Source organism: Dermacentor silvarum, chromosome 3, assembly GCF_013339745.2.
Source record: "Dermacentor silvarum isolate Dsil-2018 chromosome 3, BIME_Dsil_1.4, whole genome shotgun sequence".
NCBI classification, from domain to species: Eukaryota; Metazoa; Arthropoda; class Arachnida; order Ixodida; family Ixodidae; genus Dermacentor; species Dermacentor silvarum.
In genome coordinates, this window is record NC_051156.1 from 109,898,615 (window position 1) to 109,970,415 (window position 71,801).

Consider the following 71,801-nt stretch of genomic DNA (forward strand, 5'->3'; position numbering starts at 1 on the left):
GATGTACTCTTCGTTAACTTTCTTTATTGATAAGCATTCATGAAACGATAGTACATAGAGCAGCTCTGCAGGCTTGCGTAGTTATATTAAATGTGCAAACTTGAATCCGCTGGTTTTTTGCCTGTATTGAGCAAAGAAGTTGTTCGATCTCTGACGAAACCTTTCATTCAGGTGGCGCCTGATGTGTCTTCGCACTCTTTGTGAAGCTCGTATGTCATCCGGAATCTTAATGCGCAGCACCTCCTGTTTTGCGCACGAGGACGAGCGCAAAGTTGTTTTTATTCTGCATGACTGGATAATACATAAGAGTATCGGTATACATACGTGAGCTTTCTTGGAAGCAGAAACCCATCGTTGTTACCAGAGTTGCGGAGTGGCTACTCCGAAGTTGCATTGATTCCGGAATCATTCTAAAAATTAAATTATGGTGTTTTACGTGCCAAAACCAGTTCTGATTATGAGGCACGCCGTAGTGGGGGACTCCGGAAATTTGGACCACCTGGGGTTCTTTAACGTGCACCTAAATCTAAGTACACGGGTGTTTTCGCATTCGGAATCATTCTACATTTGCAGACCCGTGGAGTGGAATTGAAAAAGGAATGGTGACACAACTTGGGCGGGTGGAATGGCAATGGAATCGGAGCCACATTTTCCGGAATGCAGCTAGAATGAGTGCTCAATATTTATTTTGAAGTCAAGGTCTTTTTTCTTGAGGTGAGCACCACGAAAAAAAGACTTATCATGAAGGCAAGGAAAGTGGACACTGCAGGCCTTTACTTCGTAATAAGTCCTTTTTTTTTCTCGCTGCTCGCCCCCTATAGTGGAATTACCATCTCGCCCAGCAAACCATCCTTCCGGAGGTCTTCTCTGCTGGTTTCACATTGTGTTGGCCAATGTGGAATTTGGCCATGTATTTATATAACACCTCACCAAAGGATTAATTTCGTTACTTTCAAATATTGTACCAAGTCGCGAAAGTTATCAAGATGTAGGTTTCAACGAACGTGTGTGTCTGGGCTGGTTGGTACATCATTAGGACGGGAACAAACAGCACTAGGACGGGACGAAGTGAGTAGACAGACAAGGCGCTGAACTAACAACCACTGGTTTACTGCTGGTAAAGCAATATATACAATACACAGGTTCAGCGCAGAAGGCCAGAAAAACACAATAGTTGGTTCTGTAGTCCCCGTACTTCGCTTATTAGCGTTGACTGGCCCGCGGAAAACTTTTGTAGTTCCACGAGAATAGGATCAGGGCCGGGGTCTGACTCTACGTCACCCGATAATAAAACTCACAACTGAACAACATGAGCGCACTGAACAACGGTCGCACAGCAGCAACATGGGCTTGGTAGCTGCAGCAAGTGGTAATTACCCACGGCAGATGGAGTTGTGACAACGCGTCAGCGTCCTGACGCCTCTGGCCTGATCTTTGCGTTATGTAGAAGCTGAATTGTTGAATTTCGCTCACCCAGCGGGCAATTCTGCCATTTGGCGTTGCAAGTTCCAAGAGGTATGTCAATGCCTGATTACCAGTGAAGAGCTTAAAGTGTTTGCCTTCCAGGTAACTTCTGAAGTACCTTATGCCCATAACGACTGCTAGTGCTTCTTTTTCCGTTGCTGTGTAGTTTTCTTGCGATTTCGTGAATTTACAAGAATAGTATCCGATGACCTTTAGTTCCTTGCCAGGTTGCTCATTTTCGTCTCGCTGATAAACGATGGCACCAGCAGCCTAATGAGAAGCATCTGTGTAAAGTTCAAACGACATGTCAAAGTCTGGGAGTTTCAGCACAGGGTCCGATAAAATTTCTCGCACAATTTCCAGATAGCTATTCTCACATTCTTCGGACCATACGAACGGCATGCCTTTCTGTGTCAGTTCAGTGAGACATTTTGTTTTTCTCGCATAGTCTTTTATAAGCGCGCGGAAGTGACCTGCGAGCCCAAGGAACATTCTTAAACAAGGAATGTGGTATGGTTTTACAGCTTCTTGATGCGCTGAACGCTCTCCTCTTTAGTGCCTTTTGCTCTTCCATCAAATACTCGTCCAAGGAATACCCCTTTCCTCCACAAGAACTCAATCTTTGTGTTTTTCTTGAGTCGAGCTAACTGAGCGCTTCAAGGACCTTTCCTAGGAGCTCTTAATGATCTTATCTTGTTTCCGGGTGTACAATTATGTCGTCCTCGTACACATTACAGAATTTTCCGATGAAGTGCTGGAGCACATCGTTCATCATTTTTCGGAACCATGAACCGGAGTTTTTCCATCCAAACGGAAGCCTATTGTACTCATATATGCCGAAAGGAGTAACGAATGCTGTAAATTTTTGAGTAGTCTCTTTTAGTCGTACCTGCCAATATCCCTTGCACAGGTCAATGCGGGAAAACCATTGACGTCCTCCCGTATCGTCGATGATTTCATCAATTCTCGGCACTGGATATGTGACAAGATCTGTTTGTTTGTTTACTAGACTATATATACTAGTTCCCGTGCTGGTGGGATGCTCACTAACGAAGACGCAAAATCATCAAGATTCATGCTGACAGTCACACTACCTTGAGTGACGAGATCATCTACAGTACCGCCGGCTATATTGGAAATCGTCTCCAGAAGACTTGGGGTGGTAGTGTCCTCCGGCAGCCCGACGTATCTCTCGGCATCTTGTTGAAAGCCCACGATGACGGGTCGCCCCTCACGGCGCGTGATGTCGAACTTGATCTTCATTTGGAGGTTCCAGGTCTCGACTGCGCGAATGCAAAGTTTCTATGAAGACATAGTGGCTCTTTCAATTTATTGCGACATTGTTGTTGTTGTCGTTGCTTATCACGTATGTGGCTGCTACCCATGGTGGGGGATTGGCCAAGAAATGGTGGATTATTCCAAATTATTATGGAGGATAAATTGACGAATATATATGGAATTAGCATTGAATACCGTAGAATTATATGTTAAAGTAAATCAGGAAAGTCATATCGAATGAGTAATTCTTTAAAAGTACAAAAATGATAGAATTTAGCAGGGTATTTGTTTTAATTTTGTAAGAAAACGTTTGGACAGCGAAGCAAGCATCCCTGTGGCTGAATCCCAAAGTGGACGCCCCGAACGAAAGAATATTAGGTTGTGTTAAGTCCAGGCCAAGTCTTCGAAACGGTATTTCCAACAATCGTTTTCTTTCTTAAGTGAGCTTCTATTCTTCTTCTTTCCTGCTCCCTGGCCACTGGCGATGTGGATTGCTACATTGAGGCATTGCACCGATCCTCGCACCGACTGGCAGAGCCTCGACGCCCAGCGCTACATACCGGGGTTTTACAATTAAGCTTTATGGTTTTCTTAAAGTTAGGCACTGGAAGGCATCAGAAGACCACTTGTGAAAATAAGTTATGTGGCCTGCATGGGGGACAACAAGTGGCGTCATAATTGATGCTGCGAGCAGCCAAATTAACTATAATTGAATATCAACCTTTTTATTCACGGCCTTATAAGTGTGTATGTTTGTATTCAAAAGTTAGAGGCGGACGTGTTTCTACACAGTTTCACTTGGAAGAATTCTTCTAGTATGTATTTGCTCCGAGATATCCGGCTTTAAATTTCAATTCTTGTCGCATGATTACGTATGCAAGATAGTGAGGATCGGCGCAAAGCTCCTCCCTGATGTGACGCGGCTGTTGCGTGCGGCGTTTAGTCTGACAACAAGGCGGAAGCATGGGGAAAGATGATACCTGTTCCCCTTCCCCTCTCGGCTGGCGAAATCAAGACATGACAGCGCGGTGTGCCATACGCAGTACGCATGATCCTGTTAAGCGCGGTAGCAGGAGATCATTTTCCCGCACATTTTTCTATTACTTGAGATCGCTCCAGGATATCATCTTGAGAACGCGTGAGCTTCACTGTCGACTATTAGAGTGCTTCTGGAATAGCGGCGCTTCTGTACGAACGGATAACCATGAATATCCACGTGGAGTCCCTTCGTGCTAATCTGCCAGCTTCTGGCGGGAAAAGATATTCTACCGAAGAAAAAATAGGCGTGGTACTTGCAATGGCTGAGATGAATGGCAACGCCTCACTGGCAATGCGGATGTACGCGGCTCGCCACCCACACCGTCCCCTTCCCACTAGGCCTACTTTCATAAACGTGTTTCAGCGCTTTCGCACAACAGGGTCAGTCCATAGTCCGAGAAAGACCAGGAAGAGAATCGTCGATGAAGACATTGAAATCGACGTTGTCGCATGCGTAACATCGATGCCAGAACTTAGCGCCCCACATTCTTGTTTTTTCTGGGATTTTACTTGCCAAAACTAATTATTATGAAATAAGCCATAGTGGAGGGCTTCAGAATAATTGGGCCACGTGGGGTTCTTTAACGTGCAATACAATGCAAGCACACGGGCGTTTTGGCACTTCACCTCCATCGAAATGCGGCCGCCGCGGCCGGGATTCGATCCCGTAATCTCGTGCTCAGCAGGGCAACGCCTTAGCTGACTGAGCCACTGCGGTGGGGCAGCATCCGACATATTGCCAATCGCTGCAGTCGCAGCGTTGGAACAGTCGCAAATGGGCTTAGAAAATTTAAGTTTCATCCCTATCATGTTTACCTTCCCCTGGACCTATGTGAGGCGGACTTAGAAAGGCGGGTTGACATCTGAAATTGGGGCCTGATCAAAATTGATGACGAAAAGTACTTCTTACGTAGAACAATTTGGAAAGATGAAGCTCGGTCTTGCCGCAATGGCACTGTGAATATTCACAACAACGCATTATTTGTCACAAGAAAATGCATACTGGTTGCGGCAGCACAAGCATCAAGTTCGCTGGAGTGTGAATGTGTGTGTGGACTCTGGGACAGGATCATTGGACAGTACCTTTTTGAGGACAACTTCAACAGAAATATATACACGGAAGAGATATTAGGTGTTGTCGCCGACGACTTTATTTGCAATCTTTCCCTGAATGACCTGCGCCAAGTGTGGTTCCAGCACGATGGAGCACGACCACATTTCTCCATCACGGCAAAGAGCTGGCTTGACACACGTTTTCCGCGACAGTGGATCGGGGGTGCAGGAGCAATGTTTTGGCCGCAGACATCCTCTGACCTTTCTCCGCTCGACATTTTTCTTTGGGGTTATATTAAAGATCGAGTTTATGCAACACAGCCCAATGATGTCAATACTATGAAGCACAAGATAATAGCTGCGATGTACGGCGCAGAGCTATCGAGCCGACGCGAGAGCGGTTTATTCTTTGCATTGCTGTGAAAGGGAGGCAATTGCACCATTTTGGGGGGCATTGACATTCTGTTGGCTGAAGTGTTTTCATGAGATTTGTGCATAACCACACCAAAACTCAAAGCGCGAGTATTAAATATTCGTTAGCAAAGCTAAAACTGTTTCTGCTGTTGATGGTGCAGTTGTTGCTCTTGATTTCAATAAAACTTACAATACTTGGAAATCAGCAGTCACTTTATTTGTGTATCCCAGGCAAGAACCATGCCCTCTCGTGTAGTCATCATTGCGCACGCGCACTGCCCTCCGGCATCTGCGCTCGCGCCTTTATCTCGGCCTGGTAGCTGCCGCGATCGTTACAGGTTGCGCAGTCGCGTCTTACGGCAGCGGTTCTCTGTTCATCAACTTCTTTATTTCACCAGTCGAGAGAGAAATGGGGACAGTTATGTTTGCCAATGCCTCCGCGCCGTTATCAGACTAAACTTAAAAATTAAATTAAATTATTGGGTTTTACGTGCCAAAACCACGATCTGATTATGACGCACGCCGTAGGGGTGGACTCCGGAAATTTGGACCACCTGGGGTTCTTTAACGTGCACCTAAATCTAAGTACTCGGATGTTTTCGCATTTCGCCCCCATCGAAATGCGGCCGGCATGGCCGGGATGGGATCCCGCGAGGTCGTGCTCAGCAGCCCAACACCATAGCCACTCAGCAACCACGGCGGGTGTTATCAGACTAAGCGCCACACGCAACAGCCGCATCACATTTGGGAGGAGCTTTAAGCCGATCCTAACTCTCTTGCATGCATAATCTTGCAAACGACAATTAAAATTTGGAATCGGTTACCTCGTAGAACTGACACGCAAGAAGAATTCTTCCAACTGATACTGTGTAGAAAGACAACTGCCTCCAACTTTTAAATACAAACATATCCACTTACTCCAGTCAACAAAAAAGGTCATTATTCAATTTTAGTTATTTGGGCAGCCGACAGCGATAATTATCATCTCACTTTCTGACCCCCTGGCCACATAACTTATTTGTACAGGTGCTCTTTGCGTGCCTGCCAGTGCCTAATGTTAAGAAAACCATAAAGCTTAATTTTGAACACCCTGTATAGACCGGCCGCACAGTCACCGCTTACCGGCAACTGCACCTTATGCACCTTAATGTTTACCGGAAAACGCTTGTACGAACGCTATGCGCGAAGGCAACCTTTCTGGTTCTTTTCTTAAAGACGATAGTCTTTCTTGAACTACCTAACGCGAAAAACTTTGCCCGTCTATCTGAGACTCGATTCAAGTGCCCGGCTAAAACAAACCATGCTACTACCACCGGTGGCCCGGGTCATATACGTCAACATTATACAGCCCAAAGGAAACCTCAGATCTATTTGACGCAAAATATATGTACATAACCGTGATATGTAGCGTTAATTTAATTAGGAATGCACATTGGACTGATTTTTGCGTTAGTAAATGCAAAATTAACTAGTTGGAAATGTTGTCGAAGAGATACTACGCACCTTACACTACTCATCTTTGGAGTCATAAAGAACCATAGCATTGCTTTGTGTGTTTCACACAATAGTTCGTAGCACGCGCCCATCCACCGTGCCGCTCACTAGTCCCTCTCGTACATCTCAGCGTCTGCATAATCATCTTAATTTCCAGCGTACCTTTGGCCCAACGAATGCCTTCAATTCATGCGCCTTACCACATGCCATTCAGCATGCGAATAACCTACCAAACGACATAGTTGACATTCCTGACCCTGATTCCTTCAAAGCACGCTTATGCATATTATTTCCATAATTCATCACGAGTAACCTTACTGCATACCTAAGTATTACCTTTAGCGAAGTTGTATAGTTTTTGTTAATTTTTTTTGTTTCGCATTGCGTTAACATTGTTGGAGACGTTCTTTCAACTTCACTAGCAACCATTTGTATAATTTCTTGGTACACCTTTTTTGCTACTTCACACAGTCGTTTTGTTTCATTTATCGCGTTATTTCTATTGTTAGATATTTGTTCTACCACGTTTACCCGCTTACAATGTATAATTTCTTTGTACTCCTTTCTTTTTGCTAATTCCCTGTATCTCCCCCCTCACGCAATACTCCTTCGGGAGCCTGTGAGGTAACTGAATAAATAAGTAAATAAATAAATGAAAACAAGCCAACTGAATCCGCGGCTCTGTAACCGGCTTTAAGCCAGCAGTAATAAAAGGGCCCAACAGATGGCGCGAGAGCAGGGCGAACGCGGGAAATTTGAATTGAATTGAGCAAAAACCGTATTGCATCCATTATGAGAGGAGTAAGAGGGGAAGGGAAGAGCATGAGGGGTGGGAGGAGTGAGAAGAGAGGGTGTTACGTATCAGGGATGGCAGACGATTATCGTATTTCGATGTCACTTGCAGATATACGTCCAATTTTTGTCTCACCTCCCCCCCCCCCCCCCGGCCAGGGCCACCGCGGCCGCGGATGCGCGGACATGATCGCCATTTGGTGGTGCTCAGGGTGGCTAGCCCCGCTTTCTTCCTTGCGGTCTCTTCGCTCTCGCCGTTCCCCCGCTGCGCTACGCGTTCGCTCTTTCGTCTTTCGCTGTGCTCATCCGTTCAGTTACGCCGCCGAGGCACGCCGACGCTGAACACAGGAACGGGCGCCTAAGAGCGGCGCTCTAAAATTGACATCCACCCCTATGTAGCTCGAAGCTACGAAGGAAACCCACATGAGTTTCTCAACAACAAGCTTTGTAGTTGAAGCAAAGTTCGTCCTGGTAGCCTCGTGGTTAGCTAAGCTGGTAGAGCGACCGCCCCGGAAAGATGTTCGCCGCGGGTTCAAATCGCCGACAAGCACTAATATATGACAAATGAACAGAACGGATTTTATCGCTACCAAGTTGGGCAAATGAATTCATTCGCAGCTGTGCCATTTCTTCCTTTCTCTTTTGCAGCAGAAGCTTCCTCAGTCGTGAAACAAGGACTAAGAAACAAAACAAAAGAAAATACTGCAAAGGCTGCAATGTAAGTCTATTCCTCGGAAACACATAGGCGTCATAGTAGTGTGTTATCGCTTGCGTCCTACTAAATCTTCTAAGCAGATGATATGTATGCTGGTCAATGTCTCTTTACGGCATTCTTCTCGGCGATTGGTGAGTAAAAAGTAGTGTTAACGCTTATCAAGCTTGAATATTCCGGTGGATGTTATGAAACGACGATTTCATCCTTAACAAATATTTTAGCAACCTTTCCCGTTTGCCATCGCACATGAACTAGGCATGATTCGCACAAAAAAATGTCTGAAAATATCTACCAATACTTACTGTACTTAGATTAGTAGCATATATTTAAAAGCGTGCTACCTCGAAAAATCGTCCGACAAAAGTTCCATGATGCATATTCTTATTCATCTACGCAGATTAATTTTCGTGGCGCAGGTAGCTACCGCGCTACGTTGCGCAAACGTGGAACAAGGCAAATTCTTGCAGCGTTATTGTCTGCATTTTTAGTTTCGCCTACATCTTCGTGCAGCTTGCCTAATAGTTGTCATACCGAGAAGCTCCGTTAAGTACGATTTTGCAACAAGCTGAAGATTTAGCTTAAATTATGCAACTTTTTAGCAGGTATTTTGAGGCATACCTCATTATAAAAATGCACAGTGCACACAAAAGCACAAAACACTCGCTAAAATAAAGAAAAGTAAATGGGGGTTTTACGTGCCAAAACCACGATATGATTATGAGGCACGCCGTAGTGGGGGCTTCGGATTCATTTTGACCAACTGGGGTTATTTAACGTTTACCCAATGCACGGTATACAACCGTTTTTGCATATCGTCACTATCGAAATTCGCTCACTGCGGCAGGGATTTCAGCGGGACCGATAGCACCGCAACGCCTGAGACTTTACGCCACCACGGCGGGTGCTCAGTTAAATCGCGCTCTTGTGTGTTTTGCCGCGATTTGAACGTTGCGAAACATACCAATAATAACTGTGCCATTAATTTGCGTAGCCTGCCTTTAAGGCTACCAAAAGCGTTTTCCACAAAGGGCGCCCACATGTGGGCCGCAGTGCAATCGAATAGGAATGCTACAAACGCGTTTCGACAAAGCCTATGTCTTCGACGGGGCCCCTTGTTCGAATGGCGGCTTGAAGAATACATGGCGCAGTTGCTGTGCTAAAACTATAACGTTGAATAATACGTTGGTGAATTCAATTTGGTTACATAAAAAACAAAAGATGTGAAACTTGTGTTCAACTCTTTTGTGCACCTCGAACGCAGAGGAATCCGAACTGATATGCAAACAGGAGTATTTATTGCTTACAGCACAGACAGTTGGGAGCCAGCGACGTTTTTAGAGATAGGCATTGTTCGAAATCCCAGCTGTAGCCTGAAAAAAAAATATTCTTTTTTTTTTTGCTGGGAGAGTTGATTCAATAGAGCACCTAGCTGGGTCGATTTCAAAAAGAGGAAGCAAAGCATTCTATGCAAATTACACGTATACGAAACTTTTTTCGCTCCCGTCCACACCTATATACAGCTTTCTCAGGCGAGACAAGTTTGCTCGGCACACTGAAATATAGGAGCATGAAAATTAAACGCTGGCTGAAGACTCGGCATTTGGCAAGGTTTACCTGTTTTGGCGGAATAATTGTGAAGCTAAGCCTCTAACAAAATATTAGACCGAGTTTGTGATGAAGATGCCTTCAAATGCCAGCCCAATTTATTGCTTGAATGACGATTTTCGGCGATATCTCATTCTTATGCCACAAGCACCTCATCATCATCAACCAATTTTAGGTACCACCCCGGTTCACAAAAGCTCCATCACAAATAATTCTAAGGTCTAGAAGTAATTCAATGAAGTACAATGCTTAGATCTTCACACGTGCAGTTATTAATCCATTTCTCGGGGACTGCATTTCACACGCTAACAACTTCTAGTTATCGCTCAGCGTAAGACGTGCCTGCATGATTGATGGTGAACATGGTATGTATATTCTCGCCGAACCTTGTGTAATGAGAATTTATGTGCGACATTATTCGTGTATTACTTTCTGGAAGGCACTCGGGCATTAGCGAGTACGCTGGAACCTGCGACGAGTCATGCATAAAAGCCGGCGCGCTTTTCTAGCAGAACAGATTTTCGACGATCGCCGACTGTGCTTTCCGCTATCGTTGTGCTTTGACTGTGACTTGCGGTTAGGGGCACAAGTTCGTCCAAGAAAGAGTTCGTTGCGTGATACACAGTTTGTGCGACTGTGTTCTTCACCCTCACTACTACGTGACAATGTATAGTGTATCTATATAGCGTCCCAGCTAGCGTCAGCCAAGCTGTTCAATGAAAAGAAAGACTTAAAAAGAGATACGTTGCAAGATACAATCCTAAAACCTACGATGTGCCGCCGTGACAACCTAACACGATAGGTTTTATAATTGCATCCGGAAGCGTGCTTTTTAAATATTTTTTTCGTTGTTGTTGTTGAACAGCTTGGCTAACGTTAGATGGGACACACTAGGTGGGGCACACGTATAGTAGGTTTTAAAAGTCACTGGTGTGCAGTTATGTAACTAAAGTGCGGTTTTAACCATCTGATTTTGTGTACAACAGCCCATGCTGATTTGTACCGCCACAAACAAACTCCTATAATGCTTATGCTTTCTACGTATTTTCTTAGGCACAGAGTAGTGGTAGGTTGCGTCACTGTGATAGCATTTTCTCTAGGCCTGCTCTTACCGTTAAAAACAACGTACGTAATCTGGTACTACTAACGCTAATAGTCTTAGCTATCTCGCACAATTCACAAAGCCAATGCATCTATCCATAAAAATACCATCCATAAAAATATTAGCATTTGGCTACCATCGATAAAAGTTAGTATGGCTACCATGGATACCATCAATAAAGGTATTATCATTTCGCGCAAATTCATGTACGAACTTGCAAACTCATTCATCACGGCACAGTTATAATTGTGCTTAAAGGCAACAAAACACTAGATATTGACTAATGTCTGCACTGTTCGTAATTTGTAACCAAATGGCTTTAATTCAGATGGTTTACCGCTGCTTCACGTTACTGCGCCAACTACTCTGTCTCCACTCAACCCGAACCTAATAAACTTGAGAAGCAGCATCGTGTTTCATTTTGTTTTATTTTTAGCAACCAGGACCTTTTCATCTACCCCGACAATCTCATTATACGCCGCACTCGACAAATCCATGAGTTGAAGCATTGGGGCATTATGCTGTCTTTGTACACGGAGCTTTGAATCGATCATGGAGTTACATGCACGAGTAAAAGACATTGGTATCCCAAACATGTGGGGTATTGTATCCTACATATTTTGGAACCCTTTTGTGCTCAAATACTGCCTGTCGCCCTATATACTCGGAAAGAAATGAATAAAGTAGCGCTTGCTAGCGCTCTGCACACTCAGCAGCTGGCGCAGTTTTCTCGCCCATGCCCACCAACATTGAACGTCAAGATAGCTTCTCCGAAAGAGCGCCACACATTGTTTCCATCACTGCCATCTTTGATGAAGAGTGCGCAGAACAGAAAACAGCCGCCTGCCTGTGGAGCAAACAGTTACGTAATAAATGGCAGGTTACCCAGCTCCACTTGTTCACCCTCTTTACCGTCTTGGGTAAGTGCAGTTACCTTCGCACTTGAGCGGTAACAGAACTAACTCATTACATCTGCGTGATAGGCTTTCCAACGGCATACGGTACATGTTTTCTAATGAACTGAGCTTGCATGCGAAAATAGGTGGGCTTCTTAAAATGAATTGTTTCGCCATAGTGAAAACAATGGATATTTAGTTTGGAGATGTGACAAAACCACAATGTCAACCATTCCAACAGCATTTATTTTTATTTTCTCGGCGAATTTTTTCATGCGTCTCATAAACATCACGCAAAAGTGAGATCCTTGTTATCAATACAGCGTCCCTCATCGTGCTATTCAACGCTAAGGTTCTGCCTGAATAATGCTTAAATACAATATCAAGAGAGCGATAAATAACAGATATTCATAATATAGCCACTAGATTCACCTTTACAGAATCCTACAGACACAGCACAATACATCTACGTTATTGAAATAGAGCACTACACTTACCACACTAAACGATACCTGTTGGTCCTGAAATAGCAGAATTCGAGTAGATAACCATTCTGCACTATTCGTGCATTCACTTGTCATTACAAGGGCACACCTGGGTAAACATACTTCCTTTATTAGATGAATTATTAACCACGCCATTGCTTTAATTGCCAGCTTTCTTTCCAGCGTTGCCTAATACAAGTGCCAGCACAAGCATGGAACGCTACTGCCAGCGCTTGGTTCCCAGATCTATAGTGAGGGCGACTTTCTGGTATTTGTATCTGTGCGTGTTACCATTGCTTTTCACAATAACGTTTTATTGTCAATGTGGTTCAAATAGTGTAACGTCGTTGGCGGAACATTTCTAGTCCAAAGCTGTGCACGGCAAACTTTCTCATATGGAAGGAAGTACACGAGTTTAAATTGGTGTACCTAGGCACCATCACTGCTTGGAAGAGGCAAGCGTCATAAGAGGGGTACGTAACGCCCGATGTTATATTTCGCTCATGAACAAACGCGGCTTTTTGGTTGCAGAAATAATTTATTGTAGGAAAGAGCACGGGAGTTTGCCAAACACAGAATAAGGCTATTTAATGGAATTGGAAAATGGGATAAATTTTCGAGGTCTCTGGCAAATTAATTCAGGGCTAGTCAGCATACATCGCTACACCAAAAACGCGAAAGTGTCTGCTCAGCGTCGATTGCAGCCTTCCCGCCCCCAGAAACACAAATTTAAGCTTGGTGAACGCCATTTGTGTAAACTTGAAGAAATCGTGTACTGCAGACACACAACTCGCAACTCGTTCTCATACTTCGAGAACACAATGCTATGGGGTAGACAGCTGCTATAATTGCTGCAAGAAGTTTTACTCTACAAAAACTACGCGTCTACGATCTAAGCAGAGGGCAGATTTATTCTATAAAATTTTTACCGGATTAGTTTTCAGGCGTACAAAGTAGATGCACTAGTATTTACTTTCCACAAAGGCATGACTCAGCTAGATAATCATAATCGCTGCTTTTTATGTCTGTGTTTTGATATAGTCTAACGTCAAAATGGCAAGCATCCCTTTCAAACGATGTCTCTCTTGCAAATAAAAATCGGAACAAGGCACTAAGCATTTCGTGAGTTGCGCTCCATACGGCAGTAGTGAAATAACTGTCGGACAACCCGATAACCGTACAAATACACTAAACACTTCCGCACACCTGCCACTCAGGGTTGCTAGCTTACACGTTTCTACAGTAAAAGAGTTTTTTTTATGGCGTGGATATTCTTATGCAAAAGCAAAAAAAAAAAGTGAAAGGAATATCCGCACGACCTCGATCCGTTCGGTGCACATCTGGATGTCAGGCGCACAATGCCCGTCTATATTTAAAACACACGGGTGGCACTTGGCCTTGCTTGTCTACCTATGCGCAGTCGCCAGCGAAATAAATTGATCCCCGAGTCCCCGTGCATCATCGTGACATCTATGGCCGCTCGGTGGGCTCGCTTGCTGCAGTGACTGACACTGTCCGTTTACAGTACTTTTCCGTGTGTGTGTTCGCTCTGGGGGCTGCTTCGCACTATCGCTTTCTAAATGCTTTACCATTTGCCACTGCGGGGTAGTTATGGCTAAGCCATAACTCACAGTACACGCTGTGTTACGTTCGCACAGGCCTGTCAATATTACAGTATATGCTGGCGTCGTTATAACGCGATCAAGGAAACGCGTGCGATAAAGGTGCGTTAAGAAGAAGGCAACTACACAGGTGCATCCCTGATGCTTCTCTGTAAACGGCTAGCATGGCAGTGAAACTTTAGGAATAAAATTTCGAAGAAAATACATCCCCCAACAAACCTTTTTGTCCGCTTGTATCTGTTTTCTTAGAGCGCAGAACTTTCTTTATATTTCACCTTTCTTTTCAATCATCCTTGGCTTTAAAATTGCAGAAGGTCCACTAGGCTGGATATTACTTATTTAAGGAAGCTAAATGAAGAGAAGCGACTGGCAGGAATATACACCCTCGTAATCGTTTATTACATCGTGCGAGCATCGACCGTATGACAGGTAGAATCCTAATAACGGGGAGGAGGGACAAGGTCGACGACAGTATGCGCAAGAGCGCTAATCACTTCCCTATGCGAGCTTCATCTGCTAAGCTCTTCGCATCAGGAGGACAGACGCCCTGCCAGGATTATCTGCGCAATTCTGTTTGCAAAGAAGCTTATGTGAGAATAGTTGTTGTGAAGATGTTTCATCTGTGATGCACTTTACAGTTGTCTTCGTATTATTGGATGCTATGCCTGCGCCAGGGTAGGCAGAGAAAGAAAACAATTTTATGGGTACGTGCGAGGCATTTCCATCCACAAATTGTTCAGTTTCGCCCTAAGGGCGATGCATTGACAGCAACAGCAAGGGTCCGCGCAGCGTTGAAGCTCCTCTAGGCTGTTCTAAAAATATGCATGGGTGACATGTCGGCGTGACACAGGATTAGAGACAAGTGCTGCTAGCGCAGCAGAAAAATGTATACACAAGCAGCTATTAGGAATCTCACAATGCTGGTGGTGGGTGCCTTCATACTAAGCCCTACTTTCAGGGTGTGGACACTTCAAACGAAGGTGACGTATTACGTCACGCCACGTCCGCGCCGCTTTAGAGATGCGCGAAAGTCATCGAGATTTTGTTGGATCGTCTACATTTGCCCAGGAAACTTGAGTTACCATAGGAAATGTTCGTTTTAGTCATATATTCGCAAGAAAGTTTTAAACATAATATTAAGCATTTAGAAGAAGGCGAATTCAGGAGATCGTGTCTAAATACATGTTAACCGAGAAATCATTTTCCTCGCCAACTGCCGCACCAATTTTGAAGAGGTTCATTGCATGTAAAAGTAAAAGTTAAAACTCAACTACAATAAATTTTTGTTTAGGCCTTGAATGTTTTCAAAAGTTCTTGGAAATTGTAAATATCTAAAATTACTAAGAATGCAAGCTTATAACCCTGTATCTCAATTAAACCTAATGACGCACATTTGGGAACTGCGCACATTCAGAGATATTTAAAGCGGATCGAATTGGTGCACTTTACACAGTTGTGAAATATGCCACTAAGTCTGTCAGCAGGACTTTTCCAAACCTTGTTAAAGCACATGAGGTCTCTTAGAAAAGTATCCGACCTTTGGCCGAGGAAAATAAACTGGCATAACTGGAGCGTTGGAAACCTAATAACCCTCAAAGTACTCTCCTTGGGACTCCACACATTTCTCCAAGGGGTGCTGCCATTGTTTGAAGCATTCCGAGAAGGCCTCTTTCGGAATGGAGTTTAGCGTAGCTGTCGTTGCAGCCTTAATGTGCTCTCTTGTCTCAAATCGTGGTCCTTTAAATGGACTCTTGATTTTGGGACATAACCAGAAGTTGCAGGGGGCCATATCAGGAGAGTAAGCAGCCTGTTGAAATGCAGGAGTCTGGTTTTCCGCCCTAAATGTCTGAATCAAGTGCGAGGAATGTGCAGGAGCATTATCTTGATGGATGCGCCAATTTCCTGTTGACCACAACACCGGCCTCTTGCGCCGCACAGCATCACGTAGGCGACGGAGGACATCCCTGTAGTACGCTTTGGTGATTGTTTAACCCTGTGGTGCGTACTCGAGGTGTACCACACCGCCGGAGTCAAATAAAGCAGTCAGCATCAATTTGACGTTGCTGCGCACTTGGCGGGCCTTCTTTGGTCTTGGTGACGTGGAATTCTTCCACTGTGACGGCTGGGATTTATTTTCCAGGGTCGTACAGTACACCCAAGACTCGTCACAAATGATTATGGTGTTCACGAAGTCGGGGTCACTGTATATGGAATCCAGCATGTCCTGTGAGACTTCAACACGCAGTTGATTTTGCTCTACCGTGAGCAGCTTCAGCACGAATTCCGCCTCAACTTTCTCCATAGCCAAATCTTCGGTCATAATGGAATCTGCAGAAAAAGTGCTGACGACCACCTCTTCCGCAATTTCTCGGATAGTCACACGACGGTCCTGCGTAACCACTGCGTTCACTTCGGCAATGACCTGGTCATTTCGGCAAGTTGATGGCCGACCGGAGCGTGGCTCGCTCTCCACCGATGTGCGGCCGTCTTTAAACCGGATGTACCACTCCTTAATCTGTGTTCTGCTCATAGCATCGTCACCGAAAGCCGTCTGAATCTTCCGAATAGTTTCCACTTGGCTGTCGCCCAGTTTCTGGCAAAATTTGATGCAGTAGCACTGCTCCAGTCGCTCCGTCATTTTCCTTGCAATAAAAAAACCGACGAGAGCACTGTGTACTACCTCACTAAAACGCTGCGTCTCATCGACTGACGCTATCGGCAGGCGGGAAAAAATTCGCGCATGCGCACAAAGGTTCAAGGTTGGCTGATGCAAGCGCGCTTGTTTCATATTCATCAGGTGTTCGCAAAAAATAAGAGGTGAAGTTGAGCTGAAGAAAAAAACTGCTGGCTCTCCTGTAATTGGATGTAGATATAAGCATGAAATGGCGACTGGCAAAGCAGATTAGTTGGAGATGATACTAGTCAAAATCTTAAAATGGGTGTAGTGTATGTTTTCAACGGCACACCCCACCACACCGCACCACGCCATACTGGGCACTGGTCCATATCGACGCAATAGTTTCCTTTCACATTGCAAGTCTACTCTCGGCCAAACAGCCATCCGCGGCGCGTTGGACGCTGCCAGCTTGGTCAGGCAGTGTGGCACCGTCTCTCGAGCAGGCGCAAAGCCCACGCCGCCATGTAACTCACGGACTCACGGACCACTGGCTTTGAAAGGGAGCGCAACCAACCCTGTGTCAGCGCCAAAAGATGACAATCAAGTTTATATGGGGTCCCGTATCTGCCTTTGAAACGTCGCTATCGGAAATTACAAATAGAACTTCACCATACTATAGAAGTTACAGCTTTAGGGACATTGTGAACAAAACATTAGGAAGAACACGGAAGCAATATTTTTGTTAGCTTGTTTGGGAATTAACTAGCGTATGTAAGGCACTCCTGTACAATGGGTTGGGGGCCAGAGACCACATTTTCTTAACTTTTGACTGGTTGCACGTATAATCTCGTTTTCTTCTCGCAAGATGCCCCGATGTTCTCGTTTGAGTGCCCGCAAAACAGCTGTGGCTTTTGGCTCAAGGTCAGTTGAAGGTCGAAAGTCGCGTCATCGATTTTGCAGGCAAACGCACTACGTGTCTGACGCGTCTTTGGAGACCTTCTCACTCTCCTCGCGCGAGCTGCACATGCACCATGGATACCATGACACCACGGGTAGCGAAGGCGCCAACGCACTTCGAGTGTCCATATAATTGCTACCGCAGCAACAAAAAATCTGAAATTATGATTTCCAAGTAGCTGTCGGTGCTTGTCCTGGATATTGGCGACGTTGCGTGACTGGGCCTCGGGGATAAGAAAGGCAGGGCGTTTGTGCTACTGAAGCAAACAGCGAAGCCGACAGCGTTCAAACTGGAAATCGCTTTCCGTGTTTCCGCACACTGGCACCGATACCGCCGTTTCATGCCGTTATCAGGTGCTGATATGCCATGCGGTCGACGATCGCGCGACAGTATTAATAATTGAAAGGGCGTAGTTATCATTATATATGTCAATATAGGAAATTCCGTTATTTCAGCAACCTATGGATTCTTATTCTTTCGTGCAAGATTAAAAGGCAACGCTCAAAAATGTTCTCGCACATACCTCGTGATGATAACTGCACGTATCAAGCCTACATTCAAGACTAATTCCCATACACTTACTTGTACGCACTTGAGCAATTACCGGAGATATCAATGGATGCAGTCTAGCAGTAACTGTACTTTTGCGAGGCTTCAGAGCCTATGTGAACGACTGATTGACGCAGTGTGAATGTTTATCGGAAGGAGCTGAACTGTCACTTAGTCAGCCAGAACGAACGTGTTCCTAAGGGCGTCCACACAACGTTAATTACGCAAAACGCAAGACACTCCACTGTTCGCACAAAAATGTTAGAAAAACTAGGTCGCTTCTATTTTAAAAGATTAAACAGTAGCTGTCCTAGAGAATTAACTAAGTGCATCATCCACGTCACCTAGAAGTGAATGTGGTGAGGCGGGCTATAGTTAGTAGCTGGAGCTGGCATTCATGTTTGTAGCGCCGACTGAATACACACTCACACACAAAGCGACAAGTAGACTGGACTAGCGCTGGATAGTAAGGAACTTCGGAGGCCGCTGAGAGGGAATCCTGAGCAAACGTTTGTGGCAACGTTCAAAAGAATTGCTGTGGCTTTGCGTGCTCAAAATCACGATACATGCTGAGGCACGCCGTATTGGGGGACTCTGGATTTTATGTTTACCATCTCGTGTTTTTTACCGTGCCTCTAAACCTAGGTACACGAGTGTTTTTGTGCATTTCGCCACCACTACATTGTGGCCGCCGCTGCTAGGATCGGACAAATGACGTCGATCTGAGCAGCGCAACACCAGAGCCACTAAGCTTTAACCGGTGTTGACGCCGCTTGCATGAGTCACAAATTAGCCAACAATAGTTAAAGCATTTGCTGAATTTCATGCAGAGGAGCTAGTTCGTAAATTGATGTATGGCTCTTGCTTTCAGACGTCTGTTTTTACCCCATGTGCTTTTCCATGCGTGTTGGTGGACCACAACGTGCGCCCAATGATTGTTTGGCAGAGGGAAGTGGATGGAACGCTATGTAAAGTAAGTGAAAAATAATAATATGCTGTTTGTATGTGCATTGAGACTATAAGTCATATGTTTTATTACTTTATGCTAAGAAAGACCTCGACGTACGAGCTAATATATTTACATACTTCCGCGATACACAGACAGACAGACAAAGAACTTTATTGAAGGTCCTGAGAAGTTTCGTTGCCCCCTCTCAGGGAGGCGACGAAGCCACGGGCCGCACCCCCGCAGGGACGGGGAGAGCGAGCTCCAGCGCCGCATCGCGTGGGCTCTCTGGAAAGCCCAAAATTGCCGTGACTGGTCAGAGCTCCACTCCTCTGCAGTGCATCTATGTGGGCACCTCTGTAACGAGGGGCATCCGCAGACCATGTGGTCTAAAGTACTACGTTGTCCGCAGCTAGGGCAGTCTGAGCTAAAGCAGTCTGGATTGATGCCGTGAAATAAATTCAGGTTGGGATATGATCCCCTCTGAAGCTTGCGTAGTGTGACAGCTTGAGGTGTGCTTAGTGTGCCGTGTGGGGGAGGGTATAGTCTCCTACCAAGGTAGCAGTGTTCGGTAGCCTCGTTAAATGTGTGTAAAGTGTCATGGAACTCGACGAGCCTAAAATCGACGGAGCCCCGAGTCGCAATGGCGTCAGTACGGAGGGTTAGTTCGCACGCTTGGACATGTGCGATGTGATTGAGGTTGGGGACGGAGTCGAGTTGGGGCTCGAGATGTGCCGGGAAACACGTGATTGTATGTGGCTGGATCACTTTGCCTCTGAGAATTCGATGTGCTTCCTCGGCGATGGTACCAGACGCAAATGCCTGCACCACCGCCCTCGAATCAGTGAATATTTCAGCTCTCTCATCGTCGAGAAGTGCCAGAGCGATCGCAGCCTGCTCTGCCCTGGCCGAGGTGGTGTTTCTGATGGAGGCTGCACGAGTGACCTGTCCGTCGTGATTAACTACCGTTGCGGTGACACAAGAAATTCCTTCGAGATTTCTTAACTGGCTGCCGGCATGGTAGTAGGACCAAGTAATCCTCTCATTCGTAGACAGAGTGAGTTTATTGTTATCTACAGAGGTTGCCGTCCTGACAGGCATGGCATCCTACTCAAAATAAGATAGTGTGGAATGAAATCAGAGTGACAAAAACAAAGCAGTCCCATACACACACATAAGCGCGCTCCAAGTGCACTGATAAACTTACAAAATCTAATTGATGCCTGCATCCCGAGGCAACCATATAAGAGCGTCAGGGAAACGCATTTCAGAGCCAAGACAAGACCACTGCCCGAAAACGTACATGTACGGCAGGTCAAGTCGCGTGCAGCGTTGCAAGTTCAAAACATTTCTCAAGACAGCCCCTGACGTTGTACAGTCTCTGCAAATAAAAATGAAGTATTATAATTCCTCGTGAATGCCACAGCTATAGCACAATGGTGTCCAGGGCGAATTGGGTTAAAATAAATAGTGTCTCGTGCAAGGCGACATAAAAGCGAATACTGTGAACGCAAGTTAAATTGTTCCTGTCAACACCCCGTGATAAATTTTGTATTTGGGGTAGAAGCTATTAACCGGTACGCATTGCCACTCTGTGTCACGCCATATGCAGGGTACAATGCGAGCGCCACGCGATGACGTCACAGGCGTCATCGCGTCAGTTGATGAACATAGTACCAGGATCAGCTCGGTTTAGTCAGTGTGTGCAGTTTCCGCAGCACGGCCTGCTCTGACGTTGCCGGCTTTGCCGCATTGATCAGGCAATCTCCGCATCAAGACGCTGTGGCTTTGTAAAATATAGTTATTTGTTTTTTTTTATTTTTTAGCCCAACAAAACTTCCAGAAAGAACTTTATATATATATATATATATATATATATATATATATATATATATATACTGGTTACTCATATGCCATTCCTGTCTTAAGCGAGAAGAAAATGCAGGCGGTCTTCAGTGTGAGCTGCCAGTTCAAATGGGGGCTAGTTGTCGGGTTGGAAATTCATTCCTTCTGGTTGCCTACTGCCAAATTGCGTACAGCCTCCCCCAGCCCCGGCCCCAGGCCTAATTTTCCTCAAATATCTGCCACTTAGGGGCGACTGTGCCATTTTTGAGTACCAGAAAAACAAGTGGTTCGAGTGGGGAAGTGGAAACGCTCAAAAAATATATGCTCTATTACCAAAGGGAAGATAGTCAATGTACAGTTTAGTTCAGTTCAGTTTTATTTCTTTAAAGGCCGCCGTTCAGAGGGTGTTACATAAGGTTTGGAATTACATTTCGACTATAAAAATAGACAGCGAAGATTATTTAACATTGAAGATCATCAGTTACGCATTCTTGAAAAGCAGATGATGAAGCGCTGGCGACGATGTCATAGGGTAGGTCGTTCTTCGGTTCCTGCTCTAAAAATAACCAAGCAGAATATGTAGTAGTGTGGGTTGGAGGGCGGGTAACTTGAAGTGGATGACTGTAACCTTCCTTTCTTGAAGTACACCTTTCTTTCTAGCAGAGACGTAATCCTTTAAAAGTGCATGCCATAAAATTTCACACATCATAAATTATCATCTCCGAGTTATATGATTGCATTTTATGGAATATCGATTTAATAACGTTTTTATACAATTTTTTTCAGGTTGCAGGAACTTTCTCGTTGGAACCGCAGGTGCGTACAAGGAGATACATGCCACATTCGCATGTATCGCAAATGCCATGATGGCAATTCTATTTACAAACAGATAAAAACACCGGTTAGTAAATTGATTTCGAATAGTAGATGTCAAATTGTTAAGCATACTTACGAGCAATAAATAATGAAGGTTGCCTAGCCTTGGCTTTTGTCAGCGGATCTTAGAGACCAACGCGAACTTTTCGAACCTTTTTAATGGCTAGCCAAATTAGTGACCCTTTATTTTTCTTCTCTATGTGCAGGCACTATTCCCTTCTCGCGGATAGCTATTTTCGCCATAAGGTCGATGGAGTAATATTTCTTGCTGTCATCTTTTCTCCACCTTTCCTCACTGCTATAGATTTCAAGTTGTTGGGAGGGCATCTGCCAGCAGCCGAATTCCCTGGTGCCCTTGAAACGTGGAAGAAGGGGTGTGGCTTCTCGTAACGCTGCTAGGAATGCACGAAAGAAAGGATTTGGTGGCTTTCGAAAAAAGAAGCATAAAAAAGGAAAGAAGCACCTAAGACTCTAAGAGAACTTCTTACTCTGACGACCACTTTCAAGGCCGTCTGCTGCGGAAGAGCGGTGGTGGTGGAAGCATGAGTGCAACTGTGTTTCTTCTGTCTGATGTCAGTAAATGATGGCGCTACTGAAGTTTTTGGCCAATAATGATCGCTACCAAAGGTTTAGAAGAGATATTTAATCCGCGAAGTCAGCGAGTCTTTAATGTGTTAGCATTCTTTGAGTACTTCTGGCACTATTCGGGGACTATCTATGTATCCATCTGTATTTGTTTGTATGTTTGTGTCTATCTATGCTTTTATCTAACCGTTTTCCCGCCTGCGTGGGTCACAGGGTAGTCAGGGGACGAATGTGTAGCACATCGCGCTGCTGTGCTGAGGCAACAGGTTTCGAAACGAACCATCGGACCAACTTTGGTCACTGAGTACGTGGCAATGTGAACACATGTGCCGCTCTTCAACAAACCTCCTTCACTTCGACATGGGTCATTGTAGACGCGGGACTGAGTAGGTACAGCTGTTCGAGCAAACTCCTGGACGCCGACTTGGAATACTGGGTATGTGCCACTTGGTCTGTACTGGTCTCCAAAGAGCGGTCTTCTGTAACAAACAAACGCCAGGGAATGAAAGAAGCTAACGTCGTCAGACATATATTACTTCGCCATAAGTCACATTATATACGTGGCGGCATACCCCAATTGGTATTCAGTCGAAAAAAGCTAAGATCAACGCACTCATACGAAAGGCGTACAAGCAAGCCATCGGCCTTCCAGATAGTACCGTAAAAACCGGACTATAGGTCGAACCGCAATATAGGTCGACGCCCGAAATAACGAATTCTAAAAATGAAAAAAAAATCTTTTTCAATGGCAAAAGTACCGAAAGACACCTTTACCTTTAAACAAATGCGACTCAGCCGGTTGCAGAATGGTGACAGTATTTATTTAAATGCTGCTCCGTGCCGTGACGATAAGGTGCTGACAAACACGCGGGTCGATGGTCGCACGACACGAAGCCCTAGCGGGTTGCCGTGGGCTTCCGCGTACTCAATCGCCTTGTTCTTGAAGGCGACGGTGAATTGCCGTCGGCTTCCGCTCATTTTGAAACAAAATGTGAAAAAGCAGCTTGAATGCGATGGCTAAGGCGGCTGTTTACATCATCTGCCCATTGTTGCAAGACTTCCATAGTTTTTCCGCAATGTCCGGTATATAAGACGAGGGTTGACTTTTCGCAATGGTTTTTTGAAAAAAAGTTCGACCTATATTCCGGTTTTTACGGTACTTGTACTGAGCGACTACTTCAACTGGGTATACACGACTCGTTAGAGGAGGTGATAGAGGCTCAACAGGTTGCTCAGATGGAGAGACTAGCCGGTTCGCGCACGGACAGGAGTATCTTCAGCAAATTAGGAATAATCTATCACAATCAACAAGGTTGTAAAGTGTCGCTTCCCAAGGTAATCAGGGAAACGATCCAGGCCCCATTCTGCCGAAAAACATGCACCCCGAACTTGATCAGGGCAGGAGAGCAAGCAGAGCTAAAGCTCTACTCAAGGCATACGGTAGTGATCAGGAGGCGTTGTTCCTGGACGCAGCGGAGTACCCGAGTCTCGAATCCTATGTCGCAGTAGTAAGAAACTCCGACCACGAGTGCATAATCGCGTGCTCGATACGCTCTAATAATAGTGAAATCGCAGAAGTAGCTATCATTCAGGCCTTAGTTTCCCCAAATGTAGATGCGTCATCAGCGACTCGCAGTCGGCCATCAGAAACTATGCACGAGGAAGAATATCGCCTGCGGCTGCTAACATACTCCACGGGAAAGCCCAGCTCATATCATCAGAGCAATTCGAAGTGAGATACATCATTTGGTTCCCAGCCCACACCTTCTGTGAATCCCCCGCTCCCAACCTCAACGAAGAAGCCCACCGCGCCGCGCGAGGTCTCATTTACCGCACTCGCGAAGAAGCTTCCCCTGAAGGAACGGGAGGGGAGACCTGGAAGGAGAGGGACAGAATATTCAGAATCTGCGACATCACCCACTTCTACCAAAAATCGAGGTGCATATTCCCACCTCCTAGCCCCAAATTAGACAGATCTCAGGGGGTTGACTGGAGGCGACTTCAAACTGGAACCTTCCACAACCCGGTGCACCTACATCTAATCTACCCCGCACTATACCCAGATGACTTGCGCAAATTATGTAGGAGAGAACACGCCACCCTAGAACACATTCTATGGGATTGCGACTATGTACAATATAAAAATGCAGTCTCCCAAGAACAGCTTGGGGCGCGATGGAAAGCCCCGCTGATCAGCTCAGATCTGCATGATCAACTATGGACCATCCAGCGAGCTCGAGAGGCGGCTAGGACACAGGGTCGCTCAACTGCCCCTGGCGCGGCCTAGGCCAAGGCCGCTTGTCTAAATAAAGTTGTTTCACTCACTCACTCACTGTAACTAGCGATGACGTTAGCAGAGTCTTGTAAGACATGACCAGGGGAAAAGCTGCTGGAGAAGATGGAATAACAGTCGATTTAATCAAAGATGGAGGAGATATCATGCTTGAAAAGCTTGTGGCCCTTTATATGCAGTGCCTCACGACTTCAAGCGTACCGGAGAACGGGAAGAATGCCAACAATATACTAATCTAGTAGAAGGGAGACGTTAGAGAATTGAAAAATTATAGGTCCATTAGCTTGCTTTAAGTATTGTGTAAAATATTCACCAAGATAATTTCCAATAGAATCAGGCCAACACTTCACTTCAGCCAACAAAGAGAAATGGCTGGCTTCAGGAAGAGATATTCTACGATGGATCATATCCCTGATGTCAATCAGGTAATTTAGAAATCTGCGGAGAACAATCAGGCTCTTTACATGACTATCAGATTATGAAAAGACATTTGACTCAGTTGAGATACCAGCAGTCATAGAGGCATTGTGTAATCAAGGGGTACAGGAGGCACGCGTGAATTTCTTGGGAAATATCTACAAAGATTCCACAGCTACATTGATTCTCTGCAAGGAAAAGTATGTCACCTATCAAGAAGGGGTCAGACGAGGAGACACAATCTCTCCAATGCCATTCACTGTATGCTTAGAAGTATTCAAGCTCTTAGACTGGGAAGAATGAGGATCAACGGCGAGTCTCTTAGCAACCTTTGGTTTGAAGATGACATTGTCTTATTAAGCAACAATGGAGACGAATTACAACAAGTGATTGAGGACCTTAATCAAGAAAGTGTAAGAGTGGGGTTGAAGATTATTATGTAGACGACAAAGGTAATGTTCAAGAGCCTGGCAAGGGAACAATAATTCAGGATCGCCAGTCTGCGTCTAGATTCTGTAAAGGAGTACGTTTATCTAGGTCAATTACTCACAGGGGACCCTGATCATGAGAAGCAAATTTTTAGAATAAAATTGGGTTGGAGTGCATACCCCAGTCATTACCAAATCCTGACTGGGATATTACCACTGCCGTTTCAAATGAAAACTGTACAATCTTTGCATTCTACTGGTGCTAACATATGGCGCAGAAACTTGCAGGCAAACAAAGAATCTCGAGAACAAGTTAATTACCGCATGAAAAATGTTAGGGCTAACGGTAACAGACAGGAAGAGAGCGGTGTGGATAAGATAGCAGAATGGGATAGCCGATATTCTAATTGACATTAAGAGTGGAAAATGGAGCTGGGCAGGCCATGTTATGCGTAGGATAGATAACCGGTGGAACATTAGAGTTACAGAAGGGAAGCGCAGTCGAGGACGGCAGAAAACTAGGTGGGGTTATGAAGTTAGGAAATTTGCAGGCGCAAGTTGGAATCAGCTAGCACAAGGCAGGGGTAATTGGAGATCGCAGGGAGAGGCCTTCGTCCGGCAGTGGGGATAAAATAGGCTGATGATGATGATAGACAGCATGCAATGAAAGGCTTATCTTATATGCACGTGAATTGGCAGCGATGGGCAAAACTCTACCTCCATACTGCTGACACAATAAAGAGGAGATACTATTCAAACAGCAACAGTTCCTCATGTTCACGAGGAACTTGACGTAGCTGCTTGTTTTCTGCGAAGTTTACCGAAGGCATCGCTAAAATCAATCCAACATGGTGGGGTCTATGCTCCTACACAAAAGCTACCCTGTCCCCGCTTTGGTAGAGCCGGTCGATGCTTGGCAAGAAGCAAGGTGGAAATGCGCTGCTGACGGCAGCCTCTTGCTGCACTGTAGCTGAACAGAGTTCAAAGGGTCAGAGATAGGGCATTTTACAATTGCTACAGAGGCTACTTTATACATGCCTGTGAAAAAGGTGCATGCTTCAGCACATTGATTTAAAAGTACTTGCACGTCTATTTTTTCCAGAAAATAAACAAAAAAACGCAGCACATTGTTGCAACTTCCAAGAATTACACATAAGTGTTCATACAGCCACTTGCTTTCTAGAATTTCCTTAGCTTTAGTTGCTCAAATTAGGCCACAATATTTAAATGCCTGCACATGACGCTTTCGAGCACTCGTTTAGAGAAGTATTATAAAATTCCACACTTCACCCATACATCCGTAATGTCGCAGCTCAAATCCATAATGTTCTCATCCGTTTCCCATTTTTCCACGAAATATAAACAAGTTGACACCTTTAGTTCAACGAGGAAACCACGAGGACCTCGTGCAGAGCATGAAATTAGAAAGGAAAGAATGACTCAGCACATGTTTTTAGAGTTGATAACTATGACAGAAACGTTAAAGTTACACCACAGCCTACAATTGAGATACCTTCCATTCTAACAAAATCTCAACTCAGTGTGACGTAGTGTTCTCTCCAAATACTCAGATAGCCGATAACAGCTGTCTAATTCTTTTCAGCACCTGAATAATGAACTAAAATATAGCTATAATTTACCTGCAAACGATAAACTTTGCATGGCCATGATACGTAAGAGTTTTTCAGTTTTCACTGAGTGTAATCGTGGTGGCAAGTACAGCTGCTCCAACACATCAGGCTAAATATTGCCCCTTTAGTAAAACGCGCTTATAAGGCAACGGAGCTCTTGCACTCTCTTTTACTATAAAAGCTATTACCAGCCCACACACATTTATTTGTGCATACTAATTGCTTATTTTGCATACTAATTGCATACTAATTGTATACTAATTGCCTCGTATCTCTGCTAAAAATTAACAAACTGACTGGCCCATTTCACCAATGACACTGCGGATGCCTTGTATAATGTATGAATAAAGGAAGGAAACGATGGTGCAGTAATTACAAAAATCATTAATACATCGAAGCTGTATTCCTCTACCAGCCAAGGCAATCTTAATGTCGTTGACGTAAGCGAAAAACGTTACGGTGCGCAAACGGCTCGTGCTCGCGCTCGTCGTCGAATTCCACAGCTGGTTGCGTTGCCGCTCATCAATCCAGCGTAGAATTTTACTACTCTTCTGTCATCGTAATGGGAACGCTGCTTTTACGGGGTTATGAGCCATTGCTTAAGGCACTATGCGCCCATTAGCGGTGCAGTGCTGTATGCTTGGCACCTTCCCAAGGTTCACGTTAGTGGAGCTGCATTTCGCCCAGTGGGTCATTTGACACTTACGCACAAAATTTATTCCACCGCTCAAACCGAGCTTACGACTTAACTCGTGCTAACTGTAATAACTAATAAAAACTAAAACAGTAAGAAAGGCATCCATAACGGCCAAATTGCTGAGGGAGATAAAGAAAAAATGATGGTGTGACAGCATACAGCTCAGCACTTGTTTTCAAAAGAAAAACCACAAAATAAGCATCAAAAGCACATGATGAATGATAAGGCGCGTGTGAACAATGGAAACACCCTCAACGCGTTCCGGTAAAGATTTGGTTTGCAGCTGCTTGGAAAGGGGTTGACGTCATTCAAAACCCTCGTGTGAAGTGCAAACCATATAATGTAGGCTAATGACTTCTGCGAATAATGCGAAGCACGTTCCTTCTCCCGCGTGTGTTTACCGGTAAAGATTACGGTTGCGTAAGCTACTCCGAGTGGAAAAGTACCCAACAGCATAGAAATCACGTAATGACGTCTCCACGGTCTAGCAACTCCTTCAGTTCATTCTAGGCTACCATGGGTAGACCACGGAAAGTACAGACGCCAGAAGAACAGCGTGAATATAATGTCGTTGTGAAGTAATAAAAGGTGTGGTTAAGTACATTTCACTTGTCTCTGGTTTCACTCTTCTTAGAGTCACGTGTGGTAATTCAAGTGACCTCACAAAGGGTAATCGTTGTGGGTGTCGTTTACAGCTTCGCTGTCCAACCACCTTCACAGCGTGGATTGGGGCCACAGTTTTTTAATTCATAGACCTTCGCTAACATCACCTCTAGCATGGCCCATATTTCTGCCAAATATGCATTCGGTGTCCCGTACAATTCTATCGGGACAATGAGAAATAGCAGTTAACAGCCTTACATTTAAGGACATTAGGATGTATCGTTAAGGATAGGTTCCTAGCAAAATTACACTTCAATGCGCATTGATGGCCATAATACAGTAGGTATTTCATTTTGAAACACTAAACGGAGTCTTGAGCATGGCAATAATGGAATTCACTGTACTGTTTGTATTGGAATGGTGATCCACACAGTGTTGAGCGATTAAAATATTATTGCTCATAAAAGCGCCGCAACCTCGTTTGTAAATAAATACATAAATGTTGCATCCGTGCTGTTATGAATGGAAATAATGTTGTGTTGTTTATATTGTTGCTGATCTGGTATTGCTCTGATTAAAACTGCACCCACTCGCCTCCCTAATGCCCTACGCTATCGAGGGTTAAATAAATAAATAAATAAATAAATGGCCTCGCGCTCGAGTCCCTGAAGACAGTAGTTGAGCTTGCCTGCGTTTGCTTGATCATTCCTCCATTCCATTCAGATTGTTCGGATTAGAGCGCGCTTCAACATTTCGGCGTGTCGCTACTTGTTGCTGGGTTTGTCTATCCATACTTGGATAACCGGTGGACCATTAGGGTTACAGAATGGATACCAAGAGAAGGGAAGTGCAGTCGAGGACGGCAGAAAACCAGGTGGGATGATGAAGTTAGGAAATTCGCAGGCGCAAGTTGGAATACGCTAGCGCAAGACAGGGGTAATGGAGATCGCTGGGAGAGGCCTTCGTCCTGCAGTGGACATAAATATAGGCTGATGATGATGATGATGATGACTTAACCCGTAATCAGGCACGAGACAATGCGAAGTAATACGAGGACATGAAAGAGCGTCTTCCTTTCTCGCACTTTCCGCGCTTTCCTCTCCTGTTCTTACTACACATTATTGAACTACGGATAATCTTCAGCGTGCTGCAGTTGATCATGTAGCCGCATTCCGCAGCGTTCTTTGGAATGATTCCAGGTTGCCTCCTATAAATCCGAAGCGTCCATACAACCAGGAGCGATCGTCTCGCGCATTGGAATTGCGAATGCATGTTGCTTCTGGGCCGACGATGATCGGCAGTCCTCCCCTCTTTATCGTATTGATACTTTAGTGCACCTACATTTTTGCACCCTATAGGTGCACTCGGACTTTTGTAGTAAAACACGCCAAAAAAGATAAACTAGGTCATTGGGGGTCCACTGGCTGGGTCATATATTGGCATCGAATGCTGGAGGATATACTTTCCTCTTGCGTTGACAACAGACGGCTAGTAGATTGAAATAAATTGCGCGGAAAATAAATTGAAATGCACGCGGGCATCGGGGCATACATTCTGCGCTTCAAGTACTTCTTTTACTTCACCCAGTATGAAAAGATTCGAGTGGTGGCTTTGTTCAGAGAACAGAACTCCTCAACGTCATTTGCACAATAATTATTGTTTCCTTCACAATGAAGCAATCAATATAACTATTGGTTAAAATGATAGCAATCACATGATCATGCCTACAGAATACAAGTACAGTGAAATGCTGCTAATTTAGTGTAATTTAGAACTTCCTAGGCACCTGTGTTCAGGAACTTTTCAGTCATGATAAATATCGGCCTGCCTACGCCCTCCTATAGCTTCTGCGGACACAATGCACAAGAAAATAGTGGTTTTCTGTGTGCGCTTTAAACATGTGGTTGACATTTTTTTCTATGTAAGATATATAAACAGTATGTTAATGCATTGCAAATCTTATTGGAAAAAAGAGCTGACTGGCATCTCACACAAAAAATATAATTTTTACGTGTCCACGTGGCTCTTCGAACTGCCTGACTGCAACGAGTAAGTCGTATTACAATTTCCTTTAAAGTATATATTATAAATAATGAAGCTACTCAGATACGTTGCGATTGAAACTAGGAATCGAAGCTTATAGAATGCATAGGGACGCCCGAGAAAGCCTCCGCAAGAGGTTATCGAATGTACATCTTACCAGCACGACAGTTGGGAACAATGCTGGCGCCATGACTATATGCGATCTATTTTCTCCAGGAAGTCTTTTGTGCTCCTCATGAGACGTAGGCGATAGGGCGCTTGCGTAAATTCAAGGCCCCGTTTTCCTGCCACGCAGACGTGCTGCCACTGAATGCGCAATTACATTTCTGCTCGACGGATGTAGCTGATGATTGCGGGATGCAGGCATTGTTGCTTCTGGAATGCGTCGCTTTGGCTCTCCGTAAGTCTTCAGTTGTCACTTTTTTTTGCTATCAGTAGACGCCCACAGCCTTAGCCATCATTTTGCATGTTATTCAGACGAACATACGTTTTCTTCGCACAAAGCATATCCGATCATCTCGGTGTATTGCGTACACGTTAGGAAAAAGGTCATACAGTGCCGTTTAATTCATTTCGGAATAGTGCCAGAACATACATAGACCGTTTGAGAGGCACTTTCACCCGTGACACAAACTTGTAACTGGGTTCGCAGTAGAAGTATTTTATCTCTTTTTTTTCGCGTAAGGGATACAACACACTGGCAGGCTCGCAAAGCCCACATCCGGTCACGCCGTTATTACATAATCGAAACTTACATGTATGAAGGTCTAATTGCGAAGCAGTGTTGTTTATAGGATGCCCTTTACATGCCTCCGCGGTTACATTGGGCCAACAGGCCAATGTAACTATAATAGTTCGCGTACTTAATTAAGGGCTCACTTAGAAGGCATTTAGCAGAACGTCAGAAAAATATGGTTTCGAACTATAAATTGAAAACTGCACATTGTTAGGATACTACAGAGAGCCACACCCCCGCGACGTCAGCCCAACGCTTCGTGTATACCACTCATGCGTTAGGTGTTCATGTATCTCTACATTACAGTGAATTACGCTACCTGTTGAATTTGTGATAGCCTACAGACCGCAGTGGCTTGTGATGAATTGGTGTTTGTCTGTTTTCTGCGCAGTTTGTTTCCTATACATTGCAGTTTATATGCAATAAGGACTTCTTATTCAGAACTGTATTTATTGTGCACGCTATTGCGCTACTCGATTCTCTTCAACACATGCCACTACAGAGCTTTGTAACTTCTGAAGATTTAGATTGTCGGGTCGCCAGTGCGATTATGACGCGCACGTTTCTGCTCCGCCTGGGATGGCGTATGCAGCGCGTGTTTGTAGCTGAAGCCCACTGCAGGTATCTAGCCTAAATTTGCGGTTTCGTCTTTCTGGCTCACCTCAACAGGCGAATTACCGGAAGAGTATCTGGCCTTCATGGAATAAGCTAGATGTGAAGAAAGCGCAGCTCCGCAGCTGTTGGCATACCATCATCATCATTCCGTCGTGATCGCGTTTTAGTCATGTCTTCTTGGTTTGTTGTCGCCCTCTAATATACTCCATAGTTGTCATTCAGTCATCCCTACACCGTCAGCTTCGTGCCGCTGTTGCCATCATTGTCCAGCTGTCATGCCGTCCACCAAAATAATGGCGGCGATAATTTTTGCCAGCTCGATCAAACACCGTCAGCGGCGTAATAAGTGTACTTAGGAACTGTTGCTGATTTATCTTTTCATTTTTGTGGACCGCATAAGCTGTACCCTTACTTGACAACCCTCTTCGATGGCTCCTGGAGCAGATTTCTCAAATGCCTCTTGCTGCTGTAGTCCGCCTTAGTTCTGCAATTGCCTTCTCAGTTATACCTCGTGCTTACGATGTTACGTAACCGCGCACCGATGTGAGATCATTTATTATCATTCATCGACTCAAAACAACAGTTGTCTACAGCTCCACTTTTCTGCGTTTTTAGCCATATTTGAGATTTTTTTTCATTTTAATAAATGTAATGATCATTTGTTTATATATCTCGGCTTACCATTTTTTGCTCCACCCGCCGTGATAGCGTAGTGACTTCGTTGTTTCGCTGCTACATCCATGTGCGCGGGATCCAATCCCAGCCGCGGAAGCCGCATTTCGATGCAAGTGAAATGCAAAAATGCTGCAGTTGTACAGTGTACTGTGTGCACTATAAAGAAACCCCATGGTGTCAATGTTTGGCCTGAGTCCCCCACCACGGCGTGACTCATAATGACACCTTGGTTTTGGCACGTGAAAGCCGAAAATTTCATTTTATTTAACTTCGTGCATGTAGTGCAGTCGAAGGACTGCACCACACGCTATACGCGGATGATATTACGATCTGGACGACAACGGGCAGCGACGGAGCGATCGAGCAACGTTTACAGCAGGCCATCCAGTGCGTGGAAAACTAGCTGGTGGGCACGGGACTCACCTGCTCGGCCGAAAAATCCGAACTGCTGCTATATAGACCGGTCAGAAAGGGGCGCCCACCTAAAGGCTACACCCCCCCCCCCCCGGAAAAGGAAGAGATCCAATTAACGGCATCAAACGGCCTACCCATCCCGATGGTAGACAAGATTCGGGTACTTGGAATGATGATTCAACACAAGGGCGGCAATGGCGAAGCACTTCGCAAGATAACAGCAAAGGCCACCAGCACGATGCAGCTCATCCGACGCATCACCAACAAACACGCGGGCATGCGCGAAGGCAACGTCATACGACTTATACAAGCCTTCGTTATTTCTCAAATAACGTACACGGCAGCGTTTCACAACTGGACGGTTGCAGAAAGAAACAAGCTCAACGCCCTCATACGCAAGGCGTACAAATGTGCGTTGGGACTTGCGCCCGGAGTGAGCACCACCAAGCTCCTTGAACTAGGCTTGCACAACACGCTCGAGGAACTCGTGGAGGCGCAACAAGTGTCCCAACTCGAGCGCCTATCCAAGACCCGCTCGGGCAGGCACGTGCTCGAAAAGCTCGGCATTACATACCACACGCAGCACGGCATCAAAGTGGAAATGCCAAGAACCATGCGCGAGCAACTATACGTGCCCCCATTGCCTCGCAACATGCACCCCCAACACCACACGGGGAGACGTAAAGCCAGGGCACAACACATGAACAAAAGTTACTCCAACGACAAGGAGGCAGTCTTCACCGACGCAGCCCGTTATCGAGACAGGAAGAGTTTCGTGGCGGCAGTTACTAGCCACCGAGGTAACCACCTCACGAGCGTCACCGTGAACACGACATATGCCGAAGCGGCAGAGGAAGCGGCCATAGCACTGGCCCTTACACAAACCAAGGCTACATACGTGATCTGCGATTCGCAAACGGCAATTCGCAATTTTTCAAATGGGCGCATATCGCAAGAGGCGTATGACATACTCAAGCGACATCCCATACACCAGGGATAGGCCGACGTCGATAACCGCAGGCACTTGCTTTGGATCCCGGCACACACTGGACTGAGCACCCCCAACGAAGCGGCTCACCGCGTTGCTCGAGGCCTCACTCACCGAGCATCATCGGAGGAAGAGCCCCCGCGGGGTACTGCAAACGTCTGGGCGTGGGAGGATCGTTTGACCAGGTTCCACGACATCACGACACACTACCAGTTACAGAGACGCGTATACCCATTCCCTCACGCTAGGTTAGACAGGGCGCAAGCAGTACACTACAGGCAATTACAAACTGATTCTTACATAAACCCAACACTCATGCACGCCATGTATCCAGACATGTACACAACAAACAGATGCACATCCTGTGGCGAGGTTGCCACACTTAATCACATGTTATGGGAATGTCAGGACATAACAAACAATTCGGGCAGTGTCGACACCTCCGTCTCTTCCACCGCCAGCCTCCGCTCGCGTTGGAAGACCGCACTGCTCAGCTCGAACCTGACAGTACAGCTCTGGGCCGTCCAGCGAGCCGAGGAAGCCGCTTCGAGACAAGGTGTCTCGGAACCGCGTCCGCGGCGGGTGCCCAGACCCACTAAAAATACGCCGGACTCAAATCTTATCGATTTGATAATAAAGTTTACGTTCTTCTTCTTCTTCTTAACTTCTTGCACGCTCTTGTACACACATATATATAAAAGCCCACAGTTCTTCATAATCATTCGTTCAGTAATGAAAAGCACACATTTCCCGCCGCAAGATAACCTGCTGAAAATTGTACTATAGCCGAAAAAATATACAGTGCAAAACAGAAAAAAATTTAATTATGCAGATGCAACACAAATGTTGGAATCTACGCAAAGGGAAGTTTTAGTGAAGGTATTAATATATGATATACAATCAACAGCGATGTTTATAACTATTAACAGCAATTTTCACGATCGACTTATCACAATTTATTGACATCTTATCTACAATTATTCTCTCTACAACATGAAATGTCATTCAATGTTTACGTTAAACCACCGCGACGGTCACAACTTAAGTCTCATGTAGTTTTTATGCTTACGCACCACGCCACTCGCACACTCTGCCTAAATGCGAACTAATCAGGCGGAAGAGCTGTGTCACATGCCTACGTAGTGATCTCACGAGGGCGAAGTTGATTAATGGCGCTTGTCCGAGGAAGAATGAGAAACGCTTGTCCACGGAAGAAACAAAGAGAAACACGACACGTTTATAGCTCTGTATAGGCACCGAATGCACTGAATATAGCTCTATATAGGCACTGAATGCCATATTTAGGCATTCAGTGCGTCTTATGTCACAACGGAAGATACGCATTCTCGGGGAGAGGCCAAGCATGGGTGGACATCGAGTAGCACATATCTAATCGCTAAATGAGGAAAAAATTGTACATTAAGAAATCTGTTGAATATATAATGCTGTGCTCCATTAAGACGTTGATGTGTCCACCTTTGTGGACCTTTGAACCGACATTATATGTTCAGGTAGTACGTATAAAAGTATTTTCTACGTGAAGTGCACGTACCGTGGTACTATTTAACGGTCAGTACATAGGGGTTATATCGAATACAGAATAGGTATATAGCACGGCAAGGGATCAAGAATTCGTGCTCGCCAGTCAGCCTCGAGAGTCTGTACAAGAGTACGTTTATCTATGTCGATAATCACAGGGGACCCAGATCATGAGAATTACCTTAGAAAAGACAAAAAATGGGTGGGAGTACATACGGCAGGCACTAACAAACCCTGACTGGGAGCTTACCACTATCGTTGAAAAGAAAAAGCATACAATCATTGCATTCTGCCGCTGCTAACATAGGCAGAAATTTAGAGGCTAACAAAGAAGGTCGAGCACAATCCAATGAAGCTGCGCATTTACTTTATCGCCTTTGGTCATGGGAACTCGGCGACGGCTCGAAGTTTGCTTGGATCTGGGAGCGCACCATCTTTAGAAACAACGTGGTCAAGCATGACTAGCTGCCGGGCAGTTAAGCGACACTTCAAGTTGAGCTGGAGTCCAGCATCGGCGAGGCAAGTGTGGACGTGTTTGAATCGGAGCAGGTGAGAAAGAAAGTTCGGGGAAAAGATTACAATGACATCGAGATAACAAAGGCATGTCTGCGATTTCAGTCCCCGCAGGATGTTATCCACGATTCTTTCAAATGTGGCAGGTACATTATACAGGCCACAGGGCATCACAGTAAATTCTTAAAAGCCCTCAGGCATAACGGATGCCGTTTTAGGGCGATCTGCCTGAGCCATCGGGACTTGCCAATAGCAGCATCCTAAGTCTATGGACGTGAAGAATTGAGTGTCTTGGAGGCACTCCAGTGCGTCGTAAATACGGGTGAGAGGATAAAAATCTTTCTGGGTTACCTTGTGATGAACGACTTCGGAGATACGTCCTAAACATTGTTGTTGGAGGTCAAAAGAAGTACAAGATCGGTTAAGGAGGTCGATGATCCGCACGCGTGGACTTGGAGGGAGGTTGGGATCAATCAACCAAGGAAACATTCTGTCACATGCGGAATAAGACGATAGGAAGAGCCATGGTGTCAACCTGCATATGAGTCGAGTCATCCGGCACATCGTAAAGAGAGCTCGCGACAACTTGGACAGCAAAACCATGAACTCACCATGGTGCAAGCTTGGTTGACACTAAAATGGATTCGAAGCGTAAAGTGCGCTAGAACCCTGACGAACGGGAAGAAGGGCAAAAGGAAGCAAGATGGAATGACGACGTGCCGCAAGTTTAGATGGAGCGAGAACTCTGGAATCATAGAATGCAGCACAGGAAACTTGCATAAGAGCAGAAGAGAAAAGAGCGGTATTGGTATTGGCAGTGACGAGCACTAGAGCAGAAGGTGGACGCAAATCTTTAAGAAAAAATGATAATGGGGGAGTGTAGACGTTAACGGGGTGATGGATACCGACGGGTGTTGAAGCTTCGGGAAATAGGAAACAAGGAATCGAAATGCGGAACCGGTGGAGCATAAGATAGTGGGGAGTCAGCAGTGTTGCCTTGTGATCTCAGAGTCGAGATGGTACCAACCCCGCCAGCGGCAGAACCGTGCCACGTGGCCAGCACACACGCGAAGCAGATGGGCCGGTTCTCTTGGTTATGCCACGAATTAAGAACAGGGGACCCAGGTTGGGTATTGTTGTGCCCGGCGGCCTTCTCAACAAAGAATGCTCCACCGGCAAACCTGTAGCTATGGAATGTTGTTCAACCTGTTGAGCCTTCCAGACGAAGTATGCATACCGAGGAGCGTGCAGCTATGGAATGCAATTCACGCTGCATCGTCTTTTCAACGCCCAAAGAGCTTGCGACGAAACGTGCGTCAAGTCAAGATGATGGGCAAGTGATTCTGTGTCGCGTAATCGCCTGAGCTGAAAAACGAGTCAGATTCTGTTAAGGACCCTAAACTGTGAAGCCGCCATCGGCATTGTACGGCCTGCTAATTGCTGCGAAAAGCCTACGCTGACGACTTCGACATCATGGGAACCGCATTCATCCAAGCTTCCCATGAAATTGTATTGCAGAGAGGCCGGGCCGAAGCTTGGACCCCAGAGGCGGAGAGCGGCGGTGCGGTGCGTCACCAGTGGCGAGTTGTTGCAGACGGCGCGACAGTCCAATTGGCCAAGAAGAAAGACATTCAATTCCCTCCACTAGAGAAAGGGAGAAAGTAATGGTATAAAACGCGGGCGTTGAATGTTGTGAGGACGCTAGGACATAAAAACAATCAATATGTAAATCTGTATGGAAAACCCTTAATTTTTTCTCATCTCTTACATCACTCTGGACCTCGCTTTCTCCCGGCACCTGGCATGGCAACACCCATGAAACATCCGTGGCCTCTCGGACTTCACAACAGTACATAATGACGTGCCGGGCGTAGGTGCTGCCGAGGCGCAGAAGAGCCGCTTCTGGGCGTGTAGTTCGCAGCTGCAGGCGGAACTCTTGGCTTGGCGACGACGGTAGCGCACGTGAGCGGAACAGGCACAGAGGTGGCTGATTAGCGATAGATAGTGCGTCGCTCACTTGTTCGTGTATGCCACGTCAGAATTCAGGGGAAGAGAACACTCAGTCGCTTGGGTGGCCGGCAGGAGTGTCACTTGGCGCAGGTCTTGCTCCCGAAAAAATTCATTGATTTGTTCGAGAAACGAGTAGTGGGCGGGACCAGCACATGAACTGTCGGTTAGGGCCAAATGCATGCCGCACGGAGCGATATCTCGGCGGGTAGTAAGGCGTTGTTTGCGGAGCTCATCGTAGCTCTGGTACAGGGTAATGACCTAGTCATCCGTTTGAGGGTTTTTCACCAAGAGCAATTGTAAGGCATCATCCTCTATGCCTTTCATTACATTTGTCATCTTCCCAGTTTCGGGCATAGCAGGAATAATGCTCCGGCAAGTGTGAACTACATATTCAATGTAACTGGTGACATTTTAAAAAGCCCTTTTGCTGAGCGGCACCATGCATCCATTTTTTTCGCGCAAAGCTTACGCACAGCAGGGGGCTCGAAGTCTTTTTTGAAACTAGTCTTAAATGCTGCCCAGGTGGAAAGGTGGGACTCATGAGTCCGGAACCCCAAGACTGGCGTATCCAGAAACATAAATGACATTAGTGAGTATAGCTGTGCCATCCTATTTGCTGTGCGCGCTCAGTCGGTCTCATGACGAGAGCCCATCCTCCTTGTCATGGTTGTCGGTGCCACTGAAGACGAGAGGATCTCGTTGGCGTAGAGCACCCAAACGGACGACAGGCGGTGCCAGGGGAGGATCGGGTTGCGCGGCGTCCTCAGGCATGGCAGAAATAGGAGGGAGCGTCCGGCTGCGGAGTTCCACGTCTGTAAAGGGCCGAGCTTTTCCACCAAATTTCAGTGGCGTTCTGGGTTACTGAAGCCCTCAGTACAGCACCGCGACAAGAGGTCCCACTACTCAGGCAATTTTGGCTTCGTTTGGTTTGGTGCCTATGGGTGTATGGCTCAACCCACTTTAAGAGATCGGACATGAATCGGGTGGCAGCGGGAGAAACTGGAAGACAATTTAAGAGAAGTTTTGTATAATAATCATTACTAGAAATTTTGAGGCTGCAATAATTTAAAATTTGAATATTTTTGTCTTCATGCACGCACTAAGCTTCGACTAACTCGTCGTCGTCCTCTTCCTCGAAGCAGTGCATCCTGCTGGGACTTCTCCAGCTGAATATATCTGAACTAGAAATTGAATTTTTGAACTAAATAGAGTGCATGTTTACTGTATATATTCGTGTAATGGCCGCAGTCGTTTTTCCCCCGAGATTTGGGGTGACAGTCGTGGAGGCGGCCATTATACGGAAAAAGACCCAAGTTTTTTTTTTTTTTTACAGCGAAGGTGTTAAGGGCTCACTCTTCGATGGTCGCGTCCGGCAATAGAAAAAAACTCATTGTCCGTATGCTGTATGTGCCAGTGAAAGCGCGGGAGGGCGAGGGACGCGCGCTTTCACGGGGAGCGAATGCACGGCGGAGAGCAAACGCGACTTCCCAGTGGAAGGTGAGCGGTGGGTGAGCAGGGCATCGAGGCACCCTAGACTGCGTGTGTGCGTGCCCGCTTTCCCACTGCGGTGCATGCGCGTAGCCCTGCAGGCCTCTGCCGCCTGTGCCGCCGACTCTCTTTGGGCTCTCGCCCGCCTCTCCCTAAAAGTGTCGACAACGGCGTTTAGCTGCTCTGTCACGAAGCCAGAGTTTTGACAGCTATTCTGTGCGGTCACACAAGCATTGTGCACAACTGTTGTCGACGGCGATGGCGTTTTGCTCGCGTTAGCACCGAACGCTCACGGCGTTGGTGTTGTGTTTATGAAGAGCAGCCCTGCCGGCCTCTGCCGCCTGTGCCGCCGACTCTCTTAGGGCTCTCGCGCGCCTCTCCCTTAAAAGTGTCGACAACGGCGTTTGCTGCTCCGTCACGTAGCCAGCGTTTTCACAGCAATTCTGTGCGGTCACACATTGTGCACCACTGTTGTCGACGGCGGTGGCGTTTTGCCCGCGTTAGCACTGAACGCGTACGGCGTTGGTGACGTGTTTATGATGAACGTGCCAACCTTTCCCGTACACCCTATGGCGGTGTACCGTAGCGACCATACGGCCATGGTCCCTGTGGTTACTAAATAAATGAAAACCACCGGATCAAATATATTTCTCATTCGTTAAGAGTAATAGTTCAAATAACCAATTACACGATCACATCTTAATAGTCATAATTGGAGATACGTAGTTCCCACCATTCTACAGCTTCGCTGGTCTTCCATCGCCACCCCAGTGGAAGGGCTAACAGTTTTTTATTGCGACAGCAATTATATGGACACTCCAAAACGGATTTCTGCCGTCGGCGTCGCCGTCGTTGTCGCTGTGAGGTTCCGTATGACGTCAATGGGGATGAAATCGTCGCCGCGCGCAGTATGCTGTATGTGCGAGTGAAATGGCGGCGCGAGGGGCGCGCGCTTTCACGGGGAGCGAACTCACGGCGGAGAGCAAACGCGCGTTCTGCGCGTGCTCCATGAAGGGCTGCAGTCTCTTTCCTCCTTTACTACTACTACTGGTGTTTAATATACATAAGGAAGAGACGCTTAATTCTGCAGCCCATCAGGGAGCACGGCGCAGCGTCGTAGGGGAGAGGGGAGTAGGAGGTAAAGAAAAAGAGAAGAGAGATAGTTCAGGGGGCTCGTCCGCACATGGGTAGGGAGCAGAGGCGGCAGGGACCGGCAAGGGCAGGTACGCTCAGCGGTATGCTGCTATCCCACTCGCCTCCAAGAACTCCACGAGGCTGTGTAGTGCGGGGAGATGGTAGCGGTATGGGAACAGCAGGTTGGTGAGTGAGTAAGCAGGAAGTCCCTGCAGTATATAGGCTCGGATGACCTTCGAACGTTCCTGTGCTAGGGCTGGACAGGCGCTGAGGAGGTGTTCGAGTGTCTCGGGGTCGCCGCATCGTCGGCACGCGGGGGAGGCGCTGCGGCCTTTGGCATGAAGCCTAGCTGCTGTCCATATGCAGCCAGTCCGGAGTCGCAGCAGGGTGGCTCTGTCTCGCCTGGTGAGGTCAGACTCGGGGAGCAGCTTGGGTCCCTTGCCATTGGCCACCCTCGGGTCGGGGTGGATCGCCAGTAGAAGCTGCTTCAGTCGTGGCCTCGAGTAGTCTGAAGCCGCCACTGATCGAGTGAATGTGACTCCTGGGTGGTAGGCAGCTTTAGTGAGAGTGTCCGCCTCCTCGTTACCAGCTATGCCCACATGGGAGGGGAGCCAGTGAAAGGAGACGGACACTCCGGAGGAGGCGAGCGCCGAGAACTTCGCGGCCAAGAGGGACCCTGTCAGTCCAACTCGATGACAGTTGGAAAGGGACTGCAGCGCCGGTTTGCTGTCGCATAGCACAGCAACCGACTGTGCAGGTCGGTCCTCAGCCAGGAGCTCAGCAGCCAGGTGAAGCCCCGCCAGTTCCGCCGCTGTCGAATTCGCTGGGAATGGAAGACGGCATTGCCTGCTGATGGCTCTGGCAGGGATGACGCACGCCGCTGCTGCTGACCCATCCGGCATCACAGATCCGTCGGTGAACACCTGCAGCCGACCCTCCAGTTTCTCCTGGAGTTTGCAGCATGCTGCCTGCTGCAGAGCGGTCACAGGTGTCCGACACTTTGTAGCCCCATCGAGGGAGAGGTGGACCTCCGGTGGCCGGTGGTGTGGTGGTGGTGAAGGAACCGCCACTGGTGGGTGAGTCACCATCTGCTCGTACAGAAGGCAGAGCCCTCCAATCCGTGACGATGGTAGGCTGCGAAGCCGTTCTAGGAGGCCCCTGCCATCAGATGTCCGGTGTAGCCGGTCCAGGTGTCCCAGCGCTTGCTGGAGCATTCGGAGAGAGAGAGGCCACTCGTTGGCCTCGACGAGTGTTGCTGCTACTGGGGAATACTTGGGGAGCCCCACAATGGCCCTCACATCACCCATGTGCAGTCCCTCCAGTTGGCGTTTTCTGGCTGGAGACAGGTTCACCAATGGGAGGGCGTAGAGGAGAGCAGATGTTGCTGCGGCCTGGTTGAGCCGCAGAGCCCACTTCGTGGTACATTCACGACCATGCTGCTGAAGCTTGCTGATAGCTTTAACTGATAACTGATAGCTGATAACTCGGCGCGCTTTGGTCATGGTCGCCTTGGCAGCTGCCTCCTTTACAATCACCTAATATGTACAGCAAACGCGACTTCTTCCGACGCGCGAAAGGCCATGGGGGGGAAGGGAGGCAACGTTTAGCTGCGGTACAAAATGCATATTTCTATAAAAACGTTGAGAGGCGAGAAGGTGGTAAAGACTTCCGACGCTGCTCGACGAGTGACCCATTCTGATCTTGTCGAAAACCTCCGAGCCGCCCCCAGAGGCACAGGCAACAGTCACCAACGCCGCGCGCGTTCGGTGCGAACGCGGGCAAAACGCCGACGGCGTCGACAACAGTTATGCGCGTTGCTGGTGCTGCTGCATGTCCAAGTTTATACAGCTGATAAAACTACTATCCTTATTGCGTATAGCTCTCTACTAATTTGCTGTCGCGATTGAGGCTTCGCTTTTCGGGTGAAACTGCGACTTTTTTTCATAAATATTTTCGGTATTAGCCGTTACTGAACAACCGTACTTGCTTGTACTGGCTCTTGCTATTCTTGGCTATTACCGTACCGCGTGACCTGTCGGCTGGAATAAATGGTGACGCCTCACAGACCAGCGACGGCAGCGTCTCGGAGGCAGCCGCTAAATCTCGGAGGCTGTGCTTTTGATATGCGGAGGCACCGAAAGCGCGGCACGGCTGCCTTGATTTTCCGCCTATTAAAGAAAAATCTTCGGAGTTCTCGCACCACACGGCAAATAACACTTCCAACCATCTCAAAAATCAGGGGTGCAGCTTATGCGCGGGTAAATTTTAAATATATCTTTTGGGAATTTTTTTTACTATGTTCTGGGTGCTGGTTTTGCGCGGGTGTGGCCATTATACGAGTATATTGTTAGTTCATTTGCAGCAACAGACATCAAAAGCTTTGCTTTCTCACGTACCAAATACCTACGCAGTTTGATTTTCTCGCAGTTGCTTGGTCCTCCAATATTTCAATAACTGCCACACAACCATAGCTAATCGCAAAAAAGTCTCGCGAGCACGGAATTTGAAGCTGAGGGTCCATTGTATCCAATGTATAGAGGTTATATGTTAATTCTTCAAAGTCTTTTTCTCGCTACATTCTAAAGGGCATATTATCACTATCATTGTGGATATCGGTGTTTTCGTAAAGGTGGTCACGTATGCTTTGTATTCTTTTGATGTGCACTAGGCAAAATATCTAACATTTTGTTTCGATTCTTTTTTCAGTTTTCTTGACCAGTAAAGATGCGTTTCCAGCTGGGAGTCTGGCTTCTCCGGTAAGTGAAGAAAGATTGCTTTGTAGAGCTTGTCACACAAGAAATAATGGTGGCATATTTAGCGTAATTTTGTTCCGATATCAAACTAATCGTACGGAACGGTAATTATGGCACATGTTTTGTTATTATTACTACGCCGCAAGGGCGTCATTTTGTTTAGCTTTCCTACCCCGTAAGCAATTATTTCAGCTCCACTATGATGCTGGAGCTTTAAAAGCCTGACAACCTAATGCTCACCTAATCGTAACATCGACGCACACGCGTATTGGTGAAGCCATTATCTAGTTCCAAAGAACAGCCCGAACTTCGGAGAGTCAATAACCGTGGTGTTTGGGCTGCGGGTTGGTTGCACGCCCCTGTAATCCAGCTCACTGGAGGCCACAGCGCTGAAGTCGGGTCTCGGATGTCGGGTCTTGGAGGAATTCAGCATCCATTCATGATCCAGAGGTGCCTGAACGATGCGGATGGTGGCGTGTCCGTGTAATCTAGCCTGAGCCCCGCAGGCGCGTCTGCGGAAGCAGGCGTTTGGTGTGTCGCGACACCACGTACCCGAGCACACGAGGGTTGGACCCTCCCGCGTGTAGCCTTGCGCGGCTTAGCCGTGTCCGGGGAAAAGGGGGATCCTGGGGGTTGAGCCGATGCCGGGTGTTTGGACCTTTATGGCCCCTTGGCGTCGGCAACACACCTCTTTGGCCTCCGCTTCACGTAGATCGGCACCCCCGGACTGACCCACCCGGGGGAAATCGGCAGTCACATTTTTGTGTCCTCAATTCCACGCTCTTTTTCTTTATACTTCTCTTTCATTACTGTCCTGTCTTCTTTTATCTTCTATTTACTTCCCATTTTTCTTGGTGGCAAGGGTTAACCTTGTGTGGCTAACGGGTCTTGGTTATGTCGTATTTAGTTATAGCAGCAGTGTACAGCTGGTGTCGGCAGGACTTACCTTGCAGGAGCTCCTGTCACGTCCCCTTGTTGGGCTCGCTGGTGGGTGGCTGGCATTGCGGCCTAAATTAAGAAAGGATTTATGGCATCAGCTGCGTTCCCCAAACTACCTGATCGCCCTCTTTTCAAAAGAGGACGCACCGAGGAAACAATGAACTTATTTGTCCGACGTAAAGAAACCTTTCCCCGCTACCATGCAATACATAGCGAAAACCCCGAAAAGACTGTCCGAACCGTTTCCCCATTTGTCGTTGCTAAGTGTCTCACTGACTCACTGGGCCCCGGCTACAAAGTTACAAAAATGACTAGCGGTGACCTCTTGCTTGAGGTTCGCGACAAGCTTCAGTACGGAAATACCTCAAAGCTCGTGATATTTGGTGACAACCCAGTCACAGTGACAGCACATCGATCGATGACAACATCCAGAGGAGTCATTTCAGACGAAGATCTCTTAAGCTTGAGTGAAGAAGAACTTCTAGATGGCTGGAAGGACCAGAATGTAATCAAAGTGCCGCAAATAATCATCAAGCGTTAAAACAAAGAAATGCCAACGAAGCACTTGATACTCACATTTGCAACGATTCTCTTGAAACCGGCTACACAAAGACACGAGTAAAGTCATACATCCCCAACCCACGTAGATGCTTTGAGTGCCAAAGATTCGGCCACGGCTCGCAAAACTGCCGAGGCCGACTGACCTGTGCGAAATGTGGACAGAATGAACACAACTCTGACAATTGTACTGGTACACTCCACAGCCCTAACTGCGACAGTGAACATGCATCATACTCACGAGCATGTCCCACGTGGAAAAAGGAAAAGGAAATAATAACTATCAAGATAAAAGAGAACATTTATTTCCGGGAAGCACGGAGGCGTATTTCATTCCTTTATACCTCAGGGTATGCTGATGCGGTGCGCAAGGGGGCAGCGTCGCAGCAGACTATGGCACCGGCCCGGCCCACAAACAGTGTGGCTGCCGCAGTGCCACCAGCCCCCTTGGCGAAAGCAGCCAGTGCTGCTTCGCCTTCCCTGAAGCAGGGCACGTCGACCTCCGGGTTGGTAGGCTCCAAGGCTCCGTCTCATGAGGCGAGGCCTTCACGACGTACACACCGCTCACAAGAGCGGACGTCCAGCTCCTCGCCAGAGGCAATGGACGCTAGCCCTAGCCAGCCAGCGCAGCAAGTGCCGAAGGACTGCCGCGAGTCTCAGGACCGTGGCAAGAAAGACAAACCCCGCATTACGGGGCCCGGAAAGGGCCCTGTAAGCTAATCTACTTTGAACTTCTTGTCTTAGCCACACAGCACATATTCCTCTTAACATGGATACGGCAATTATACACTGGCACATCAGAGGTCTTTTCCGGAACCTCGATGACGTTAAAGAACTTTTACATAAGTTCAATCCAAAGGTGCTGTGTGTGCAAAAGACACACCTTAACTCTACACAAACAAACTTTCTCCGACAACACGCCATTTTCCGGAGAGACCCAGATGACGCAGTGGCGTCGTCTGGTGGTGTAGCTATAATTGTCGACAGAGGGGTGGCCTGTCGGCAATTACCCCTCCGAACCCCCCTTGAGGCAGTTGCTATCCAAACAGTGCTGTTTGATAAAGTGGTGACCATTACGTTTGTATACATTCCCCCAAGTTACCAGCTCTCCAGGGCAACATTTCAGAGCTTTATAGATGAGCTTCCGCATCCTTAGGTAGTCGTCGGAGATCTAAACGCGCATAGTACACTGTGGGGCGACTGTCGTTGTGATGCGAGAGGACGGTTAATAGAAAACTCCTCAAGTGCTATTCTCCTCAAGTGCCTGCTTGCTGAAGAAGAAGGAACCAACATACTACAGCCCTACACACAAAACATTTTCCTCCATAGATCTTAGCATAGTGTCTGGCACACTTGTGCCGTATATGGAGTGAGAAGTCATTAATAACCCTTATGGAAGTGACCACTTTCATATCGCTTTAAACCTTACAAAGCAGGCTGAATGCTGTACATACGTTCCTCGATGGAAAGTCGATTCAGCTGACTGGGCGTGGTTTCGTGAAATAACACATTTGTCCTGGGACAATGTCCGTGCACTTGGTATTCACGATGCAGTAACATACGTTACAGCATTTGTAATTAATGCTGCATCAGTATGCCTTCCCCAAACAAACGGATCACCTTCGAAACGACGTATACCATGGTGGAATGAGGAGTGTAAGGAAATGCGGAAGAAGCAGAACAAGGCTTCGAATCTCCCACGTAACTCCCCCACTACAGATAACCTAATTAATTTCAAGGAAGAAGAACACGCCGCCGTGCAAAACGGCAAAGTTGGCAGAAATACATCAGTAGCATCAATTCTTACACAGACGAAAGAAAAGCATGGAACAGAGTAAACAAATTAAAAGGTCGGCAATCTCATCCTCTACCGCTAGGGAAGTACCAGCGAGGCACACTCACAGATCGAGCTGATTTTCTAGGTGCACACTTCGAACATGTTTCTAGTTCATCCCACTATTCTGAAACATTCTTAAAATATCAACGACAAGCAGAGCGAGTGCCCTTAGACCGGAAATTCACGCGAAACAAACCATACAATCACCCATTAAGCCTGGCTGAATTTCAGGCTTCACTGAAATTTTGCAACAAGTCTGCGCCGGGGACCGATGGAATAGTGTGTGACATGATTAAACACTTAAACCCTGAAACTCACAAAACACTCCTGTCGCTTTTCAATGCCATGTGGTCTACAGGTCACTTTCCGTCCGCTTGGAAACAAGCCATCGTAATCCCAATTCTCAAGGAGAACAAGGACCCCTCTTTAGCCGTCAGCAACAGACCCATAGCGTTGACAAGCTGTTTGTACAAACTCTTTGAGAAAATGTTAAGTCGGCGCTTGGTTCATTATCTTGAAGATAACAAAATACTAGATCCTCTGCAATGTGGATTCAGGGAAGGTAGATCTACTGTAGACCACGTTGTCCGTATGGAGGCGAAAATCCGGGATGCCTTCATACACAAGCAATTCTTTCTATCAGTATTTGTTGACATGGAGAAGGCCTACGATACTACGTCGCGCTTTGGAATTCTCCGAGATTTGCCTGGAATGGGTATCCGCGGTAACTTGCTGAGCGTTATCGAAAATTATCCATGTAATAGAACATTTCGTGTGAAAGTTGGCAACGTCCTATCCCGGCCATTCACTCAGGAGACTGGTGTACCTCAGGGTGGGGTGCTGAGCTGCAATCTTCAATCTTGCAATCTGTGAGCAACAGGTACAGCTTTGCCTGAACAAACTGTGTAAGTGGGCGGATGAGAATGGGTTTAGTCTAAACCCACAGAAAAGTGCATGCATGCTTTTCTCAAACAAGAGAGGAATATTACCGGATCCCTATATTTCTCTGAACAGAGAAGGTCTATCTGTAATCTCTCAGCATAAATTTTTAGGTATAATCTTAGATTCTAAGCTCACTTTTATCCCTCACCTGAAACATCTAAAAGAGAGATGTCTCAAAACGATGAATCTACTGAAGCTTCTGTCACGCACATCCTGGGGAAGTGACAGGCGATGCCTATTGAGCTTTTATAAGAGTCTGATACGACCGCGCCTTGACTACGGTGCAATAGTTTGTCACTCTGCTGCGCCTAGTGCTTTAAGGATTCTGGATCCGGTTCACCATGTGGGTATCTGCCTGGCTACAGGTGCCTTCAGGACCAGTCCTGTAGAAAGCCTGTATGTTTAGTGCAATGAATGGTCCCTTCATCTACAAAGAACATATATAGGTTTCTCGTACATTCTCAAGGTAGAATCAAATGTTGAACACTCACGTCACTCACTTACTTGCGACGTATCCAGTGCCAGCTTTTTTTATTGTATGACCAGTGCCGCTCGCGGGTGTGGTCAGTTCCGATAGATTTGTTCTTGCTGCGCACAATGCTTGAAACGTAGCTGTTTTGTACATTGTAATACCTTGTAGCAAATATATATTACAGCTAGTAACTCGCTTACTCTTGTGGACCGTCACGAAACATTCAGCTTCGACCATTCGTGCGCCATAGGTGTAGTCCGTCATTTATTGTGCGTATACAGTGCGCATATATTCAAGTGTGCACCCATTCAGTTATTCTTGACACGTTGGCGAAAAAGTGGGTGTAAGTGTCCGTGCTGGTTGCGGTAGATGTGTGTAAATACCGTGTGCGAAACCTACTATGACAGAAGGCGGCGCTAGTACTCCCGTTATCATTGTTTAACGAGTGGTACTCACTCTTTCCGACGTTCTGGAGATGAAGCCCTTTCTTTGAAGGTTAGCGATACAAGGCTGGGGGATGAGAAAATTTCTGTATCCTCGAGGAAAGCCGTACATCACGAGGTGCCGGTAACACGTTCGGACAGTTGCAGCAGCGGTCCGCGAACTTGGCCACACAGATTCATTCTATTCCTTAACATGCCAGTCACTATTTTTGCAGCCAACTACTGGACACGTCTTCAATCCACGCGATTCAATCTAGCATGACTGGAGCACAGTGTGTTAGCGAAAACTCATTTGCATTTCCGACAGCTGATTGCACAGAAGCAAGGTAGAAGCGGTAATGGTTTCGTATTCATGCGCGGTCGCTGAGGAGAGGTATGGCGCGCCGCCGTGAGCGCCATCTCGTTTCTCTGAAACAAACTGCTCCGGGAAAAGGGTCAATATGGCAGGCCATTTAAAGTCGTAAGGGACCATCACGCACTGGGTTGGCTAGCCAAATGAAAAGGCCCTTGAGGACGCTTCGCATGGTGGAGTCTTCCACTGCAAGTATTCGACATCGCCGTGATATTCAAGTCCGAACTGAAGCACTCTGATGTCGACTGCTTCTCCCGCGCTCCTATTGAGACGCCACCACAAGATGACAGGGATGATGATCCTTTCATAGAATCAATAAGTGACGACAACTTCGCCGAACAGCAGCGAGCAGGCCTGTAGCTAAGAAGCCTTGTGAAGTCCTTGCAAGGGGAGATCCGTCGTTGTCCGAAGGGTATTAAGCGCGGATTCCTGAATTTTCGCTGCAAAACAACGCTCTCGTAAAGAAATACTACTCGCCAGTTCATGCCAATTACCGTATGGTTGTGTCTTCAGCACTGCGGCCAGAGGGCAATGGCAGCTCGCGAGAATTCAGAGGTATTACTGGCCACGCCTTCTCTTCTTTCTGGGGTTTTAAGCGCCAAAACCAGATCTGATTATGAGGCACGCCGTAGTGGAGGCCTCCGGATTAATTTTGACCACCTGGGGTTCTTGAACGTGCCCTACAAAGCAAGCACAAGAACGTTTTTGCATTTCGCCTCCATCGAAATGCGGCCCCCACGGCCGGGATTCGATCCCGCGACCTCGTGCTCAGTTGGTCACGCCTTACGACTGACGTGGGCCGTTACGTAACGGGCCACGTGCCGAGACTGCCCGTGACGCAAGAAACAACCAACACGGCCAGCGGGATTTCCATAGCCGATCGAGCCTCTTTGCTAGCCGTTTCAGAGCTCAGAATGTTCTAGGCCACGTTATCGCCATCTCGTGAAACGCAAGAGATCCAGCCCGACTCGGCTCGCTGAGAAGCCGCCGAATATTAGCGATAGCATTGCGGGCGCGACATATGTATCTGCTTTGGCCGGGCAGGCGCCTGCGCTGCCATATCTCGTTCACTTCTCTGCTTGCTCGCACCGTATGAGGAAACTTCAAGGCGACGCCTTGCGTACATTTCTTTTTATAAATTAAAAGCCGGTGTTGTCATAATCTTCGATGATATTAAAATGCATTAATCTTGATTGCAATACGAACGCATCCGTGAAAAGTGCAAAAAGTCGCCGAAGAATCGTAATGTCCAACCAATATTATTTCAAACACGCGATTTCTAAAGAAATGACGGCCCAAAATGCAAATGCCAACACTACCCGAGAGCCATGCAAATTCTCTAAGTGCACGTTATGAACAAAATATTTTTGTGACCTGAAACGACGGGAAAATGCGGCGATACACACACCTCTCGGCCCCCATTGTATATGGCTGCTAATTTGTATAATTCGCGCAGCTCGTCGCATCACGAATTATGGTGCATATTCTCTGCAATGGCGGCCCAGCGCCACGTGAAGCAATCTCAAATTGACGGTAGAAACGACGTATAGCGCGAAGCACAGGGATTGATAGTGGCGACAAACACTGCGCAGTGTGCGTCGTCTCTCAGCCCCTGTCTTTCGAGCTGTACGTCGTTTCTACCGTGAATTACAAACTAGCCCAAACCACCACCCTTGTTCTCAAGTTGATGTTTACGAAACTGCCCTTTCTGTGACGCTCCTCACGAGAACATCCTTAAAATTATCAGCAACCTGACATGGCGGCTATCTTGCACCATTGCATTTGAATTAAATTTTGTGGTTTTTACGTGCAGAGTTCTTCTAAAAAATGAAGTTCTTCTCTCTGTCTGTACGTGCAAAAACCACGATAAGCCCGCCGTAGTGGGGGAAATTGGGTTGGTTTTGACCACCTGGGGTTCTTTAACATACACCCTAGGCACGGCACATTGGCGTTCTTGCATTTGGCTCCATCGAAATGAAGCCGCCGTAACCCGGATTTGATCGCGCCACCTCAGGCGTAGCAGCCCAACGCCAAAGCCACTACGCCACCAAGGCAAGTAACGGGAAACTGCAGATTCCGTGCTTGAGCTTCTGCATGCTACCGTTCAATTTCTTTTATTGCGATAGCAATTATATGGACACTCCAAAGCAGATTTCTGCCGTCGGCGTCGCCGTCACCGTCGCCGTCGCCGTTGCCGTGAGGTTCCGTATGACGTCAATGGAGATGAAATCGTCGCCGCGCGCCGCCGAACGCTGTATGTGCGAGTGAAAGGGCGCGAGGGACGCGCTCTTTCACGGGCAGTGAACCCACGGCGGAAAACAAACGCGCGTTCTGCGCCGTGCTTCCTTAAGGGCTGCAGAAGTAGGCGTCTCTTTCCTCCTTTACAATCACCGTATATGAGAGCAAACGCGCCTTCTTCCGACGCGCTAAAGGCGGTGGGGGGGGGGGGGGGGAGGTGACTTTTAGCTGCGGCACCAAGTGCCTATTTATATCAGAGGCTCCGGCACCAGTCAGCAACGCCGCACGCATTTTGTGCGAACGGGGGCAAAACGCCGACGGCGTCGACATTAGTTCTGCGTGTTGCCGGTGCTGCTGCATGTCCAAGTTTATACAGCTGATAAAGCTACTATCAATTACTCCGTATAGCTCTCTACAAATTTGCTATCGCAATTGATGCTTCGCCTTTCAGGTGAAACTGCGACCACTTTTTTAAAGCGCTAACTTCGCGATATTGAACGGTAGCATGCGGTAAGTTTGAGGGAAGTTGTATACGCATTTTCATGTCACGATATATTGGCTGGCGTGGAGAATATGTCTCGTGTGGCACGTTGCAAACAGAGCGAAGTGTGGCGCGACAGCCTCGCTAATCGGGCGATCGCGAGAGGCAGCGCATGGGTGACGCGTGGGCGCGATTCACAGAAGCCGCCGCAGACAGACCTTCGCTCATGCAGAACTTTGTTTCCATACAGAAGACGCGCGCTAGTCTGGCGCCACTCGTAGCCATGGTCGCCGAAGAGCCCGTTTTGCGCGGCACTACGCTATTCTTCGCACGCTTTCGCCATACCCTCCTCCTCCACTTTCGTCCTCACGCTCTCGTCACTGTCGCCGTCTTTCATCCGCACTCCGCGCTCCCTCTTTCATATTTCTTGGTGCTCGTTCGCTCGATTACGAGACATACCGATGGACGAAGCGTTTTGTCAAGTTCGTGAAAACGCGAAATTGAATTTTTTTCAAAACTTTCCCTTCCCTGGAGAAATTTAAAAGGCGTCACCTCTCGAAATCCGATTAGAGAGTTAACCTGGCGGATAATGGTGGCCCTGCAACCGCCATGCGTTTCGAGAATACAGCCCATGAATTGTGTAGTTTTTTCTGGAAAGCGCGCGGGCGACTACGATTACAATGTAACCTTCCACGAGTGATGTATAGGCGTAGATCACATTTACGCTTGCGGACGCGCGCAAGCTCGCGTCCGCGCACCCACGCATGCGCAGACGGTACGGTACGGCGCGAACGCATCGAAACGCGGCGCGATCTGGGTGAACAGCTCTCCGCTGTTATCGCGCGCTTGTGCGGTTTGGGCTGCCTCGCGTCGGCGCGCCTGGCTACGCAGCTCAGGCGCGGTACATTCAACTTTGAATGAAGCAAATTTATATCATGGAAGAAAATGCTGCTTCTTTTCTTGTGCTGATCTAACAGCTCTAAAAATGTAACAATTACTTTTATAGATATCGAAGCATTTTGAAACACTGGCAACGACAAAGTACGAAGTGGCGTCTGCCCAGGCGACTGACATGAGCGAGCCCAGAGAGCGCGCGCTGTCGTGCTTTTCTGGATTCAAACTGCCATAACTCGCGAGGCGTGGGAGGCGCAAGGCGCGTAGACGCAAGCTTGTGCGTGTCCGCAAGCGTACATGTGGTTTGGGCTTAAAGGACAGCAAGCTTCACCCTCAGGAAGGGGGGGGGGGGGGGGGGGCGGGGTAGGTTTCTACTCCTGCGGTGGCTGAGCGCGGCCGCGCGGATCCTATCTTGTGAGCGAGGTGTGGTCGGTACATAGTCGAGGTGCTCCGAGGGGTAGTGGTTTTTGTGCGCTGTGTTGTTGCTGCCTAGTCCGCGTTGAAGAAAAAAAATTCACAGCATATCCACGGAGTGAATGATGATGAGTGGGCGAAGCTCCGGAGGTTCATGACTTTTCCGTGAAAATTCGCCCATTACATCATCATGAAAGACGTGAGAACCAGTGTGGGAGGTTACATAAGAACTTTTATTCATTTTCTTAGATGAGGTTTGGCTTCCGTTGTCCCTTCCAAATGACGGCTTTATGGTCCGTGAAATGCAAGGAAAGCGGTTCTTGTATGGGTTGCAGTTGGACGTTCGTAAATGCAATGTCTATGCACGTCCCTCGGGTGGTCGTGGGTTTCAAGTAGTCAAAGGATGTGCACGTGAGAGCATATCTGCAAGCCATGTGTTGTACAAGCCAATTATTGTTCCTGTCTGCGATATCCCCGTTAAAATCGCCAACCAGTATGAACGGTGCATTCTTGTACTTTGTATTGTAATCGTTCAATGCCGTATCAATGTATCCCTTGACATTTCCGACCGACAGGTTGGGAGCTAGATACAAGGTGAGTAGGTTGATCCCGCTGTCAAAGAGCTTTACACCGGCAGGTTCCCCATTATGGCTCTGAGTGGAGAGTGGTAATTTCAGGTCTTGAGCCGTTTCCGTTTGTTTGACGTAGAGGGCCACACCGCCTGCGGGACGCTCTGTCTCCTCCTGCTTGGCAGCAGCTTCCCGCGCTCGCGCAGCCTCCGGATCCGCTCGCCTGTACGCGCGTTTCCTCGCCGCTTCTCGGGCTCTCACAGTTTCTGGATCCGCTTCTCGGCGTCGCCGTGCACCTTCTGCATCGCGGGCTCGAACGTGGGGATCCGTTTCTCGGCGCCTCCGTGCGTCTGCGAGCGAGCGCTGCAGCCGCTTTCCGTGCCCTCCGCTCCGCCGCCTTGTCTTCTATATGGCGCAGCGACTCCGAGCGAAAGAGCAAGCGCGCCAAGAGCGAGCGCATTTTATAGCTCTCACCCCTAGCGGTCTCCCATCGCACTGCATCGAAACATCTCGAACAATCGCCTCCATCCAATGATCTAGTGATCGCTCATCACACTATGCGCTCCTATACATCTGAATGGAGCGAGCGACGCAGCGTTATCTCGTATTTTAATGCGTCAACTATGCTGCACTAGCGCCATCTAGTGATATCCCGTCACGCTAGCCTTTACCATGTATCTCTATGGTGATGATGATGATGATTTATTGGCATCCCCTTTGAAACGGGGCGGCGACAAATAGTCACCTAGCCTGCTTGATTTAATCAGGTATACTATACATGTTCTTTATCTAGCATTTTTGTATACCTCTCATTATTTTTCTTTTTCAAAAATTTACCTTGTACCGCTGCCTATGATTTTAAGAGATCAGGTCGTATCCATCTTTTCCCTGCTTTTTTTCCACCAGTACTCTAATCGTCTCTTGCTGATCTCTACGGCTGATCTGTTTATGGTTCCTTCCACTTTAAACCCAAGCGCTTCTGGGAGTTGCACGTTACCTACGGTTCTCGCTGGGTGGATCCCGTCGCATTCCATTAGGATGTGCTGAGTGGTTTCTGGATCTTTACTGCAGCATACACATGTCTCATCTAGTTCCGAATATTTGTTCCGATATGTTTTCGTCCTTAGGCAACCGGCTCGAGCCTCAATAGCAAGGCACTGCACTTTGTGTTATGGTACAGATTTTCCCTTCTAATTTCTTTCTTCTCATTCTTGAAAATCTCCATTGTCCTTTTCGTTTCCATTCTTTGCATCCAATTCACGGTCTCTATTTCTCTCACTTTCTATCTGCTGACCCCTGGTTGTCTATTTACAGTCTCGATTATCCTGTACTTGGTTGCCAACTTCCTTGACCTCTTCCTCCATTCTGTGTCCACGCTTTTCATGTAGAGATACTTGTGCACTTTCACCGCCCATTTATTTTCATCCATGTTCCTGAGCCCTTCTTCAAAACTAATTTTGCTTTGTGCTTCTCTGACTTCAAAAGAGGCCCAACCCGCGAGCGCCACCAACGCCATCTAGTGATCACTTCACGAACTAGACGAGGTGGCTACGACGGAGGAGAGACTGACTCACGGCGTAAGGAGCTTCGCCCCTAAAAGACAGCACTAAGGGTGATTCACTTGCTACTGCGAGCGAATCTACACCCCAACATTTTGACAGCGAGTGTCCGCAGTCATCGAGTGAGATATGTTCATATTTGTCTGTGCACGCGTGACACCATGATTGCCAATTTACTCAGTAAACAAACGTTTACAAGTTTACGCAGCAGATAAAACTATCCTTTCTTCGTGTAGCCGTCTGATTATTTGATATCACAATCGGTGTTTCGCCTCTCGGGCGAGACTGCACCATTTTCTTGTGATACTAGTGGGCAGTATGCATGGTCCCTCTCCGACTCTTCTGCAGCAAGGAAGTTGAACGCGCAAGCGTACATGCCTTGTCTGTGAGCGCGACGATATCAGTTAAACCGCGAGAGAAGCGAGCGCCGGAGGAGGAAGGCGCTTGGAGGTAGAGAATAGAATCGCGCTACGGGGAAAGTATGCAAGAGCGCGCTGAGCACGCTGCAAAGCAACGCCACCTAGAAAAAAGTATAGGTGGCATTGGGCGAAGCCAAGAAGGAGAAAGGAGGTGAAGCACCTCGGAGGAGGAGGGTAGGCCGAGGCGCGCTGGGTTGACGTCCTCTGGTAGTTGCTACGGGTTCTGTGTGCGCTATGGACGTACCGAGTTCGTCTCGTGATCGAGATGTGCGCCTAGCAAGAGAACGGAGCAGCGACGCAAGCGACCGACCCCGAAGTCGTCGCCAAACGTCGGTCACGAGCTGGGTTGACCAAGTCTAGTTTGGGCCCAGGAGACTTCAGAAGTGGAAGGAGAAAAACGGGAAATTGATAGTGTGAATAGTGCATTACCAAGTTTCTAGAAATAATAAAGACTGTGTATTTCCTTACAGTGCCTTACCATCTTTCCCGATGGCACTCTACACCTTATACAAATTGAAAAACGGACATAAAATGTACAAATTAAAAAATGAGCCTTGAAAAAACCGCCACGCTTACCCACAATCAAAGCATTTTTAAAACATTATATGAGCAATGGAATACCACATACAGAAAAGGAATACCACCCGTACGCTTGCGCGTAAGCCGCATTCACTCAGTGAGATGTCACTTGAACTTTTTACAGCGAAGCTGTATATGGCTAGGCCATATCCGCTATCCTCGAACAAAAAAAAAATTGCCGCGTATCTGCGTGCTTCGCTGCAAATGTCGTCGAAAGACGATAGTCTTCTGCCGGCCGTACTACATGAGTGCTGGTCTGATCCGCAGCCACCCGTGATGCTGTTCTCGTACCATTTCCGTCCTGGCATGATAAATGCAATGGAGGTTTGTTTGAACAGATTTCATTTTACCGCATTATTCCATCAAGCGGCCATTTATGTTTTGCCCTGCCTCAGACAGCGCTTCCTTTATGTTGAATCTGCCGCATCTGGCTGGAATTGATAAAATTGAGGAGGCGCTGCGTGAGACATGGACGCCATCTGGCAATACATCGGGAAACATGAGCTTGTGCAGAGGGTTTCCTTCCTCCATGGCAGTGGGCGCTCGTCGGCGCGTAGTCGGGGAACGTCCTTCGTCGGTGCGCATAGCATGGCATTTTCAGCGCAGCTTAAGAAACTAGGGTCTTTAGAGTTACGTATCTATATGTATTTTCTATTAAAGGAACACACCTCCTAATACTTACCTAGTGATGTTGCGCCTCAGATATGCGTAATATTTACTTTGTGATCGATAACGTTCACAAGTATGAACAGCCGCACCAGTTTAAGTAGTGTGGGCGGTCAGCAAGTGGTCCAACTTTGGCCGAGTGGCTGAATCGGGTGACAGGCAGACAAACAGACAGACAGACAGACCAAATTTTCAGCGTTTAAGTTCCCCAAGAAAGACTATCGTCTTTAAAAATATAAACATCAGCAATGGCTCGAGCGTCGTGGTCTTCTTGCACAGCTCGTTGAAGCCCCTCGGCGCAACCGCGCGAACGCGCTCGTGCCACTGCTCGCGCGTTCGTCATCGTCTTCTTCTACAGCTGGCTCCATTGTGCAAAACACTATCATCATCGTGTTTGTTTCCATTGCATCAAAGCTCGCTTTAGCTGCGACCTGTGTCCTTGAAACGACATCTGCTCGAACGCATTTCCCCGTATAGCACACGCGCGCAATATCACTCGTTCGAGCAGATGAAGTTGCGGCCTCTTCTGTCTCTCCGAGACTTGGTCCAATTTATTCGTTCAAGTTGACGGCTAGGCCGGCGTGGCGTGCGTCAGTCGACTCGGTAAATGGCGTGTCATCCCAGGTAAGGCGAGTCAGGGGTTCCGCAATCTTCGAGAAGTTCTCGATGAAGCGGCGATAATACGCACACAAGCCCAGGAAGCGTCGGATGGCCTTCTTGTCGGCAGGAGGAGGAAAAGATGCAACAGCGGCAAGTTTGTCGGGATCGGGTCGAACTCCTTTGGCGCTGAGGACGTGTCCAAGAAACTTGAGCTCTTCATAACCGAAGTGGCAATTTTCTGGTTTAAGCGTGAGATCAGCCGATCGGAGCGCTTCTAGAACATGCCGCAGGCGATGAAGATGTTGCTCAAATGTTTCAGAAAAGACAACTACGTCGTCAAGATACACAAGGCAAGTCTGCCACTTCAATCCAGCGAGGACAGTATCCATCATTCGCTGGAAAGTAGCTGGGGCTGAACACAAACCGAAAGGGAGCACTCTAAATTCGTAAAGGCCGTCGGGAGTCACAAAGGCAGTTTTCTCGCGGTCTCGTTCGTCTACCTCGATCTGCCAGTATCCACTTTTCAAGTCGAGTGACGAAAAGTACTGGGCACGCCGCAGTCGATCTAACGAGTCGTCGATACTTGGCAGTGGGTACACGTCCTTTTTAGTTACGTTGTTGAGCTTCCGGTAGTCGACGCAAAAGCTTAGCGTTTCGTCTTTCTTTTTGACAAGAACGACCATGAGCTGTTGGAAGGTTCGATCACGCCGTCTTCAAGCATATCTTGTACTTGCGTACGAATCACTTCGCGTTTCTTTGCCGACACGCGGTAGGGCTGCTGGCGTATCGGGCGTGCGTCGTCGCATGTGATGATCCTGTGCCTTGTAACTGAAGTCTGGCGCACCTTAGACGAGCTTGCGAGGCATGCCCTGAATTCAAGCAAGAGCTCATGCAGTGCTGCCTGTTTGTCTTGAGACAACTCTGAATTAATGTCGACGTTGCCCAGTGCCTTGTCAACCATCCTCACTGGTTCAGGGGCAAAACATTCAGCAACGTGTTCTATTTCTTCGGCAAACGCTATCGAAGTACCGCGGAAAAGGTGTCGATGCTCGTTACTAAAGTTGGTGACTAGCAACTTAGATCGGCCATCACGAAGCTGTAGCACACTTCTGGCCGCACAAACACATTGCGTCAGTAGATACGCTAAGTTACTTTCTGCGACCACTCCACCTTCGCGCAATCCACCGCAGATCACTTCGACAAGAACACTGGCTCGTGGAGGAAGCGTAACACTTTCGGCGGAAACACGTAGCGCGTCGTCACGTCGTTTGTCGGCGTTTGTGTCGATTGCTTGGTCGGCTGAGAACGTGACTACACCTCCCCGTAAGTCAATAACAGCGCCGTATTCCTGCAGGAAGTCAACTCCGAGAATGACGTCGCAGGAGCATTCGCGTAGGACAAGGCAACTCGCCACGAATGTCGATCCTCGAATCTGAACTCTTGTCGTGCAGGTTCCCAATGCAGTAACGACGTGACCACCAGCCGTACGAATCTGCGAACCATGCCAAGGTGTAATTACTTTCTTCAGAAACGTCGCCATCTTCCCGCTTAATATAGAATAGTCCGCTCCGGTATCCACTAAAGCGCTAACCGCATAACCGTCAATCACCACAGGTATGTCGAGCGAATGCCGGTCATTCCGTTCATCTGCAGTTGATGTCGGTCCGGTACCCTTGGTTACTCGCGTCCATCGGAGGTCTTCAGCGCTTCGACTGCCAGCGGCCTCAACCCCAAAGGTCGCTGGAGTAAGTTTTCCCGGCGGGGACTTGGCGACCGTCTGCTCGAATACCGCTGAGGCAATGGTGAAAATCGCCTTGGCGACGGCGAGCGCGACTGCCGCCCGGTAGGCGGTGGCATGCGTTGCTGAGCCAGATAATCTTCAATGTCCCGAGGTCGTTGGCCCATTCGGGGTGGTGGCGAGTAGTCGGAAAAGCCCCGCAACGCAAGGCGTCGGTATGGGCACTGGCGGTACAAATGATCTGCCTCACCACAGTGGAAGAACAGAGGACGGCGACCGGAGTGCGCCAAACATCTGACTTTCGAGGGGACATCCATTTCAAAGTAAAATCCGTCAGAAAAATAGTCAAGTACGACTATACCACAACCTACACGCGTGATAGCGTCGGGTTGTAATTTTAAAATACGAGAAAAGAGCCTAATAAGCAGCCAGGGTTTATTGAATGTTATCGCGTTCAACTCTTAAGGGCGAAGCTTGAGCATCCTTCAATTCTGGTGGTTTTTCACTGTACTTTGGTTCTAGGCAACAAAACGGAGCCTCTCTAAATTTTGACCAGGCCCCATGTCGCAGAAAATACGGTGTCGGTGTCGGCTTCAACGGCGTCCAATAACGCTATCGCGTTCCACTCTGAAAGGCGACGCTTAAGCGTACTCCATGTTTTTTTTACTAAGAAAGGGTCTCGTCAATAATTTCAATTTCAAATCGATTTCGCGTTGCGGATACTCATATTGCGCATTGCGTCGTGCACTATGCGCCATTCTGGTGTGCTAAAACAAGTTGATGAAAAAACGTTTCATAGGAAACGGATACACGTAGAGTAAGATAATACTGATTGTCTTATTATCAATTAGTTCATCTTGAAACTGAGTTCTCGTTCCGGATACGCATCTTGTTCACTGATTCATACAATATCTGCTGTTTTATATACTCATGCGCATATCTAGCAGCATTGTTGCTTCTATACTAAAACAAGTACTAAACCATTGTACCGAACTGCACGATAGAGCCTTGAATGTTAGAGGGCTTCTGGCTCATTCATCCTGCACCACCAAGCACCAGACCAATGTACGTATACGAAGCAGAATGATATGTTGTGAAGGACTTTATCTTGATTCGATGTCAAATTTAGTTTTCGAAGACAGTGTGGTTTAAAGCAGTCCTTGCCAACAACTTGGATAATGTTGATCAAGAGGGGTGAGGGATTGTATGCATTGAGTAATAAAAATACTGTTCTCCTGTCGTGTTCCTTGGCACAGGTCTATCACAGGAGAGGAGGCCTTGATCTCGGGGGACCTCTGCCGGCGTTTCTTCCAAGAAGGCAGCAAACGCAGATTGAACGTTGGCTGAACTTCGCTTTGCGGAGGACAAACAGGTTTCTCACGCGACTAGGCTTCTCTCCGTTGCGAATTGACGACGGAAGTGCATCTGCGAACATGCGACTTACCTGGGGAGCAAATGGTTTTCGAACTGTGCCGGAGTAGCGTAAACTACCCTACCATTAGTAAACCCGTAATAAATATGTGACACAACCGCGCATTTCATTTGGATTCTTTTGCGTACACGCAAGCTTGCAATCCCCCCGAAACATACACCATTAAAATATGGCTTTTCAAAAGTGGTTGTTAAAAACCAATAGATTGTTTTTGTTTTGTTTTTGTTTTTGCTTCCTGTATCTTGTTGGTTTGAATCATATTCTGCTGTGAGGGTTGCTAAAGCAGTAAAAGATAGTCAGAGATGTGCCATACATTATTTGTTTCAGAAAAGGCAGACACAACATTCTTGTGCAGAATGGCTTTTGTATTGTACACACTTAAAACGCTCCACCCGGGAGCATGCAAAAGTTGAGGTATTTCCGCGCATTATATGATCAAGGGCATTTTATTGAGTAGACTTGCATGCTAATCGAGCTGTCAAGCAAAACTCTCATCACACCATTCAAGAGATTCTGTCAAGCTATACACATACTACAGGAGGATATTCGACGTCGCTCTCATTGAAGCATTGGTGATGTGTAAGACATGTGAAACAGCTAGTGCATCACCAATTCGAAAGCTTCCGGTACTTCACTTTCCACTAGCAACTGCTCTCATTGTGGCACAACCGTGTTATTTCCGCAAACAGAGGTCAAACATTATCGACGTAGATATACACTGGATAAAATCAGTATGTTTGTTTTGCCTCGAAACGTGAGTGACGAGGGTTTTTTTTTTGGACAGAAAACTTGCAAAGTAATGCTGAACAACTTCGATTGAGAGATAGAAGAACGTTTATTTTAATAATATTATGTTTAATTAGTGCTGTGATAGCATTTGCGCATGTGGGCCTAGAACTACTCAAGAAAATCATGAACCATTCCACTGTGTGGCGGTGGGTGACTGGCGAAGCTGTTTAGCACGAAGGCACGTTGCTCCTCGGGAGTCAGGAATATACGCGGCCTCCCCATTACGACGACCGACGAGCAGTGAAATTCAAAATAGAGTACGGTAACTTGTCTTTTTTATAACATTCGCTTGGACGACGGGACCGCCGCCTAGAGGAGCCGGAGGAAACTAGACACGCGTGAGGTTTCTACGGCACCATGGCCACGCCATGGATGGATGGAATAAACTTTATTGAAGTCTCGCAGATCGTGGCGACCACGGGAGAGCGGAAGGAAACTATATATGCAAGGGCTTGGAATGCCGACAAGGAGAGGGCGGTGTGAACGTAGACATGGCCGACGCGGGTCGCACAGCGACAAATCTTTAGGACACTTTCATTATCTACCTGCGAGTCTACTAATCTTAAAAATTGTGATCATTGATGAGAAATATATTCAAAATGCACATCTAGGGCACGAGGGACGCCGACGAGCCAGCTGTGGATGACGACGAATGCGGGAGAAGTGGGCCGAACACGTTCGCACAGAACCGTAGCCATATCTTCGCTGTATAAGAACATCGTCCGACACTTGAGAAGCAACACACAGTACAATAAGCAACAATAATAGTTATTCACATCAGTAAGCTGTAGAATGTTCCGTCCATCAGTCAGTCAAAGAACTTTATTGAAAGGTCCTGCGAGTTGGTGGGACGGGCAAATGGTCGCACCTAGGTGATGACCAGGAGTTCTTGAGTCCTGGCGGCTTCCTCGGTCCACTGGACAGCCCAAAGTTGATCGTCAAGGGCAGAGCTGAGGAACACAGTCTCCCAGCGCACGCGGAGGCAATCGCGAGAGGCTGCATCCCCATTATTGTTTGTTATGCCTCGACATTCGCATAGCATATGTTCCAGATTCCCTCTAGAACCACAGTTTTTGCATTTATCTGTCTTGCACATGTCTGGGTATATGAGGTGTGAGATCGCCGGGTTCGGATAAGTTCTGGCCTGTAACTGCCACCGTTCGACAGACTTGATTTTTGCTGCGCTTTTGGTGAGGTGGTGGGAAAATGCACCTTTGCAATTTGTAGTGTTGTCTGATGTCATTAAATCTGGTCATACGATCCTCCCATTCCCACTCCACTCCATCCTCATTCCCGAGAGACGCTAAGGTGTCGGTCAAATTATTGGATGTGACTCGGTCCGTAAGCCCTCGAGCCGCGTCATGCGCCGTCTTATTATAATTGTTGTCTCCTGGCGAGGTGGAGATGTGAGGGGGGGGGGTCCATATTAAATAAACATTCCTTTCTTGATTTTTGTTACCTGCCATCAGGATTTGTAGTGCTTACGGAGAGATTCGGCCGTCAGCGAAATTTCGTATTGCCGCCTGAGAGTCACTGACTATTACGTCCGCTTCGGTCTGTGATACGGCTAGCGCAATAGCTATTCCCTCCGCAGTCCTGATTTTTGCTGTGCTTGCCGTAACGCATGTTTTGCACTTCTTTTCGTGATCGATTATGATCGCTGTAAAGCCGCCCCTGTGCTTGTATCTAGCAGCGTCTACAAATACTGCGTCTTTAATGTTCCCAAATTTCTTTTGTATGACCATTGCTCTACCTTCTCTTCTACCTTTAAGGTATATGGGGTGCATGTTCTATGTTAAGGGGGGACGGTTATCGTATCCCTGACACCATTCGGAACGTCCACTTTGGTTCCGTGTTGAGTATGGTACCCAATACCTAGTCTTTCTAGTATGTGTCTTCCTGTCGTGGTCTTTGGAAAGGCGTTCGTACTGCGCTATCCGCTGCGCCTCTATGAGCTCGTACACTGTGTTATGCAGGCCTAATTCTAATAGCCTGTCGGTACTAGTGCTGGTTGGTATTCCTACGGCTTGTTTATAAATTTTCCTAATTAGGCATTCTAATTTGATCTTTTCTGCAGCGTACAATCTAAGGTAAGGTGCGACGTATACGATCCTGCTGATAACGAACACCTGTACCAGTCTGATCATGTTTCCTTCCTTCATTCCACTTCATTCCACTAACGCTGCTCGGTAGGTGTAATGGATCTGGATGCGAAAGATGCCGGTCTGCGTTCTCTTGAAGGTTGAGTTTGTAGCAGCACTGCGCCCAGACAGAAAGAACTTGTATCAGCTGAGATGGTGGTTGAGAAAGCAGGGTGATACTTTGCGATTCACTGGTCAGATGTAAGAAGTTCTTTGACCCTTTGGAAGGCGGCTTCCTGTGGGTGCGGCCAAGTCCAGTCAGTATTCTTGTGAAGTAGGACTCGTAGAGAAGTCGTAGCATCGGAAATGTGAGGAAGAAACCAGCCAGGTGCTTGACCATGCCGAGGAGACGGCGTATAGCCGCGACATCTCGAGTGGCTCCATTGAGGGCTAGAGTCTCGAGCTCAGCAGGATTTTGCCCGATGTCTTCTGCCGAAACGATGACACCAGGGAATGAGATCTCCGAGACGCCGAACTTACACTTTTTAATTCTGTTTCTTACATTGATTTTACGGGGCTAAAATAGCAATCAGGAAAAACGTGCCTAATAAACTGGTATTTGTAAGCTCTCGTTTGACCAGTGTTGTTAAACTCTTGTCTAACTCTACGACTACCGCAATATCCGCGTTCCTGCTTTAAATAGAACTCGATTCAGCAACATGTCAGATATACCTGCCGGACAAGATATGCAACAAAATAAATGTTGCTCTGCCACTAAAAAGATACCAATTTGATAAGAAAACCGCCCAAAGTCCCTTTGCCAAGTGGGAGCAGTGGTTTCTGCTTAAAGCTGAAACGAATAGACACTTACAAACTCAATGAACTCAATATACGCGCAGCAGATGCTTTCGAAAAAATCCCGGCAGAACCGGCCTCACAATGGATGTCGACATTATTGCGATTGTCATTCAAGTAATGTAGTGACACAACATGTCGCCAACGCAGACGCGTCATGTTTGAAGGGCGTATGCAGCCGGCTTCTCTCTAGTGTTTCGATGATGATGGATGATGATGCTGATTTATTGGCATCCCATCTGAAACGGGGCAGTGACAAATAGCCACTTAGCGTGCTAGAGCTAATGATATTATCGAGGTACGCTAGTCATTTTAGTATTTTGCTTGAACCGCCCTGATATTTTTTTGTCTTTTCTAAAATCCATATATTCATCCTGTGCAGTTCCTATGCCTGTAACGGATCTGGTCCCAGCAATCTTTTGTGTGATTTTTTCCTACGATACTGTAAACGTAATTTGGTTATCACGACTACTGAACCCTCAATGCCTCAATGCGCTGTGAATCTCACAGATTCCGTAAGGTGGACGTTACCAACGGGTCACGCTGGGTGACCCGTTGGTACTCTGAATTTTTTCTGAGTAGGCACATGCCTTATCTTGTTGCGAACATTTCCTATGGTAAGTTTGTGTCCTTAAGCAACTAGATCTGACCTCATGTCGATAGTCACTGCCTTATATGTTATCGCATCGATTTTGAATACGATTAGCATTCTTAGGGTAGTTGAGTAACTTTCCCCGGGCTGGCTGGCTGGCTATATATATATATATATATATATATATATATATATATATATAGCTAACGGTTTTTTAGGAAACCTGGGACTCTGGCTAGCCCATGGTCCCGTGTGTACTTCGTGGTGCCCCTGTGCCGCTGAAACAGGGTTTGAAACCAACCATTGGGCCAACTTGGGTAACTGAGTATGCGGCACTGTGTACCTATGTGCCGCTCTTGAACGTACGCATTTGATACCGTCGTGAGTAACTGGGGATGCGCGACTGCCGTATGTGACGACTGTCTATACATGTACGCTTTTAATTTGGTTTGTGTGGCTGTTCAATGAACCTCTCGTACACCAACTTGGGTCACTGGATATGTACCTTTAGGTACGTGCCACTCTTCCATGAAGACCTTCGATGCCAACTTCGGTAACTAGGTAATTAATTGCCACTGGGAGTGCGCCGCTTTACAATGACAAAATAGATGCCTACAATGACAAAGTAGAACCCGTGCCGAGCGCGGACTTTACGGCGGCGCCTCTAGATGATGGAGAGTGTGTTGAGACAAGAGCGGGAGCGGAGCCCGTATTCGATTTGACCAGATGATTTTGCGATGGGCGATTCCGATCAACTGAATATACAGTTAAGAGCCTGTAAAATTTAGCCCCTACTGAACAGAATCGATAACACTTCACATTGGTTCATCAAGAACAGCAGGGTGTGAAACACATTAAAAGAACGTGTTTCACTCCAGCGCCATGAATGCACTAGGAATATGCCTCTTTTCAATAAACAGCTCACGAGTTTGCGTCACTCATTATGTGCCACTGGGTGTGCGGCCTGAGAGATAACTATTTTCAGCGTTCTCACACGCCAGCAAACCATGCATTTCGTCTCGGAGGTTAGGCATGGATTTCTTGGCAGCGCCACTGGATCACTATCATTTATTTACACTTAAAGGCGGTGGTAGTTCCATGAAGACGCTGCACGCTCAAACTTTTGAAAAGTCAACAGGAAGTGCGGTGAGGAGGGAGAATGAACGAACAACTTTATTTTTTGTATTACGCAGCTAACGAAAATAGTAGCAGCGTTTGTGAGAAATACACAGTTGTGCAATCGTACAGTCAGTTGACAAGTACGGGAGGTGAAGAAAAGATTTAATGCTACTGATATTTGTGTGCCAATTGTATTTTGAGTTATAACTCGCGCCGCCCAGTTATGCGCAGATTCTAATGCGTTAATCAAGAAAATCTGATGAGGGCTCAAAATTGGTGACGCGTATTCGAGTTTAGTGCAGTTGAATGTATCATAGGCAAAATTGCGAATGGAAGCGGGTTGCCTTGATAGGGACCATTTGATTAAACCGAGCGATTTTGAACAGTCAGCTGCTAGCTGTAAGATGTGGTCAGACCAGGTGAATTTGTTAATATGACGCCTAGGTAGCGGTAAGTATCTGCAGAGGAAAGGAGGAGGAGGAGGAGGAAGTCGAGAGAAAGAGAAGGCAGGGATGTTAACCAGAAATACGTCTTGTTTTTCTGACTAGGCACATGCCATATCTTGTTGTGAACATTTGCTATGGTAAGTGGTTTTCCTTAAGCAACTAGGTCTGGCCTCATATAGATAGTCACTGCCTTTTATGTTATCGCATCGATCTTTAATACGATTAGCATTCTGAGGGTAGTTGAGGAACTTTCCCCGGGGCCGATGAATTCAGGTAATATGGGTAAATGCTGTTGTTTCGATTCCGATAGCTACTCGTGAACTTACGTATTCAAGTGTTCAGTACCATAAGCCAACGTGAGCACCAGTTAGATACCGTCTGTCTGGAAGCCGGAATCAAGATTTGGGTCATTGTCTGTGGTGAACTCGAAAAGCTGTGTTTAACATGAAAGAACTTGCAGGAAATCATACTGCTTAGGAAAAAAGAATGAGTGGTTATCTAGATGGGAAGCTACGTGGTTGTATATTGTATGTTCTAAGAGTTTACAACCTATGCATGTCAGAGAAATGGGGCGATATTTCGATGGATCAGAACGGGTGCCAGATTTGTATATTGGAACGACATGGCTGATCTTCCAGTCTTTGGGAATTGAGCTGGTGGTAATGGATTGATGAGAGAGAGAGATACAACTTTGATTGATGACAGCAATCACGGGGGCGGACGCAGCCTCCCTCTGCGTAGCAGACAGCCGAGATTCCCTGGGTCACAGCGGCTGCCTCCGCTAGCTGCACGGCCCAGACCTGGTCTCGCTGTTCTGTGCTGAGCATCAGGGCCTCCCACTGTTGCCGGTTTTGAATCATGCGGCCCTCAAAATGCAAAATATTTTCATCATAGCACTGTAAATTGATTTGGTCTGTTTTAGGAATTTAACAGGTATGTTTTCAGGGCCAGGGGTACCACACATCTTAAGGTCATCGATTAGTTTGGCTATACCTTCTGCTGTAATTGTTGATGGCAGCTGCGTTTGGTTGAGGAGAGGTAAGGGAGGCATTCCTTGGTTAGGATGTCAAATGAAAATTGAACAAAAATTAGAATTCATGGCATCGCTGCATTGTGAAACGGGGACATGACAGCCTCACACTTGGGTTGAGTAGGGCGATGTGATGCAAAGGTGCAAAGTTGTTTGTTAGTATATTCCAGAACTTTTGGGGGCTATCATGAAACAAATTCAACAGATCCTGGTGGTAAAACTTACGCTTGATATCTTAAAAATATAAGTGCATTTGCGCAGAGCCTTGTAGTACCACTTATGGGAAGAGTTTACCTTGTGGTATATCAGAAAACACATTTCTTTTTCGTTCGAAGATAAAGCAACGTGTTCGAAAACCAGTGCTTACCGGAATTCCCGCGAATGCGCACAAGAGGCACGAGGCACGTACCTTTCCATTAGTGATAGGATGTTATGTTTGTACGATAGCCAGTTGTGTTGAAATAGTTCTTCATTTGGCTAGCCTTTTGAAGTGCTGAAGAAGCAGCGAGTTCAACGTTAACATGAGTGAAGTTAGCTTTTCTTGTATTCCCACATATATTTGGTTAAAGGCAGACAGTTAGGTTCCCTAATACAAAGAGAATATAAATCTACTTTATAGACATTAAATCCATCAAATATTTTCATTCGAGTAATTAGCTCGGGTTCAGAAGTTTGTACTATGTCAACAACGTCGTTTCGCCGAGTTGGCATCGTGATAACTAGAGTGAAGTTCAACAGGAGAGTTAGATGAAGACATTGGTTGGAAAGACGTGAGCTAGCAGTACGAATGTTTCAGTGAATCTCAGGAAAGTTAAAATCGCCGCATGATACAAAAGTTGCGTAGCGAAAACGGGAGTGGAAGTTGGACAGGATGAAATAAACTTTGTTACTGAATGAAACGTCGCAATCGGGTGCGTGGTAGCAGCTAACTAGAATAATCGTGCATGATGCGAGGGATACCATTGCGCGAAGAATTACATGGCTAGACGTTATAGCAAGAAGAGAGGAGACTAGGCCATGCTTAGTGAATGACGCCTCCTGCTGACCCACCCTGTCAAGCCTGTGAATGCAGTAAGGGCCATTGCTGCATAGGAGCTCCTCGTTATATATAACTGAGCTTAACCATTACCTAGTAATAATGACGGCGTCAGCAATATTATCAGTAAGAATGGCTTCCATTGCCTCTTTTTGGGACATGTCACTGCGGGCGTTAGTTAGCGTTACGTACAGATTATGAAAAATAGTGGTATTAATCTGGCGCTGACAGGGGTGTGGAGGTTTGGGAGCACGTGCTCGTAGCTGTTGCGACGCTTCAACTTCTGTGTCAGATTCAGTGTTGTAAACGAATTGCTTGTTGCCGAAAAAATTAGGTTATTTACGCCGCACTTTAGCTAAGACCCCTCGCGATAGTAAACTGTTATTATATAAAACGTTAATTCGCTCTGCTATAGAATACGCATCTGTTGTCTGGTTTCCCTACAAACACCGTGAAATAATTTTGCTCAATAATGTTCAGCGTAAATCTATCCGTTTCATTTGCCAAAATTACAACCGCAATTTCTCGCTAACACGGGCCCAGCAATCTCTGAACATCGAGCCATTACTTTCACGGTATCGCATCGAAGCCTTAAAACTTTTATATGCAATTAATTACTCCACTTGTGGTCTTTCTGATTGTAACTACATCACATTTACAAACGTAAGTTGTACCCGTAGCTCCCACGCCTTGAACATATCACCTATCTTTGCCCGTACTAACACATTAAAATACAGCTTTTTCACGTACAATTGAGCTATGGAATTCTCTCCCCGGTGACATTCGTTCACTATCACTAAAATATTTTATAGCTACCACCACTAAGCACATCGCTAGCATGTAAAGCGCTTCCTTTATTGATTTTTTCTGTATGTGTATGTTTTTTATTGTGTAGCAATGTATAATGTTCCCACTCTTGCTATAGCCCTATATTGGGCTGCAGTATATGTAAATAAATAAATAAATTGTGATTTTAGCGAAACAAATTTGAATTGTGATTTGTTATGCTGGGCATAGGTAAAAAGATTTTGCTGATCAACGCGCACGCGCGTGGATTATTCTTCACGGACAGAAAAATTCGTGCCTTTCAACTTCCTAGCAGCCAAAGGATGCCGATTTTACCCTTAAACTTCGCGAAATTCACAATAATAGGAAGATTCTTTGTAGTGAGGACATGGGAGCCCAACCAATGTGCGCGTTCAATGTGAGAAGAAGCAATAGAAATATTAAGCTTTTGCGACATGAAAGAAATTACGTGTGCCTCAGACTGCGGCCAAGTTTCTTTGTTTGAATCTGAAATACCGAAAAATAATAGAATGTTTTAACGCAGCCGGTTTCAGGCGTCGTCCCCTTTATCTACAGGAATCTTTACTTGCGAAGAAAGGTTTGCAAGCTGGGTATAGCAGCGGTAGTGGAAGCGGAAGGTGTCTCAGCTGATTGCATCTTTTCCACAGATCTTTAGAGGGTGTCGACCCGGAACGAAAGTTCGCTAATCAGGATTTCTGTGTTTGATTGGGTAGATCGTATTAAGGCAAGTTCAATAATTTTAGTGTTCTGAGACAGTCTTCCATGGAAAACACGTTTTAGCTATGCAAGGTAATGGGATGTGTCATTAGTATCAGGGTGGGGTTTAACTCAACATCGCCCACCAGTAAGAGCGGAGGCGAGACAGTGTGTAAAGTTTAATACAAAGATCATAACACGTACTGCAATCGTCGACGATTATCAAAGGAATCAGTGGGCATGACACCGCGAATACAAAAGGGTCGCTTGTACGGGTACAAGCGTCATTGTCGAGGTAACTAACCTGTAGAAAAAAAATGTCACAGTTTCGCCCTAAGGGCGAAGCAATGAATGCGATAGCAACACAGCAATGTCATACGAAGTAAGGTGACCGGCTTTGGTAGCAATATGAATTGTAGTAAACATGAGCTGATTAAGTAAGCAGGTGTGCTGCGGCGTAAGCAGACCGACATGAAGAGAGACTCGATGACCACGAGAAGGCGCGTGTGAAACGGTGTGTTGATGAGAAGCGCTTCCCGTGGGCAGCGCGTGCGAAGGGACACACCTGTAGCGCTGCACTGCCGACCCGGGCAGCATTGCATGTGTAGCGTGCGTTGGAAAATGTGGCCCGACTATTACTAACTGATTGAACAAGCGTGGTGTGAGCGCGCACAAACAAACATGAATAGATCACACTGAATGACTGCAGACCACGACTGCCAAAACGCTGGCAGCAAGCGCATACGCCGCACCAACGGGCGAAGGTACGTGCGGTCTATCGCTTCAACGGAAACTGAGCGGCGAATGCACGGCGCATAAAGGTCACAGCCGTGTGGAGATAAGCGACGGTGCGAGCGAGCGACGAGCGCGGTTGTTGGCAGAGTGGAAGTGCGCCCCCCCCCCCTCCGCTCCCTCCGGCGCTGGCTTCCCGCTTCCTTGCTTGCGCGTGGGAGATTGAGTGCGTTCGCTCTCCGTGATAGCGCGCGTCCCCGCACGCTTCGGCTCCGGCATGCGGCGCGCGGCGAATATTTTATCTATATAGGGAACCTCACGGCGACGGCGACGACGACGGCGACGGCAGGAATCCGGTTGAAGTGTCCATATTATTGCTATCGCAATAAAATGCAAGTTAGTGACCATGATCCTGTTGATGGCGTGCTCGACTGAGAACATCGGGGGCTTCAATAGCTCGGCAGAATGGTCCGTGCTGTTGGCTGTGCCAGGTGTCTAGGCGAGCATGCGCGCTTGAGCAAGGGGCGGTGGAAGAGCGCCGTTGAACCCGCTGACAGCCGGTGGAAGGGTAAGGCAGTCTTGCTCGTCCATGAGAGGCACCGTAAGTACCTAGGCACGGCCCAAGCAGACCGAAGGTGGCGTAAGAGCGCAGCTGCCGCATGATGCGTTTCTCAGCCTTTGCGCGAACCGGCATGCCAAGCCTTTCGGAGGCCACGCGCAGGCTTCGCGGCGGCACCGTTAGGCGGCGCATAGCGTGCATTGGGCATTGGTTGCCTCGATGCCAGCGCCGCAGTTCAGGATGGTGCCATCCTTTGACCACCCCCGCGCCGCCTCTTTCTCACTGCGACGCCATCTTGAATCACCGCGAGCGGTTGCGATTGCTTGGTGCCAGTGCTTAGTTCGAGGCACAGTGCACGCGGATACTTCGCTGGCGCTTCTACTTGCTGGACAGTGTTCAGCCGCATGACTGACAAGCTTGTTAAGTGCATCGAGTCGACATGACGGGCTGTTGTGTTCCCAAGTGCGCCGGACCAACGCCTAAAGGGCTTCGTTGTTTTCGCTTCCCCTGGGACCCAGCGCGAAGGAAGAGATGGGAAGCCCAAGTAAAGCGGGATCACTGGAAGGCAACGGATAGCTCTTACATTTGCGAGGTAAGTGTCAAGAAAGTTTGGTCT

General features: G+C 47.1%; 2 protein-coding genes across 4 annotated transcripts; both read left to right on the forward strand.

The window, feature by feature from the left end:
* The first annotated feature begins 11,742 nt into the window (after positions 1 to 11,742).
* On the forward strand, positions 11,743 to 22,797 carry LOC125943936 (uncharacterized). 3 transcript variants are annotated; one of them, XR_007466000.1, is made up of 5 exons: positions 11,743 to 11,875; positions 12,520 to 12,587; positions 18,954 to 19,055; positions 21,660 to 21,689; positions 22,054 to 22,788. XR_007466000.1 is itself a non-coding variant. In XM_049663520.1 (4 exons), exons 1-4 carry the CDS (start codon positions 14,843 to 14,845, stop codon positions 22,222 to 22,224), a joined length of 399 nt encoding a protein of 132 aa, XP_049519477.1. In that variant the 5' UTR covers positions 14,768 to 14,842; the 3' UTR covers positions 22,225 to 22,797. The 3 variants fall into 3 exon arrangements, 1 of the variants encoding a protein (XP_049519477.1); XR_007466001.1 differs by lacking the exon at positions 12,520 to 12,587 and having other exon boundaries at positions 11,781 to 11,875; positions 22,054 to 22,793; XM_049663520.1 differs by lacking the exons at positions 11,743 to 11,875; positions 12,520 to 12,587 and adding an exon at positions 14,768 to 14,938 and having other exon boundaries at positions 22,054 to 22,797.
* A 7,892-nt stretch (positions 22,798 to 30,689) lies between these two features.
* On the forward strand, positions 30,690 to 60,547 carry LOC119445686 (uncharacterized). Its single transcript, XM_037709966.2, has 3 exons — positions 30,690 to 30,846; positions 43,265 to 43,314; positions 60,268 to 60,547. Exons 1-3 carry the CDS (start codon positions 30,804 to 30,806, stop codon positions 60,490 to 60,492), a joined length of 318 nt encoding a protein of 105 aa, XP_037565894.1. The 5' UTR covers positions 30,690 to 30,803; the 3' UTR covers positions 60,493 to 60,547.
* Positions 60,548 to 71,801: the final 11,254 nt, after the last annotated feature.

Coding starts and splice junctions, on each gene's coding strand:
- LOC125943936 (XM_049663520.1), top strand. CDS start 14,843: ATGTATACACAAGCAGCTATTAGGAATCTCACAATGCTGGTGGTGGGT. Junction 14,939..18,953: donor TGTGGACACTTCAAACGAAG/GTGACGTATTAC, acceptor TCTTGCTTTCAG/ACGTCTGTTTTTACCCCATG. Junction 19,056..21,659: donor TGGATGGAACGCTATGTAAA/GTAAGTGAAAAA, acceptor AATTTTTTTCAG/GTTGCAGGAACTTTCTCGTT.
- LOC119445686 (XM_037709966.2), top strand. CDS start 30,804: ATGCAGGCATTGTTGCTTCTGGAATGCGTCGCTTTGGCTCTCC. Junction 30,847..43,264: donor ATGCGTCGCTTTGGCTCTCC/GTAAGTCTTCAG, acceptor TTCTTTTTTCAG/TTTTCTTGACCAGTAAAGAT. Junction 43,315..60,267: donor CTGGGAGTCTGGCTTCTCCG/GTAAGTGAAGAA, acceptor TCCTTGGCACAG/GTCTATCACAGGAGAGGAGG.